At 36.0% G+C, this 72,089-nt stretch overlaps 1 protein-coding gene across 1 annotated transcript; it reads left to right on the top strand.

Moving 5' to 3' along the window:
* The first annotated feature begins 25,198 nt into the window (after window positions 1–25,198).
* LOC149576171 (proteasome subunit beta type-5-like) lies at window positions 25,199–64,852 on the top strand. The gene is made up of 8 exons (XM_089816513.1): window positions 25,199–25,278; window positions 27,049–27,170; window positions 27,578–27,707; window positions 29,251–29,357; window positions 63,883–64,017; window positions 64,112–64,215; window positions 64,309–64,409; window positions 64,507–64,852. The coding sequence occupies exons 2-8, from the start codon at window positions 27,057–27,059 to the stop codon at window positions 64,629–64,631; spliced, it is 816 nt and encodes a 271-aa protein (XP_089672639.1). The 5' UTR covers window positions 25,199–25,278; window positions 27,049–27,056; the 3' UTR covers window positions 64,632–64,852.
* Window positions 64,853–72,089: the final 7,237 nt, after the last annotated feature.

Raw genomic sequence — 72,089 nt, 5'->3', positions numbered from 1 at the left:
TAGTCATACTTATCTTCTCACCTACATGGAGGATAATCCACCTTTTGTGGATGTATGCTTAGTTGTCACACTTATCTCCTAGCACTTTCTAGCTTGTTCTACAAGCTTCCTAGAGGCCTTTATAAATAGGCTCTCCCATTGTATTTTTGTACAACAATTTCATTTTTCTTTGTTGCAATATACTTTCTCTCACTTTGTTGAGTTTCTCCAAGCCCTTCCTTTCCTTCTTCAGTTTCTCTTCAACGGGTTATTTGCATGTAGGTGATCTTAGTGAGCTATGAAGTTGGATTTCATCAACTTCTACAGATCTTACACATCCCATGGCTCTGGAGACGGCATACTCTTGGTCACACCTCAAGGAGATTACATTTCTAAATCTTTTAAACTATAGTTCCAGTGTACCAACAACATCTTCGAGTATGAGGCCCTTATTGCAAGGCTGAAAATAACAATTGAGTGGAACATCACAAAGCTATAGGTCTTCAAAGACTCACAACTTATTATCAAGTAGGTTCTAGATGAATATCAGACGAAAGATGACAAGTTGTAGCCTTACAAGGAGTTGGTAGACCAATTGAAGGAACATTTTACTCGGATTCAATTCATAAAGATACCTAGGTTGCAAAACAAGGCTGCAGATGCCATAGCCACTATTGGTTCACATTTGGAGATCCTGTTGGAGGCTACACAGTATGAATTCTTAATTGAGTAGCTACACGAGCCTGCATACAAGAATGATGAATAAACATGGGTATGCATCTTGGTTGGTCCCCAATCTCCATGGTACCATGAAATTCATGCTTACCTACTAAATGGTATCATATCTCCCCATCTCACATGAACCCAATGCCAAAACCTCATTTGCAGACCATCCTATTACATTATCATAGGTCAAACCCTATATCATCGTGGCTATCATGACTCTCTCTCTCTCTCTTGATGTTTAGACCAAAATGAGGCTACAATGGCTCTAAAAGAGGTACATGTAGAACTTTGTGGTGCTCACATGAGCAAAATATTTCTAGCCAAGAAAATCCTTCGGGCTGGATATTACTGGCCTACTCTAGAGCATGATGCATGTGACTATAAAAAGGTGTCTACCATGTCAACAACATGCTAATCTAATCCAAGCCCCAACTCAAGATCTGCAACCTATTGCACTACCATGGCCATTTGCATGTTGGGGGTTTAACCTTGTTGGTGTTATAACACCTCTCTCTTCAGAAGGACACAAGTGGATAATCATCGCCACTGATTATTTCACTAAATGGGTAGAAGCAATCCCTCTGGTCATTGCCACAAGAGTTCAAGTGTCCAAGTTTATCCCCTATCATATCATATGTCACTTTGGCATCCCAACTACCATTTTCACTGACCATGGAATTAATTTTGAAAATCTTAATATGGAAGAATTGTGCACTTCCCTTCATATCCACCACTATTTTTCTAGCCCATAATTGCCACAAGGTAATGGTCAGGCGGAGGCAACTAGTAAAACCCTACTCAAAATCCTAAAGAAAGTTGTCAATAATTTTGACTGTGATTGACATTTACAAATCAACCCCACCCTATGAACCTATCACACCTCATTTCATACATCCATAGGCACAAACCCATACTCCTTGGTTTATGGTGCTAAAGTAGTCTTAACTATTGAGGTCGAACTCCCATCCCTGTACATTTCTTTGTAGGGCTAGATATTCCATGAGGATTACAGAGTGGCTAGGCTTACCCAACTAGATTTACTTGATGAAAAAAGGCAACATGCCTATGATCACCTTATGGTCTACCAGAATTGCCTCAAGCGCAACTTCAACAAGAAGGTCCATATACATCAATTCCAAGAAGGAGATATGGTCCTCAAAGAAAACATGAAGGTCCAAGCTAACTGAGAAAAGAAATGAAAGTTTGAACCCACATGGCTTGGTCCTTACGTGATCACAACCTCTTTTCGTTTAGGGGCATATCAGTTATCTACATTTGAAGGTGAAGTCTTGAATGATCCCACCAACATCATTCACCTCAAAAAAATCTATGCCTAAAAATCCTTAGTGTATCCTGCTCCCTTAGAGGAAAAATGGAAGAGAAAAGAAAAGAAAAGTAAAGTAAAGAAAAATAAGTGTCCAATGGTGAAAACTTCGTAATTCAAGTGTCTTGGATAGGTACCCTAGTGAAAACCTAGCAAATAGGTGCCAACTGTACTTAGCATATTCATTATCTATCAATAACCTACATCTCCCCCTTCACACCTCATTGCCCATCTTCCCATTTTCCAATATGTTCCAAGAGTTTCATCCTCACACTCAAAGTTGTATTTTCAGCATCCCTTGGCTGAGGAAAAAAAAACCATCTGGATCGTATATTCTACCGCAATTAGCACATCCATCCCACTCATGTACCCTACCATATGTATCATATCAAGTGTATCTTATCCTTTTGTACCTTGTCCATGTATCATATCCTTGTAACAACAACAATATTCTATATATCATATCTTGTAACAACAATAGTATTCTATGTATCATATCCTTTTAACAATAACTATATTGCATCAATGCTATCTCCTTCTCCTGAACTTTTCCCCATCATATGCACACCCACCCTTGTATTCTATCATAAGTTCTTGGGTCATCCACTCATTGTATAGTCATGATTGTACATTTTCAAGTCCTATAGCAAAACCCTATGTCGAAGCCAGTTGTCTATAGGAAGTTATAGTAGCCAATTTTGTCATTATCCTAAACATACTATCACTAGGTTCCTTCAGGATGCATCTTTCCTTGTACCTAACATTAGCCTACCCATATCTAGTTATCCCTAATCTATTTGGAAAAAGGTTACCTTCTCATGGATTTATTCTTTCCTTCGATATTGGGATTTTGTGTATTTTTATTCAAGAGGGTCATTTTCAAGTGATTTAGTTGTTCCCTCCTCACAGTCACCATGAATCTTCTATATCATGGTGTGCTTTGACTGGAGCAACTCGAAAGCATGGTTTTGGCCAAGGTCTTTTTCTACTTGTGAGTCAGTCAGATATCACCCTTGCATATTCCAAACATGTTTTCATTCATGATCACATGATGCAGTTGGGAAATATCATTTACTTGTGGATCACCCAACATTGTTTCCATGTTGATTTCTTTGGGACTCATGTGTGATGCTGGGGCAATCCTTGTGTGCTTGTTCAAAGTCAATCCTATGTAATATTGGGGAAAAAGCCTTGTCATTCCTAGTAACCTTAGCATGTCCCTAATATTCATATATCAAATAAAGTGCTCACACTACATGGTGGTACTTCTTTACAAAGTACCCCACCCTCAAGCTTCCAGTGTATTCGCTCACTCTCACCATTTTGTCCCATACAAAATTTTCCTTGTTCATACCACCCTCACACACATCTGTACCAGCCCCCTCCTACACCTTCTCTTCCTACATCACACCTCTCCTCTCTACCCCTGCTCCATCAAAGCTCTTGTCTTCTATGTTCTCATCTATCATTATCATCGCAATCTCCTAAACAGTCCCATCCCCGTAAGTCTTCTACACACATTGTGTTTAAAGTTGTGCATATTGTTCCTCCCCATTGACCAAGGTCATGACCGATCAGTGATATGTTGCACCATCCTCCTACACCCCACATATGTTTTTCTATCACCCTACTTACCTTTTATACCATGACCACCCCTCTTCCCTACACCCCCTTAAATCCCTTCTCCTATTTTCCTACATCACTTGCCTCAGCTTAATTTCTTCTTTACATCACCCGTCTTTTTCACCCTTTGGATCCCTCCATCATCATAATCACTTGATTCAATTTCCTTATCTTCAAACCTTGAGTTCATCTTCATTATCATACTCTTACAAATTATAATCCATAGACTAAGATTTCACCATCATCAATTGTGTTCTTTATCATATTTCACCATCCTAGACTTAAGTTCATCTATCCTATATCTTATCATCATAGCTAAAGTTCTTTTCGAATCATCTCCCATCATCATACTCTTAAAATTCAGTTTCTCATATTTTTCAAGTTCATTCTTTATCATAGATTGGGTTTGTTTATCGTGTCCCAACATCATAGTTTTTTCTTTATCATATTTTACCATCGTAGATTATGTCTATTTGTCATATCCACGATCATAGTGTTAAATTTATTTACCATGTTGTCTCATTATAGATTGTGTTCATTTATCATATCCATTATCATAGTTTGGATTTATCTTATCATATTTCACCATCATAGATTAAATTCATTCATCGCACGTTAGGAGCATTTATCATGTTTCATCATCCTAATCTTTAGTTCATTTATCATATGTTATCGTCATAGCTTTGAGTTCATTTATCACATTTTATCATCGCAGTTAGTGTTAATTTTACCTATATTTCATCCTCATAAATCTCGCGTTCCCTTTATCATAGTTTGTGTGCATTTTAATAACTCATTATCATAGTTTAAAGTCTCTTTTTAGCTTATTCATCATCGTAAGTTTGAGTTTTCTTTCATCCTATTTCTCATCATGATTCACATTCATTTTGTGGGTTATGTTTTTATCATTTTATTTATTTAGTTGCCCCATTCATTTCCATTTATCTTTTTCAAACTAGAAGTCAAAACACATTACATCCATCACCATATCTTAGGTTTGTTTTTCAATTATTTTCTAAGTTATCATAAACACAGTTTTTCAAAATTTCATCATAAAACACATTATATCCTGCATCACAAACTGTTAGTAACATCATGTATCTCATAAACATCACATCCTGCATAACACCACATCAGTCTCTTCTACATATAATCATATATAAACATACATGTAGTAAACAAAATCATGACATCATAAGTCCATACATCCATATCCCACCCCAAAGAATATATATATCATCCACAAAGAATAAAGAAAAAATCACCCATCCCTACAAAAAAAAATACCACAGTCCATCATAGTCCAAATATCCAAGTATCCATATAGTGCAAAGGCCCATATCAATACATCAGGGCTGTGCCCATAAAAATACATCCAAAAATTTTATGTCAAAGGCAACATATCATTGATCCCCCTCATCCTTCACCTCCTCATCATGGGACTCATAAGTGGCTCTCTCTATATCTGGTGTTGCTACTAGTGGAGGTGGCGGCCTCCTCTGTCCTCTTTCAATGTTTAAGCCCTCTGCGTCATCCCTCCTCCAACTAATCGCCTCTGGCTTTGCCCTGTCCTGTGGCTCTACCCTATGCGCTGAGACCCACTCATCCTTTGAGAAACCCTAGTGCTCCATCCACTCTTTCCCCCACCTTGCATGCCTATACAGGTCTCAGTTATACCTGACTATGTCGGCCATCTGTAATGCTCTATCTGATCCGCTACTATCGTTGCATGATATCTCCCTCGATGGAATCCTACTCTCTCTCTCAACTCCTTCACCTCCCCCCACAATCTCCTCAACTCATCCAAACCTCCACCTATGCTCTCAGGGTCACCACCTCCACCACCAATCTATCCCACTCCTATTGGACAGTGTCCATCCTAGCCTATAACATCTACCTCTCTAGTGTCACCACCTCTAACCTCCCCTCCAACCACCCGCCCTCCACCCATAGTGTCCCCACCTCTATCCCTACCCTATCCACCTATCCCTGTACCACATTATGCTCATGTCATAGTTGATCTCACTCTATCCTGAGTTGATCCCTCTCTTGTTGAGTATCTCGAAACAACTAACTGGTTGCCTCATGTGTCTACTGCAGGGATGCGTATCAGCTTGCCAGTCCATCATCTTCTCCCCCTAATGATGAGCCACCTCCACCACCACCTCCGCCACCCCCTCCTCCTTTGCCTACTGGCCCCTGCTCACCCTCCACCTGCAGTCTCTTCTCCCCCGTTGGCCTCTCCTCTCCCCTCTCAGACTGTGCTCTCCTCTCCTCCCATCTCACCTCCCCCCCACCCCTCTACCTCTGCCTCTGCCTCATTGGCCCCTCATCCTGCACCATCGCCTCTGTCCATTATCATAGTCCCTTGGCTACATATCTGCCCTATCTTACTGCTTGGGCTATCTCTCCCGCCACCATTGCTGCTCTAGTCACCTGAGCTCGACCTACTACCCTCGACTGCTCAAACTAATCTCAATACTCTTGCGTCGAGCCAACATCTACCAATCCACCAAACCAATCCCACTCCTACAACGCTAAATCTCACTTGGCTAGTAGTAAACCATCTCTCTAGAGCATCGGCCCAAACATTGTCACTAGCTCGTGTGTCACTTGTTGATACCAGTTTGACTCCCCTGGAGCCACCTATGCCCATCCAAACTATCGCAAGGCCCTATCTGGCTAGTACTACTCTACAATGTACTCCCATCACCCAAAAATGAAGCATGGTGATATGGTGTATGGTAAGTGTTGTCTTTCCTCCGCCCATGGCCCAATACCCATGTATGGTCTCCATGTCACCACTTGAATCTCATCTATTTGGACTTGCCAATAGTCCACCTCCTCCATATAATGGTATGTCAATGGCTCCCCCCAGCTATACTCAACTGACTCCTCTGCCTGCCTCTCCCTCCACCTTATTGGCCTAAATGTCGCAATGTGCTCCCAAGCCCACACCTGTAACAATGTTGGGAACCCTACACTCCTCCCTTGCTATCCTGCCCCCTGATAAACTATCTAATGAAGATCTTAATATAGCTCTGACAACATCAATGACCCCCATGCTGTTGAGACTCTCGCATCCACAATCAGCATAATGGTCGGTATCAAAGCCAAAGTGACTCATGTCCCACCTATATCTAGGGCAATGTACCCTGATACTAGCCCACACACATAGAAGTAAATTTGCCTCTCTGTAGCTACTCGGTCCAAGTGCTCATCTAATGGGAACTGCCCACTACGGATCTAGTATGCTACTCCAGGCCCCACTAGCCATTATAATGTTGCCTCTCCTATCATCTCCCTCATCACCATCACTGGCATCCCTCACATAGGTAATTTGAAAATTGTGTACACATCCTCTAGTGTATCTGTCATCTCTCATGTCGACAGGTGAAATGTGCCTGCTCACTACGCCATCGCTTGCATAGGGTGGTCACCATCGCTATATATGTCTGTGAATGGGGCAATCTCACTAGGTACCCTAGGCTGATGCCATCAATCTTCACCTAGTCAGCCAACATGAGCGGCTCTTTGGCACGTAGTATGGTTGCTTGTCGCTCCCATGACACCAAGGCGTCTAGAGACCACTATAGACAAACCAACATGTCAGTTTTCCTTTTCATGTTTATGTCATATAACTTCTAAACTCCCACCCCCCATCCCTCTACTAAATCCCTATTTTCCTACACAACTTTCCCCTTTTCCACTTTTACTCGCATTCCCATCATTGCATTCCCACGACTGCTAGCCCCTCACAATCACACCAACATATCTTATCACGGGATCACTCTTTGACCTCTTGACCCCCAAAATGCTAGCCCATGTTCTTGAATGTGCATTCTTGCAATCACCATTTTCCCCTCTCAATCCTACAGATCTATCTTCTTGTGGGAACACACTCACCCCAATACCCTACTAGTCAAACCCTATCCTGTTTTCGTGTTGAGCCTACCTGTTTCAATAAACCCACTTTCCCACCACCTGGATCGCGTTTTCACTGGCGGGATTTCTTTCTCGCCATCAGTTTCATGATCTCGTAACATGTTACTAGCCAAATTCATGATTTTGTGCAAAGTGTTTTCGATTCCTATTTTACCCTTCCCCTCTAGTGATCCCGCCAAACCCAATCTGTGGGATCATGTTTCCTACATTGCAGGAACCCTAAAAAATGCCAAAATAAAAAATTAAAGATTGGTTTTTTGACCCTACCAATCGATCTGGAGTTTATCGCACTCGTACTCACCATACCACATCTGCCCGATGCTTTGGTTATCTAAGTGCAACCATCATCTTGTCCACATCAGAGCTCCAAGCAACAATATCTCACCATCAGTATGAGAGAAAATAACCCTTCCTAGCCCTCCTAGGCCCCCTGTGGTGCCCTATTTTTCTCTATGACTCCTCCAACAACCTTCTTTTCCTCCAACCTTATTTCTTTTTGCCATTTAATTCTAATTTCACCCTCTTTTAATCCTTTTATGTCCTCCTACTCCCCCTAGCTTACTGCAACTTTTCAAGAAGTCGTTGAGCCTCATTTTCTTTCTCCATCGCCTTCTTGAGGGGGCATCACACAATTCATTCTCTCCTCTTCTACTCAAAACTAGGGCAACCATGTTACTTTAAAAAGTCTTCTTCACGTCGTTTATATTCAAATTTCTTTGAAATAGTGTTGTTCCAACACTACGTCAAAGAGGGGCAAAATGTAGACACCTAAATCTGGTTACACCATTAGGTATTCATATTTAGTCATCTTCTAGGACATTATTGATTAAATATTAATTAATTAATTAACTAATCATCTTCCCCTAGTTTATTTATTTATTTAATTAACTATAGTCCAATTGATAAAATCAAATGATAACCCAAAATCAATCTATCAATTAAAACCCTATTCCTCTATTAAATTAAATAAATCCTCAAATCTATTTAATTTAATCCTACATCCCCCATTTGTTAAATAAATCATTTAATAAATCATCCTAAACCCTAAAAACATCCCTAAATGATATCTTTACCCCTAATCCAACCCATCCACCCATACTAACCTCACTTAGCCACCTACTAATCCAATCTCATCAAAGCTAAGCCACTTGTTCCCTAACCCCATTCCTAAGCTAAGTCTAGTCCCCCTCTTAAACATGTGCACAATTTAAGCAAGGGTTAAGACTTGCTAACCCAAACCCAAGTCAACGAGTCTCCCTTGTCCTCTTCCATCCCTATCCAAGAGCATTAATGACTCTTACATGCCATTAATGCATCTTACATCCCTCTTACACATTCATCCTCCCTCATTACTCCCTTTGACCCTCCCTTTTGACCACCCAATCCCCTTGTGACACTTGTCACAAGGCTAGAGCCTTGAACAAGCACAATCCATGTGCTCCCCTTTCAATGCATCCTAGCCCTCCCTCATCATTCTTCCATCAAGCGTCCTGACCATCCATCTCTTTATCCCTTGGCCTATAAATAAAGCCCTTCCCTCTCATACTCCATATCAACTTTTATGAAAACTTATAATGCCCCATTGACCACTACATCACAACCATTTTATACCATCATAATGCTAAAATCCATCCACACCTCAATTGTTGAAACCCTCATCCACCTACAACCCTAATAAAACACCTATCCATTGGAAGTTTAAGTACACTGTGGGCATACATCCCCTATCCATCAAGGATATATCTACGTCATTGTAGGTTACACCCAAGGAGCTTGTCATTCTTGATTTGTCTTCCTTTTAGTGATAACCTTGTTCTATCATAAGTGTTTGCTCTTTTTAGTACTGTGAATGCTTAGTTAATGTTAGTATTTAATTTGCACTACTAAATTAGGTGATACGCCTGACACTTCATGACCTAGGCCACCTCCTTGATAATCCCACTATTTTGGTAACACAACGATGTGACTGTGGATATTTCTTTTTGAAATAGTCAAGGAGTTCTTCACCTTTTGGAGGTGGATCTGTATACAACCATATACTAATATCAGGAGTTATTTCCTCTCTGTCAAGGATCCTATTAGCAAAAAATGTGGTAGTTCCAAGTTGTCTAAGCTGGGGAGTTGTGTCTGGCTTTGGCCCCAGATAGGTCGGGCACCCTCTAGTATGTGGGTCAAGAGGTAGAGCGCCAACATCAAAAGTATTTGAAAGATTGTATTCCCCACAACCTTGGTAGTTGATCTTAACCATGAAAAGAGTGGAGGCTAAAATGGTGTCTGGATCCTGGCAAGTGTCAAAGGAGCTAGCCACAGTGTTTCCAATCTCGATTCTAGGAAAATGGTTATCATATGAGGCTTCTATCGCATTATAATATGAAAAGGGTTCAAGATTAGCATATATGTTTATCTCAATGGAATGATGCAAAAATTTGACACACTGATGATAAGTGGATGGAACAACCTTCATAGCATGAATCCATAGTCGACCGAGGAGGATGTTGAAGGGTAGGTTAAAATCAACTACATGACAGATTATTTCTTTAATAGCAGGACCAACTCTAATAAGTAGCAAGATAGTTCCTTCGATGGTCCACTCCAAGTTGCCATAGGCTTTAATAGTGATGACCTCATTTAGGATATTTTCCTCATTGTATCCTACTTGTTTGATGAATTTCCAAGTACATAGATTTAAGGTTGATCCTTTATCTATCATGACCCTTTTGACAACAAAGTCAAAAACCATGATGACGATGCAGAGTGGGAGGATACGATTTGGCTCAATAGTTGGGATGTCAGAAGTTTTGAAGGACAATGTGCATGATGTAGAGAAATGGCCTACCAGATTATGAAATTCTGTGGCATTTATATCACTGGGGATGTGTCACTCATAGAAAGCATTGTGAAGAATTTCTTTGTAAAGTGCAGTAGTGCATAAGAGATCCAAAATGGAGATTTGAGCTGGCATATTCCCAAGGCGTTCCAAGATATTATATTGTGGTCCTGATGGGGGAGGTTCAGACGGGCCGACTATGTTGAGTTGAGTTCTTCTTGTGGTAAATGCACATTAGTTATCTAGGCCTTTGATATTTACCACATTTATAGAAGGCTCGATTTGAGATATGCATCCGATCAAATTTCCATAGTCTAAGTATGGCAATGTATAGTTCTATGACTTATCACAGTTATCACCCTGTTTGGTTTGAACATTGTTTGGTTTTTTGGTGGTAGGATTGTTTGCAGGGGCTTTGCCTATATTTTTGTTGTGTCGGGGAAATGTGTTTTGGTATATTAATAATCCTACATTCGGAGAGGCTTGTGCCCCCATTATGATTTCCTTTTGATCAATGAGATCTTGGATATAGTCTTTGACTAGCATACACTTGAGGGTTGGATGCCCCTTAACATGATGAAATTTACAAAACTCATTTTATTTATACTAAGATGCCCTTTACTGATTGTGTTCTAATTGTTATGTCTGCGCATGTCAGGTAAGATTGTCCTTGACCAATTTCTCAAAAATGACATCAAGGGGTTCACTTAAAGGGGTGTATACTTGAGATTGTCTTTTGATGCATGGTCTTGGTCTGGCTAAGAGGGTAATAACATTGGTTTGATTTTGAGGATTGGGCGTTTGGGTATTGTGTCAATTATTCTGTAATGGAGATTGTTGATAGGTCAGTTATTGTTGTTGATAGGATTGTTGATAAAGCATGTTTGGTGTTTCGATTGCTGCTCCAACTACATGAACGTGTCAAGTGTTTGTGGCTCCTATGGTAACTATATTTTTATTCTTGTTCCAATATCATGGTTTATCATTGTATTGTCCTTGTTCTTGGGTGTTTTCTTTGTAATTTTGAATGACACCATCTTTGATAAGTCCCTGTTCAAGGCCCATGCCTTTCTCTTTGATATCATTGTATGTTTGGAGGCAGTCCATAACCATGTGGTGTGTGAGACTAGGATGTGCATTATTGATGAACACCTTAACAAGGTGGAGCTTTAGGATAGTACAAGAGATCCATGTTGTGAGATTTTGCCTTCTTTGCAAGTAATCAACAAGGTTTTCTTCTCCCTTTTGTTTGGCATGAACTAAGTCAACTACGGATTATTCAATCTCAAGTAGGTGAGTGTATTGGGCTACAAAGGCTTTTGACAATTCAACAAAAGTTTTAATGGCGCCCTAGGGGATCTGATAGAACCATTCAACAACAGGCACCCCTAAGCTTTTAGGAAAGAGACGCACGAGGAACACATCATTGTAAGCCACTTCTTGGCAGTGCATGAAGAATTCCTTGATTTGTGTGACTGGATATCCTCCCCCCTTAAAGTTATAAAACTTAGGGACCTCAAAATGTTTAGGAAACGGTGTCATTGTTATTGCTCTATCAAATGGATATGGAAAAACAACTTCAAATTTAAATGTCTTGGATTTTGTCCCATCTTTAAGTGCTTTTAGAGCATTTTTCATCTCTTCCCACTCAAGGTTGACAGGTGTTGGTGTAGGGTATGTTTCTGATTGTGTAAGTGAATATGGATAGTTTTGATTGGGGTATTGTGGTGGGTGAAATGTAGATTGAATTGTGGTTTCGATGAGATTGATTGGTTGTTGGAGTGGTAGTTGAATATACTACTACATTTGTTGGGTAAGTTGTTGATATTATAGTTGTTGCTAGGGTGGATAGGTATGGGGTTGATGCCCAACCAGATAACATTGTATTGGTGCTTGGATATATTGTTGTCATGGTGTTTATTGTTGGAGAGCTGGTGGTGGAAATATTGGGACTATGTTTTGAGATTTTACATTCTGCCTGACATATGTTGGTTGTGCTCCTGCTTGAGAAGGCACTCAGTGTTGATGGTTGCCAAATAGTTGGTGGAGGGAATCATCCCTATTGTTGGTTGTTGTTGTTGTTGTGGGATTGTTTGCCTACTTCCTAAGGGTGACATAGAAAAGTAGTTGGTGATGGGTGGTAATGGATTGATTTCTGGTGGTAGGGGTTGATGCGCTTGGAAAGTTGGCACAAATGAAGTATTAAAAGGGAAGCTTGTGGCCAGCCCTTGTGTTTGTTCAAAATCCCAAGGACCTAGTGGGAATGGAGTGGTGGTGTTTGGCATAGATGTAAATGGGTTAGAAGTGATAGGCAGTGGATTGGTAGGTCCCACTAATGGTATTCCTATAGTGGATTGTGATGCTAATTGGGCACTGGGCTGAAATGTGCCAGATGCACTGCTAGTGGGTATGTATGAAATGGAAGAAACATCTTGGGAGATGGAAGGTCTTGTGATATTGAAGGGAATGGATGCAAACTGTGAAGTATTAGCAACAATGATGCTAGAAAGGGTGGGTTGCTGAGGTGTTGTGTGGACTGATGATTGTGTGATGGTGGGTTGATTGCTTTGCGGGATGGGAGCACCAAGCTGGGTTGATGGGATATTTCGATCCATGGGTTCTAGGTGCATTGGGTGATTTCTATTTTCTGGGATGAAAAATGGATCAGATGGATCAAATGGACCAATGGGGGGTGGTAGCCTACCAAATAAGGGATGAATAGGATCAAGTATATCTAAGGGTGGTGGTCTCCCAAAACCAAAGACACCAACGTTGTCTCTTAGGAAATTTGCCATAATGGTCTCCCTATTTTGATCTATGATGGTGTTAACAATAGTTGCATGTCCTGGTTGGTTCATGAAAGCATCTATGTCTAGTGAAGGACCTAACTTTTCTAGATTTTGTGGTGGTGGATCATGTGTGATTATAGGTAACATTGGGTATTGGCTATGCGCTAGCTGAACTACCGCTAAGACTAGGATTCATATCTCTCTTCTTCCATTTGTTCTTACTGAAACGTGTGGTAGGTGGCATGAAAAGATGATATTCCTAAGGATGAAATGCAAGATGTTTAGGACAAATGAGTGCAAGTAGATGTGGTTGGATGGTTTTGCTAGACGTTTCTCAAGGATACGACTATGATAGTGAGATTTACTAGGATGTACAAAGACATATGATAGATGCATGGGAAGGATGCTAACTCTAATAATATGATGCCTACAAATCCCAAGGATAAGTGATATGATGTCAAAGTAAAAGAGAGGATGTTTCCCCTATGTGTAAGCTCGAGATATGATAGTGTTTGTCAACTCTAAGGTAGCCTTGTGACCTTTGGGAAGATAAGAGATGATCAAGTATTCCAGCCCAACCTTTTGCTCACGGTGATGAGGGACACAAATGACAAAGATAGATTACCCTAAACAACTCTTAATTTAAGGGACAATCAAGATAGTGTGATGAATGTAGGATGTAGGGTAGACAATTCTCAATAAAGTGACACCAAATTCTTAAGTATGATAGAGATGATGGAGGATGTTGGATCTATGATTTTTGAGTTTGGATGGGGCTAGATTTTCGAAGGCATGTCGTAAGGATGAGAAACCTAAAAATGCCTAAATAAGATGAGCACCTATATGAAGACCTAAATCTATGATATGGTAAGTGCAAAGTGTGTTTGGAAGAAGATGAACATAATCAAAGTGGGTATAACTAGTATAGTCAATAAGGCTTCGATTGACTCCATGCCTTAGGGTTAAGTTCTGAACTTTGTGATCCCACTCAGTTTGTAGAGCAACTTTGACACCTTCTTTCTCAATTTGATCTAGTTTAGCAAGTCTTGGGTTAGGTGCATGTCTCTAGTGTTCTACCTCTATCTATCTATAAACATCTCTTTGCAAAAGCTTGACCTTTTTGACCTTGGGTTTTGGCTAGTCTGACATGAGGTATTCTTAGTAAGTTTTATCACAATTGTGGGTTAAGTTAGTGACTACGTTTAGTATACCTTTTACTTTAGCCTGGACAACATGGATCTTTTAGGTAGCAAATAGGTCCAAGAAATGGTGTTTATCAAAGGATAATAAAATGACTTTCATTTAAAAGAGGTGAAGTAAAACCAACTAGTCTTAAAGGTGGTTGTGAATAGACTTGCTAACAACCATTTTGAAATAACTAGACAAAGACTCTTTTGATAATAGATATGATGTATTGTGAGCAAACAATCTCTCAAAGGACAAAGCAACTCTGAGAGACAAACAAATGATCTCTTTAGCAAAAGGATTTGATAGTAACCACAATTGTGTGTGTTCTACAAATGTTATTCATGAGGTTGTTTGCACAAATAAGATAATTCGAACACACTTTTTATCCCTAAGGTCAATTTGGTTTCATTGTATTACTCATTAGGCCTGTTGGGAGGAGCCCATCTTGATGTTTTCTAGATCTACTGTGATATTTACCTCTAATCAAAGAGGCGAGTCGATACAAGAGTCGATTGACAAACTTACATGTGAATGATCCTTCACAGTATGAAAAATAGAATCCCCCCTTCTGTGAGGACAATGACTCTTGCAGATGAAACCCAAGTAGCCTTATACCTCTGCCAAGGAAAACACATATGTTAGGTAACTTTGGAGAAGCCTTGTATTCTCTTACACCATGAGTAACACACTAAGGATAAAATGATAGCTACTAATTTGGTTCATAATAAGATTTGTGGAGTCATCCACTCAATTGTTACGTATGTGATCCACTTAAGAATCTATTCTAGACATGTTGAAATTATGGGAAAGTTTTCCCACCTCAGGCTACCCCCATAAACACATCGCCTGAACTTTCCTGATGGAGCAAGAAGGTTTATCCTTCCTCTCATTTATATACTAGCCAAAGTATTTTACTGGTTTGAGCTTCTATCCATAGGGGATGCGCTTCCACAAGGATGATGAACTCGCTAAAAGCACTCCTAGGTTGTTGCAGATGATCTCGCTAAAAACTTTCAATGTATGTGTTATGTATTTAAATGGTCCTAGATTGCAAGAGAAAGAGAAGTCAGAGATGTGCCAAAAGGCACAATCTCAAGACACACAAGGCAAGTTTTGTTTTTTAAGATTTTAATGTGTCCATCCTATTGACTACTTTAAGACACTTGTGATTAACATAAAAAGTTCATTCCAACCTAACAACAATGGCCAACATAATAAATTGATTCAACATAAGAAAATTGTTCATGTGAAAGCTTTGAAAAAGATGAGAATGAGAGCAATTTACCTTAAGTCATTCAAGATTGTGTGAATTTGTTTTAAGCACTAAAGTTGATGTGTTTTATCCAAAATGTTCATTAACACCCAAACTAAAAGTTCATTACATTCATTCTTTTTAATACTTGACATTCATGTTTTTGTTTTTAACTACTTAATCATTCATTCCATTGAAAAATCATGTTAATTTGTCTTTAAGGCATTCAAGATTGGATTTTTGCAAAAAACTATTGTAAACCTACAAGTAGTAAGTTTAAGATTAAAATCTAAGAACATGCGTACAAACTATCCTTCCTGCAAGAATCCAATGTGAATAGGTTAATAAAAAAACTTGCGAAATCGTAGGAGTCAATTTGTGATCCTGCGGCGTGGGAATGCAATCAAACAAGGTGAGAACATGGTACAAAGACTAATAAAAATAGAGAAAATTATGGGCCACAAAAGAGACACTTACAAAGTGAACCCACAATATCGTGATCTCGCTGATATAGTAGGCATTGTTGCTGATAGTTTTAACTATGGGTTTGAGGGCGAAAGTTTAAATAGGATTCCTGGGAATGAATGGTTTGACAGAGCAATCCCGCAGGTATTGCAAGTGAACCCACTAGTAGTAACAAGTGTTTCCGTAGATATATAGGAGGGTATAAATGGAGAAAGATAATTTAATGGCCATGTGATAGGTCAATTTTGTGGTTAGCTCGATCTGGCATTCGCAGGTTCACAATTCTGTGAAGTTCTTTTTTGTGGACTTGCAGTCATGGGTTCGTTAAATTTATGTGTTTTTGGGTTTTTTTGTTGGAAAATGGGTAATACGACCAGAAGTGCATCACTTGGATTGAGATTAATACACTTGTGAACAACATTAAAAACCTAACACGCAAAACAAAAGGCATAACGCATTAGTTTGGTTAATTAATAGACGTAAGTGCAAAATATGATCAAAAGTGACCCGAATGCAGGTTCCCATTGGGCATGCCTGATCTGAAGAACGGATCTAGACTATTTGCAGTAATGAATGCTTAATAAAATCAAATTAAATAAATCACAACTTAGCGGAAGTCTTAATTCATTTACTATCAATGAAATCAAAACTTAAGATGAGAAACAGAATTGAGAGAGAAGATAAGAAGATGCAAACAGAGTTTGATTTTGGAGTTCGCCACAAACGTGACTATGTCTCCAGGTCAGCTCCAATAGAGTACGACCGATCCGATTAATCTCCAAAATAAATTACAAATGCACCAAGATTATTCCCTTAAATACATCAGCAAGTTCCCAAGTTCCTTACAACACTTTCGGAAATCAAGTTCACTTGAGAACCACTATCTATGAGTGCATCAATTTTAGCGTTCTTAGAAACAACCCTTAAATGAAACAACTCATTCCTTTTTTTATCTTTAGGGAAATCATTAACTTCAGATGAAGAAGCGCAACTATGAACAGAAACACCAGAGATAGGAGCTTTACCTTTTACACCCATAGTTGTTATCTTAGTCTCATCATCTGAATCTGAACCAAGATCCATAACAAAATTTGTGGCTTTCTCCTTACCTTTTTGTTTCTGATTCTGTCTTTGAGCCCACTTAGGCTTCAATTCGGGATGCAACTTCCAACAATGTTCTTCATCATGACCCTTCCTGTCACAATGAGTGCAAGAAAGCTTCTCATCATTCTTAACTGTAGCTGCCTTCTTTCCTTTCTCTTTCTCAGCATTCTTAGAAGATTTCTTTACATCATTATCAAACTTATCAGTAAAAGATCCTTTACCCCTTGACTCTAAGTGCGTAGCTTGAACTGACACTTCATCCAAATTACAAGGGTTTAATACCAAAATAGAATGTCTAAGGTAGGAATGTAGACCTCCTATGTACTTCAACAAAGTATCCTGGGTGTACAAAGGAACATTCAAAGCAATAGCCCTTTTTCTAAATTCATGGCTGTACTCTTGGACAGTTTGACCTTTCCCTTGCCTAAACATTTGCCAGTCCATCATTAACTGTTGCATATGTCCTAGGGGATAAAATTGCTTCTTAAGAGCATTAACAAACTCTGCCCAAGTTAAACTAACTCTACCATGCCGTGAAACTTCTGCCTTAGTCTTACTCTCCCACCAGGTTAAAGCTATACCCCCTAACCTAAGAGTAGCTAATTGAATCCTATCAACATCATCTAATAGGTTCTGGACTCTATAGTAGACTTCTACTTGCTGAATCCAATCATCCAATTTTTCAGCATTAAGTTCACCACAATACTTAGGCAAGTCAAATTTTACATCCAGTTTGATCTTAGGCTTATACCCACTCTTGAAAGGATTAGAAGAAGTAGAATGAGGAGAAGATGGAGAAGAAGGAGAAGAGGGAGGAGAAGAAGAGGAGGGTGGATCTGGTTTCTTATCACCATCTCCATGATGTTTCCCTTTCTTGTCTTCACGTTCTTTCCGCTCTTGCCTCTCCTGAAAAAGAATGTCCACCTTAGCCTTCATCTCGAGGAATGCTCTTCGAAATTCCTGCTCACTGATCTCATCAGGAACCTCCATTCTAGAAATAGACATCCTCGAAAATGTTTTTCGCTTCTCGATCTCAGGATTAAATTCTTCAAGCTTGCCTTCGCCCTTCTGAATCCTGGATCTTGTTAGCATTCAAGAAAATAACTGCAATAATAGTCAACTGGGCTCTGATACCACTTGATCTGAAGAACGGATCTAGACTATTTGCAATAATGAATGCTTAATAAAATCAAATTAAATAAATCACAACTTAGCGGAAGTCTTAATTCATTTACTATCAATGAAATCAAAACTTAAGATGAGAAACAGAATTGAGAGAGAAGATAAGAAGATGCAAACATAGTTTGATTTCGGAGTTCGCCACAAACGTGACTACGTCTCCGGGTCGGCTCCAATAGAGTACGACCAATCCGATTAATCTCCAAAATAAATTACAAATGCACCAAGATTATTCCCTTAAACACATCAGTATAGCATGCCCTCGACGTGCAGAATAGTCTTCAAAAATCTCTTAAACATTCTCTTGTTCTCACCACCTGAATGCCCTTTTCAAAAGGCCTAATACCCCCTTTTTATACATAAAAATTAGCCTAAAATAGGCCTAAACTATAAAATATAAAAATAGGGTCTTTTAACAATCACCCCTCGAAAATACCCTTTAGCCATTTTTGAAGATTTGGCTTCATGTTAATTTTAGGATAACAAATTAACAAATTAACCTTATTTAGATATAAGGTTGGCGACAGTTTAAAAGATAAATACATATAGGTGGAAAACAATTTTCAAGCGCTAAAATAGCGCAACGGCCCAACATTTTTTTATGGTAGCCGCCGGTCGGGGGTTCCAACCCCGCCGGTGGCGTCCTTTGTTTAAAATTGGCCGCTAGCCAATGTTTAAATAAAAGTTGCCGCCCATCTATCTTAAAATACATGCTTGGTCGAGTGGTTAAGTAATTAGTTTTGGAGGCAATGGGTCAAGAGTTCAAATCTCATTAGAACCTTTTTAATATTTTTATTTTTTGGTCTTTAAACTGCCCCATGACATCATGATGATGTCATCAAGATTCAAATGACACTTTTACCTCCAAAATTCAAACTGCCATAACTTTCACATATGAAGTCCGTTTTCGATGAAACCAACGCCGTTGGGAAGCTCTCGACAGGATCTTTGATTTGAAACCCATTGTTGACCACTTTCAAGATGGTCCAATTTTGCCCCTTATCTAGCCCTCTGGTCTACCTATTGACTAGAACTTTGACTGAGCGTAACTTCTTCATCCGAACTCCGTTTTTGTCCATTCAAGTTGCATTGGAATCAGGACACCGAGATCTTTCTGATGGTGCAAATTCTAGAGAGAAATAAAACACTTCAATTTTCACTAAAAATATCCACCGGATCAATGCCAAAATGTATGCTATGAAATCTAGTGTGCTAAGAATATCAAAACTAATATAACATTCAAAAACTAAACAAACTAGCAATACTTATGATAAGACAAAGGGAACATTGTAGAGGAAGGCAAACCAAGAATGGTAAGCTCCCTGAGTGCAACCTTGATGTTTCGATTTGTCCAATAATGATGGATGTATGCTCAGGCGTGCTTTAGTCCTTCAATGGGTAGGAGCCTTCAAAGGGCTAAAACATGGTGTATGGGGCGAGTATGGATTTTTGCATGGTAAGGGTGAGCTTTGAGAATACTCAAAATATGCTTACAAAGCATATTGAGAATCAGGTACTGAATCAGTTATAATCAACTTGAATCAGGATAAATCTCTTAACAGAGTGGTCTTAACATATCTTTGTAAATCTCTTGATAAAGTCCTTACTTTATTGTAAGTGTTAAATCCTCTAACAAGGTGAGACCTAACAGTCTCTTAAGCTTTTAACAAGGTAAACCCCTTGCGAGGTAGATCATATATTATGATCAAACATTGTAACCCTAACAGGTGAACTTTATTATTGCAGTAGTGAAGATTTGTGGGTTTCATCCCCACCGCAGTTTTACCTTCACCTTGGAGGGTTTTTGGGTAACAAATATTGTGTTATGTGTTTATTTTCATGCATGTGATAGATAAGATTTACATATTTTAGTATGTTTATCATTACAAGTTTTACATGCAGAAGTTTATTGGTGAATGTGTGAATGAATTGTTGAAAAGTAAAAGTGCTCAAAGATTCTGATTCACTGCTCCCCTCTCAATAACTTGTTATCCTATTTATAACTCCATCAATCAACAAATATTTAGGTGTAGATGAATTGGAGTACCATGGTCTTTTGATTCTTGTCTCTCTTGAACTAGCTTTGTTCAACTTCTGGTACTTATCAATTAAATTGAATTGGTATTAATATGTAAGTTGCTTTTTGAATGAAGAAAGTGCCTTCAATAAGTAGAAAAATTGTATTGACTTTGTAGAGAGAGGACAAGCCATCTCTATGAAGCTCTTTGGGTTTTTGCCCCACTAAAGATATATTTAATATCAATGTATATTAACTTAAAGCTCTTTATATGTTATTATTTCATGATTGAAAAAATATGATGATAAATGTACATCTGGGTTGTTTTTATACAAGCAAGTAAATTATAGCTATTTGAATGGAATGCATTCTTTACGGTGCATGATATATTTCTTCATTCATTTTCTTTTCAAGCTCAGTACTAGTAAGACTCATGCATGCAAATCTATATTGGAAAACTCTGTCACAATGACCGTTCATGTTTTGTAGATTCATTCTTTGATGTATCTATTGACGTGCAAACTTATTTTCTTGTCTAAAATAATGTCTTCTACACACAAATCGAGTTGTACTTTCTACCATATTAACTTAAAAATAGAAATGGCTAGATGACTTTCAAATGCTTAGAAGCTTTTTATGAGGATTAGGTTGGTGGTGTGTGGTACTTTTTTTTGAAGATATCAAATATGTGAATTTGCTCATTTGTAGCATCTTCATTTATTGTACAACTTTCAATGGTGCTACAATGGTGTGACAATGCTTTTAAATGTAGCTTGATCAGTTCTCCTTTTTGGTCTTAGTTTCTGTGTAAATGGTTTCAACTCATTGGGTGATATTTGAGATTTAATTTTGGTTGGCTCATTGTAGGAGCTTTTAAAACATGGGCTAAATTAGTTTGGTGGATCTTTGTTGATAAAAATTAGTATGTTGTCCTAGACTCTATATTTGGAGCAACAATGATAATTTGTTGACCCATATAAAAAATATATTGTAATATTGTATTATTATCGACATAATCTTAGAACCTTGGAATCCATTAAAAAATATAAATATCTTTCTATCGATGTGATTCTTGCACCTCGTGCAATTGCTATGTGAAGTGTATAGTAACCATTATTACTAACTTTGGACGTCGACATATCCTAAATGATACATTGAATATTGGTAAATTTTGTTTGGCTATCTTTGTATGCAACTTAATTGCTTATAGCCATTGATCTAGTTTATTGATAGTAAAGACAAACACTGTGAGATCTGTAATGCATCCTAGAAAAAAATGGTGATTTCAAAGTTTTGTTTGAAACATACTTCCTATTGTTCCATTATCTATTTTCTTTTAACCAATTTTTTATACAATTGATCAAATACCCGTGCATAAATAACTCACTAATTAGATACTCTCAACACCAAAATAAACTTACACAATTGATCCCAATAAACTTGTAGGATTGATTTAATTACTAACTTTTCTCCTAAAGATGTACCACTATTATTAATTCATTCATAGATGATTGTTTTGAAAATATATTTTTTGATATTGAAACATGTTTTCCCCTACTATGAATTATTATAATAAAAGTAATTTTAAATTTTGATCAATTTTAAATTTCTTTTTATTTTTACTTTTTACTTTTGTTTCTAATAGGCACTAAATAATTCTAATCGTGTTGTAGGCGTTCCCCATATGAAGTGAAGGACATGTTTTAAATTAATGATAAAAAATACAGGGTAAGGCTTGATGACCATCGAATACAGCTCAACCATTAAACCAGGAGTTGCATCATAGGAAATTGGGTGCACAAGAATTTGCTCCACATGTTGGGTCCACCTGAGAATTGGACCCAACACACCCACCTCAATTTTATTGCCACAAAAATTGGGATCCGGATTGCTCCCATCTTGGGACGAATTTGCAGTGGGATTCTCGTTTATGAGAACATTGTTCTAAGCACCCCTCAAAAGTTTAACTATTAACCTTAGTAGTTAAACAGACCCCAATGATCCCTCTATCCCTTCGATGTCCGCATCGACCTAAAATATAATGCTAGTGGTCTAAAATGCGGAGGAGGATGCATGTGTCAGCCTAGAATATAGGTGTTAAGCACAAATTTGATTCGTCCACATGTGGGATAAATGTGAAAAGTCTGCATAGGAGGATGTCTAAATATATGCACTCAGAGACTTGACATGCATGACAATAACATAATAAATGTTCTAACATTTTGTAGGGTCCCACCGATTGACTCCATGAGGAGAGGATTTTCTCTACATGTTTCAATGAATCACAGGGAGATTTGTAGAGAGATGATGATAGAATGTCTATAATTTTTTTGGAATCAATTAAGAAGATAAAGGGTTGCATTTTAAACGATCTAGTATAATTATTGAGGAGAAAGTTAAGCTATTTATTTAAAAGTTTTCCAAATCTTTTAATGGAAAAAAAAACAAAACAAAAAAACTAGATAACTTTAGATTTGTTGCATCTGTTCAAAAGGAATTGCTAATCCTTAAATAAATGGAGAGAAAATATTAGTATTCAATAAAAAATGGAGGAATGGAGTAAAAATTAGGAGATATATAGTTTAAATTTCTATTGAAGAGTTTCTGAAACATTGAAAAAATAGTGTTTTTTATTTCAGAAATATATTTAAAGATCACTAATGTAAATAATTGTGTACTTTTTAAAAATTTAATATATTAAAAGCAATGATATTGCTAAACATTTTTTAGAATAGAAGTTATGTTTGATGGTTTAGTGATAAATAAATTAGATTATAATAGCAAGTAGTACTAATGTAAAATGGCCTATAATTAGTATAAAACTTTTTTTAAAATTTTAATTGCACCATGTCATAAGTGAGAATATAAGATACATAAATTTTATCTTCACAACAACTAAAATTCTTTTTAGTACTGGATATTCTTTGTCTAGGAGATACCAAAAATATTTTAAAAGTGATCTTCAACAATGAAGAATAGTCCCATAACATCCATTAATTGTGGTGCTCTTAGAAGTAAATAGACTACTAAAATGTGATTCTATTAGGTTGCCTTTTAAATTTGTAAGAAATATTTTTACGATTGAATTCACTAAAATCATCAACTACTTATTTGACTAATAGCTTGTAAAAAATAATTTGAACTCCAAGGAAAGAATCACAATTACAACATGATAGCTTGGTCTATTCTTATATAAATATTGCATTTTACAAAGAAGATTTTTTTAATGGTATTTATCTTCTTTTTTAATAGTAATATGCAGTCCATTTACAACATTTTAAAACTTTAGTCAACATTGTTACAAATTAATTGGATTAATACTCAACTAAATAAAAATAACCTATTATTCGTGCAAGATCAATCAAACAAGTTTATATGTTATTTTATAGCTAAAGGAAAAGGATATTATAAGTTATTAGTCTATATTTATGATTAAACTTGTATAGTTAGCCCCTTTTTAGGGATAGCTTTAATGTTGTATTGACAAGTCAATGTTTTGTTAGCTTCATTTTCATTCATGGATTTGACTATTTATTTTACAACAAAACTTGGGTGGTATATCTTAAGGTCTTTCACACTTAGACCTCCACCATTTGCACTTAATAGAATAATACTTTTATTTTCTTGTACCATTTGACCACACATAAATTATAATTAGTTTCTAATTCAAAGTGTAACTATTTTAAAGCTAAATAAATCCATTGTCTATTTATTGACCAAGAGGTCATGCTTTGTGCAAATTTGTGGGTAGAAACTAGAATTGTCAATGGTGCGCTTGGACAAGTAAAATAAAAATGTATGCAACGACAGTGAAAAACCACCTCAACTCTCTCTGTTTGTAGTTGTGGAATTTAAAAACTACATTGGGCCAACATGGGACCTAAAGAGCCCGAAATATATTCTGGTGCTACCAATAAGTTGTGGCATCTACCATCAAATACCATTAAAAATGGCACAAGCCCTAACAATACGCAAATCACAAGGACTTACACTTCAAAGAGCAACAATCAACATTGGGAACATTGACTGATAGGGGTTAACATTCAGGACAATATCAAGAGTTAGTGAACTTGCATACCTCCAAATTCAACAACCATTCACATTTGAAAGCTATGCACGTATGCAACATAACCCATTTGTTACACAACAAAATTTAAGATAGTTTTTTTTTCTATTAATTAGAATACAAATTCAAAGTTAGCAATTCAATGTTGATGAAAAGAAGAGATGCACTAATTGAAAAACTATTTTCTACACAAGCCTTCATTGATGACATAATTGTGCATATCGAAATATGATTAATACAAAAGATGTATCACTTTATAAACTCCATCTTAAACAATTATTATGAAAGGTGATAAAAACAATACATGTAACACTTCTACACTTCCATTTCTATACAAGGATTATGAATTCAAATTTTCTTATCTAAATTAATATTAAATAACCTAAAATGTCAAACATTTACAATAAAGTATGAGAACAATAAAATAAATAATAATGTTTCTAATTTTTTTTTGGCAAACAATTAGACGTACCTATTACACACTTAATCAATGTACCTATTACGCACTTAATCAAGTGAGATTGGTAGTCATTAAAGCGAAAAGAACAAATTTGGAAAAAAAAAAAACTCAAAAGCGCAGGCTTTTCTTCCTTTCCACGTTTTCCGGTTGGAACCCTACCAGTTAAATATTAACCTCACAATTCAATGCATTTCTTAACTACAGCTACCTGTATCTTCTTGATTTATAACTAACGCTAGGGCTACCGGGTTTTTACTTTATCAGGTTCCATTTTTGCTGAATATTCAACCGGCTGGCAGTTTCATCGGATCAACATTCGCAGGGAGAAAATTAGGTCTGTGAGTTTCAAATATTTATACTTCCATGCTACACGCTTCGATTGGTGATATCTATGCGCGTTTATATTTTTTATTTGGTCTTCCATGAATGCTTGTTCTTAAAAATGTTCTGAAGCGAATTTTATGGTAATGTTGATTGTACGTTTCAAATGAAAATTTACAGCACAAAGAGGTCCCAAGTACAAATTAAACGCTGTCATTCGTTTGTCGATAAATATGATACTCATTACTGAAAAAATTCCAATCTGATAATCACAGAATGAAAATGCAAAATGGAAGATCCGAGCTCAAATGAATGACTGGTGTAAAAGTTTATGCTTCTAAGTCTCCCAGTTACCAATTCATTTTATTGACTGGGTTGGGGAAAAATTACTGCGACCATAACTTTCTCATTATCTCGGGAATATGTTCATATTGCATCTTTCTTTGTAACCCTAGCATGTAAATGCAATTTGTGACTTCTTATATTCTTCCGACACTCGACGTGTTCTTTTGAAATACGTAGTTGGGTTTTATCTGTAGAATCGGCTTTGCTCGGCTTGCTATTTCCTTGTTAATGGGCTGCACTACAAAAATGCTACAAAACAGAATTTTATTTTGAGAGTAGCAGTATGGTTCAGGTCGCTTAGTCAAATTCATGGCATAGTATGCCTACTAAGATTTTGATTTCCACCTGGGCAGTATTTAAAATTTTGTGTTTGCCATTGATAGGATAATAGTATACATCCCAAAATCATCCTTACTTTAATTTTGAGCGAGATTTTATATTTTTGATAAAATCCTCTCCTTAAATCTGAGATGCAAGTTGTAACAAATAAAGTTGTTGGGGCAGTGAATTATGATTAGAGAGTTATATTATTTAGTAACAAAGTTCCACAGGTTATTAATTTTTTTGTTTATAGAAAATTTAACCAGAATTTGACTAAATTATACTAGGAGTTTGTTAAATAAATATTTAAAATTGAAAAATTCTTTTGAGGGAATAAGATGGAGATTGTAGTTTAACTTCAAACAAAGTGAATGCCCAAGTCATAAATAGAAAACTCACCGAAACTCAAATCTATGGTAGAATATTGCTCATATGTTAATTTTTAAAATTCATATGCATCTCAATATTGTTGTTTGAGCTATAATTTCCATAACTTTGAGTTGTTTATAGAGATCCAAGAAATACACATTTTCCTTTTGCTAAACATGACTGGAGGGAGGTAAACTTATATTTTTTTAGGATTACCTGATGCCTTCTAAGAGTCAAGAATACTTAGTTTGCATTCAATAGGGAAAATTTCTGCACTTAAGACTAATTTTTTCTGTTTCCATTTACAAGCACTCGGGTTCATAGTTGTCTTCTGTATGTTCAAACCAATACACAAATTAGTAAATATTGAGGTTTATAATTTGTAAACATTGATGGGCAGGGATTTTGAGTTCAAGTTGTGCCTTTTACTTGCACAAAATGTCTCGATATGTTGATATTCTCATTTTTATAGATAGAGAGAAATGTTGCGCAGCTAAAGAATTTTCTTAGCTGAGAGTTTACTTCTGCTGTAGAAACAAAGTTAATGTATCATTTTTTATTTTTCTAATGAGTGGTCATGACATAGTCGTGATACTGATAAATTATTTCTCTTTTTTTGGTGGAGGCAATACAAATGTTTAAAGAATAGTTTTGTACTGAATTGCAATAAGATTTATTGTTGTGGCTATAACAATTTATTTATTTCTTTTTGACTAAATTATCTTGTATATGCTTCTTTGTTGTATAGGTTACAAGATGAAGCTCGACTTTAGTGGCCTTGAACCCGCAACGCTACATCAGCTCCCAAATGATAACATTTCTGACATTTTGTCCCAAACACCATCATTCAAGTTGCCAAATGACACTGATGTATGGTACCTATCTCTATAAAAAACATACAATAAATATTAAACTCATGGAGTGAAGCACATTTATGTTGTTTTCTAGGATTCCAAATGATAATTGTAAGCACTGGAAAGCAGTTGAAGAGTTTAACTTAATCATCCTATGCTCTCTGTTAACTTGTGTTTGTGAGTTTTTTTTGCTATAAAATGAATTTGTAATACATACTTATTGCTTTGGATGTTGAAGTGTACATTATAGAGGCAATGCTTTACAGGGTGGTACCATATGCTTGGGATTCTAAATTGGAACTCTTGGTTTAAACACAAAATGATTCTATTAGTGCACTGCCTTGTCTGCCAGCTAGTGCAAAGGAACTTTCACAATCATCTATGCTAGATTGTTTGCAGACTGAAGTTTTTCTGTATCTGCAGTTTGATGGTTTCCAAAAAGCAGCAGTACAAATGGTGAAACCAGCGAAAGGGACAACAACTCTGGCTTTTATATTCAAGGAGGGTATTATTGTTGCTGCTGATTCTCGTGCCAGCATGGGAGGATATATTTGTATGAATTCTAACTGGCCTCTTTTAATTTTTATATCTAGTCTTACGAGTCTTCTCTTGTGCATAATTCTTTAGAACAGTGAAATAATAAAGGAGTAAGATCATACTGTAGTGTAGACTTGCAATATATGCCAATTTTGCTTTGACCTCTGATCTCTTTGTTCAGTATAATCATAGTTGGAAAACTCGCCAAAGCCAAAAACGTGCCAAGGCTGGAGAATTTTTTTCAGGGAACAAGTAAAAACTTGGCAAAAAAATTGGAACATAAAATTGCTTAATAGAAATGCATTCTTTTTGCAAAATTCAGTGAGAAGATGCATCCAATGAGTCAATAAATGAGAACACAAATGAAACAAGCTTAGTTTAGAGATATTTAAACACAAAGTTGGTACAAAATTGTATTCTCATGAGAATAGCTGATGGCTGGAAGCAAAATAGTAAATAATTTATGTGTAAGTAAAAGTAAATACATCATTACAATCACATCTTCCTCTTCCCAGCTCTATAAAAAACTAAGGGAGAGGTATAACTAAAGGGTCTAGTTTTAGAAGTCTGCATTGTGCATGACTGTGCCTCCTCACTCGGTATGTCTGACTCAGCCTGTGGGTCGTCCTCCATATTGGATGTAGCTCTGCCTCTAACTTCTTCTGACACTAGCAATGGCTAATCATTCAATTCAGTGTCATCCAATGTGAAACCAAATCCACCCCCATCCTCCATAGCTTTCTCTTGCAATCATTGATGTCATCCTCTTTAAAAACCACCTCAAATCTGCTTCAAATTGATAGAAATCAATTTTCAAGTGTTTGGAAAACTATTCTCCCCCTCTCAGCAATATACAAATGACATTAATTTGGGCCCTTTTTTTCCTTCAAGTGCTGCTATAAAACTACGACCGCATTTTTGTCAAAAAAAATAGGCAAGTACTCGAGTTTTTGGTGCCAGTAGAAGTCTTAGAAACTCACCAGGCCAGAAAACTCGGCCAGTTTTGCAATTTGGTGAGCCCTCTGTCAGCACTACATCAATCAGTATAATTATACAGTTGAAGTAAGTTTTATAAGTTATCGTAGTACATCAATGAGTATAATTATACAGTTGAAGTAAGTTTTATAAGTTGTCTAATTCAAACATCATATGTCCGAGCTAGGATAAGATACTAGTGGCTTGGGAATTAATTTGTTTAAGCAATTCAGTCATAGACCTTGATGAGGAGAATAATGACAAATTTAAGATGCTGGTATCACACTTCAGTGAAACTTGACATGAATTCATAGTTAGAACTCAGTCGTTATATGTTAGTGGAGGTAGATCCTCATTATTGAAAACTTCTGATTTATTGTTTGTTGTATTGTTGAACCAAGAAGTTTTTTCACTCAGGCCGTTTTCACAATTTTTTTTTCATGTAAAATTTTTCATTGAAAATTTGGTGAGATTGTTATACTTACGAAAGTGGGGGTATTTTGATGGTCTAGAAGTGCATGCAATGTTGACTTTCTTGACCAACATTTTATCAGATTCTTAGCACATATTTGGTTTTGTAACAGCATCACAGTCTGTGAAGAAAATTATTGAAATCAACCCACATTTACTTGGTACCATGGCTGGGGGTGCTGCTGATTGCCAGTTTTGGCACAGAAATCTGGGTATTAAGGTATGATTTTATGCTACCGAACTTTTTTCAATTGATGTTTATTTATTTAAGTTACAGAATGAGGTATTACATTCTTTGCTTATTGGAGTTACATTATTGTTTGACTATTCAAGTTTTAAGTAACATCTAATTTTGCATGTAGTTTTACAGCAAGCATGTCTGTAATGTCCCCAGTTTTTCAGGCGACAGTTAATTAAATTTGCTTTTATATGTTGTCAAAAATAAATGAAATATTCAAATGATGACATAATATCTTAGTTACTGGTTTGGATGCGGGTATGTGGATGCGTGAGATTTTTTTGGCATTTGGATGCATTTGGGCACACACACACACACACAATTCTTTTAAAAGAATTATACAGATTTGTAAAACTTAATTATTTGATAGTATGACTACGATACTTCATCATTGATCAATGCCAAATGCCAAATATACAAAAAAAAAAAAAGAAATTTACTGTATAGAAATATTTGGATATATTTATGTATATACAAAAAATTAAAGAAATATACATTCTGGGATGTGCATCCTGGACTTTTTAACAGTGTATGTAGATGACGCATCCGAACAGTACGCATCCACTGGATGTGCATGGATAGGGTATGCATCCTACTTAATTAATTTAGTTAAATGATAATATTCTAGATGCTTCTTGGAGTTCTTTACAAGGGGGCTGGATAGAGAAAGTGAGATCCTTTCCTTGGATTTAACGAATTTTATCATAATATGTATTACTTGCCTAGATAACTTGTTACCAATATCACAGCAATAAGTTTTCAATTTATTACATCAAAAAAGCTCAAGAAATATGGATGGAAAATAGATGCATTGACAATCAATAATAAAAGATCTACTATTGAAATTGGGAAATCAATTTACACATTCAAGCTTGCAAATGATTACTCAAAGTTTGAAACTGTCATTCACTGGCCTGCCTGCTTGATAAGGAAGATTATTTCAATTAGTTGCAGTCCTGTGATTTGATTATTTGTGGTGCCTTCATGTGCTGCATCTCTGTTGTTGCAAAAAGCTCCAAAATCTTCATACTGATTACTGCTAAACGATACCTTGAATTTCTGAAGCCGCTCAAACTTACTTCTTACCCAGATAAGACTGAAACCTGATCCCAATACTTTCTGCAGCTGCTTCTATAGTGCATGGCTGAATGAAAAAGCATAAAATATGCCTGGGTTTGCTTCAAGCATGCACCTTTCAAGGGTTTTGTTCCGAAAAGAAGGATTCAGGTCTAGCAAAGAAAATTCATTGCAAAAATTTATAGATAGAATGAATACCCTATCTCAATTTGACCCCTTTGTATAAGAAAAAGCATTCAATCACCTCTCCTATTCTACTTGGGCAATAAATAATATGGGCCTAACTTTATTTAATATCCCACTAGGAATTATTGCCTAGGAATGGTATGTCATGATTTAAGTGGCCCCCTTTAATGATTGCCAATGAATAATTAAATTCATATTAGCATTAATTACAGCTTTTTCCTCTTTTGATTTTGAAAGATGCCAACTCCCAATGATAGGCTGAACAATACATAATTCTGTTGCAGACAGCAACTTTCATACTATTTCATTTCATAAATCAAAATAGAATCATTCACAAGACTTAAATGTGCAGAATGATATACACAGATTTCCAATATCAGATGTAAGAGAATATCGAATTTCCAGTGTTGGGTACTTATGAAATATATCAGAAAATTGATATATAATTATTAATACTTGAGGACATGAATTTCGCATTATAAAAGTATCCTCCAATGAAAACATGTTTACAAAACAGTCTGATATATTGAGCAGCAAGGAAGGCATATGAGACCCACTCAGTCGATCTATGCAGATGCAAGCCTTAATTTACTACTTGTGTACCTGCTGCTTTAGCTGTCATTTAGAGCACTTCAATAGCAGATCTATTAGGGTCAAGCAACACTCGGGGGGGGAGGGGGGGGACGAGGGGGGTGAAACAGTGTTGCAGCATTTTCAAACCACTTTATTACTTCGCATATTAACCATAAACATCCACAAATCACAATACATGAAAGTAAAGTATACAATAAGAACGAACTCATAACAGCATAATTATGTGCTCGAGGAAACCCTGGTCAAGGGAAAACCCTGGTGGGGATGGTAAGCACAAGATGATGCACTAATTGGAAAGTCTCTGTTAAGAAATTTAACCCTGTTAGGAGTTGTTACACAGCATTTAGTACATATGTCCCTATTAAAGGACTAGACCTAGTTAGAGGCCTTCAACCCTGTTAGAAGTTGAGAACAAAAAGGGAGCACACTTGCTCGAGAATGAAGGTTAAATCCACCTTCTGGACTCACTGTCCAAATACAATGAAAGTATTACAAATTACAGAACCTATATATGACATCACAGTGTCTGATTAGTCCCTAATGAAGCTCGCATCTGATCTGATCCAACATCAAGGCTTGCACATATTGTACTGCTGTCATAATACCATCATCATATCATCACTATCCCATACTTGCATACAAAACTTTTCTTTATAGCCTTCAATATAATTTATCCAGTCAGCCTGCAAAAACTCTTCACAAAATGTGTAGCACAAACTCCAATAATCAAAATAGAACCGTGCTATCCAAGGGTTAATAATAAATATCTTGGATGTTGTCCCTGAATTGCCATACAATAGAATTTTCCAAACAATTCAATTTGCTAGGCCAAATTGCCCGATCATACCAACTGTCATGTACCACTGTTATGCTATGTCAGTTATACTTCACTCTACCAAAACATATGCCAATCATCACATAAACATAGGCGACCATACCAGAAACATATATACATTGTATATGCCATAATCCCAAACTTATAGCGAGTTCTGATTGCTCTGCTATCATCGCTGATCAAAACTGTCTGACTGTATCCTGAATCCCTGCTCTAGACTTGGGCATTTTTTGTGTTCTATCCTTCGCAAAACTGATTGTCAGTCCAAGCGATCACGCCAATGACATATGTTGCCATCAATGACAACACCTGAACTCTCATCCAACACTCACGTACCAACAAGATCTTCAGATCCTTCACCCCAACTCTGTTCACCTTATTACTGTTGTGACTAGGTAGACATAAACCAAAATAGAATCATTTCACAAGACTTAAATCTCCAGAATGATACACACAGATTTCCAATATCAGATGTAAGAGATTATCAAGTTCCTTACATATCAAATGTCCAATGTTGGGTACTTAAGAAATATATCAGAACATTGATAGATATCAACTTCCTTTCATATAAACATTCTGAATAATGCTTGAGGATATGGATTTCTCATTATAAAAGTGTCCTCCAGTGAAAACATGAATACATAACAGTCTGATATACTGAGCATCGAGGAAGATACGTGAGATCCACTCTGTCAATCTATGCACACTCAAGCTTTAATTTCTTACTTCTGTAGCTGCTGCTCGAGCTGTCATTTAGAGCGCTCCAAACCACAGATCTTCAGACCCTTCACCCCAACTCTCATCAACTTATTACTGTTACGACAAGGCAGACATCAAATTGTTGCCTGTGTAGCTCTGCCTAGTTTGATGCAATTTTAATGATGATATTGGCATCGTCTCAAATCATGCCCTTGCAACTGCGGCTACTGAATCACACTCTACCCTGATATTGTAATCTAAACTCCTTTTTGAGTCTGCATCCTTTGTTGTCTGGCATCTTGCTCCATGCTGGATCCCTGAGGGTGACGTCTCAGAAGATCTCCATAAGCCATTCACAACCGATCAGAAAACGGGATCCTACCACTTTAGGGTGCATAGAAGAAATTCAAATTTGACATGCACCACAAATCCACTAAAGAAGAGTGCTAAAAATAACATGCAACAGTAACCCTCTTCACAAATTGCTTCTAAACTGAAATGCAATGGAAGAATCTGACATGCAACCTCACAGGCTAGCAGGTTTTGTGAGTCTGATACCACTGAAATATCATAGACTCATAGCAATAAGGGTTCGATTTATTGCATTATAAAGCTCAAGAAATACAGATGGAAAATAAATGCGTTGATAATCAATAATAATATGCCCTTAATTGAAATTGGTAAGTCAATTTACGCATTGAAGCTTGAAAATGATTACTTTGAGATTGAAACTATCATTCACTGACCTGACTGCCTGATAAGGAAGATTATATCAATTAGTTGCAGACCTGCAATTTAATTATTTATGGCACCTTTTGTTAATGGATGCCTTGAAATTCTGAAGCCGCTCAAACTTACTTCAACCAAATAAGACTGAAATATGATCCCAATACTTGCTGCAGCTGCTTCGTTCCTGTACCCCAAACGAAGAAGGACACAATATGTTTGGGGTTGTGTCCAAATACACCTTTCAAGGGTTTCATCCTGAAAAGCAGAATTCAGATCTTGCAGAGAAAATTCACTGCAAACATCGACAGATAGAAATGAATACCCTATCTCAATTCAATCCCTTCGTTGTAGAAAATTCTTTTTCTGAAAAATCCTAGTTGCCAGATTTGCACACGCGGACCATGAACTGGATCATATTTTCTATTCTTTGGTTTTGACTTAGGCCATAAATAATATGGGTCTGGCTATAACTTGTGTCTCACCAGGAATTATAGCCTAGAAATATTAAGTCATGATTTAAGTGGTACCCTTTAATGATTACCAATGAATAATTAAATTGATATTAGCAATAACTATAGCTGTTTCCTCCTTATATTTAATTAAACACTTAATTCCCTTTACTAAATACTTTAGCCTATGTGGAGAATAGATAATTGGCTTACTATATTAAGTACCTAGCTTTATTTCTCTTATTGCTTACTAACTTACGATACTATTATAATAAAGTTAAGTACTTGGTTTACTATGCTATTGTAATAAAGTTAAGTACTTAATTTTACTTTAAAATCAATAATTTATTGTTATTTAATAACTCTGGACCATCAAATCTCATGAGAATCATTGAAATCCAACTCCACCGACATTACTAAAAATAGAAACTGTCTCTGTTGTGCTCATCAGTGATTTACTAAAAATCTCATCAGTGATTTACTAGAAATAACAAATATTGGAGAAAGTGTCCAAAAAGGTTCCAGAAAAGGGTTCCACATACCAGTTGGAACATGACATTATTTCTGTCAACACCCCCAGGATTCCCAAAGCTCACTCATTAGCCTATGGGAATTTCTCGAACAGGCTAATGGTCTCTCCATGCCAAATTAACTTAGGAAGGGGATATTACAGAGTCATCATTGCTGAAGCTTGTGAAGGTGCTTTCACATCATTCGGAAGACATTGTTGCTTAGCGGTAATGATGCTCAAGGAACATGTGGGTACGAGTTCTCTTTGAGAAAATGCAATCACCTAATTCTAATCATTTGCTTCCTTTACCTATGTTGATGAATCTGAGTCATCGTTAATAAAATTGTTGTTGAGACAAACACATATTGTCTTGGTTGCTGGATTTGTACCTTGGAGGCTGGATCCAGATTCGTTCCAGGATTCGTCCCGATTCGTCCATGGGCCAAAGGGTGTTTTAGTGTGTTGATTTTCTTTATAATTGTCAAAATAGATCAATGATCAAGTTTACTAGATTCATAGATTCATACTATGAAATGATTTAGTTTTAGAATTATGTATATTTCTCTTATCTATTTGTATATATAGTGCATGTACATCTACATCTACATCTACATATGCATATACATATACATATACATATACATATCCTTATGAATCATAATGGGAATTTATTTTTCACGTATCCACTGAACCGAGTTACATGCCCGAATCCGAATCGGAAACTTAGCATATTGTTCTTGAAGTGTTTAATTTCCAATGCGTGTTTCTCTGATCACATTTTTATACCAAATCTGTGCTCTGATATGCACAGCAGTAAAGTCAAGTCTGGAATTGAACAAAGTATTACCAAATTAGAGAAGATTTTTCCAGGACATTTCAATGTTGTCTTTATAGTCTTTCATTGCTTGCACAATTTATGAGTTGTTAATATACATGACCGATATATTTCCTAGGAACTAGAGTCAATTTGATTGGGATTTGAGGATCTAAGTTGGTTTGATTCACACATATCTAAATTCTTAGTTAATAGCGTAGAACTAAAAAGCCATTTTTTAAGAGAACATTTTTATATACAGAGTGGAGTGGTAAGCCTCAATTGAAGTCTTGATTCATACAATGCTGATTGTCAAATAATAAATCATATTACCTGAAAATCAGAATCCAGGCAAATGAGGAGAAAGTTTTAAAGTACCATCAAATATTTGTAGTTGGAAAACTCCTCTTTTGCAATGTGGTTGGCACTAATGAGCTGTTGATGATAAATCCTTACCGAACTCTTTAAAAATTTGTATTATACTTTATAGTATGTTTACAGGGAAAAATTGAAACTATTTAAAAATTGAATCTGAATCATCATGACATTGCAATACTGATATGATGGAATAATTATGAACATCATAGCACATAACAATACTCTAATGCTTCTGCCCAGTGTATGTGCACAGAAAGGAAGTATCATAGTAGACTGTTGTTGTCACAGAAATTTCCCTGGGGAATTAGAATGGTAATTTCTATTGTATTTTGTCAAATCACAAGGTCCAACAATAGCAGTAACAGACTATAATGGTAGTCATTGTGTGAAAGCATGATATCATAATGCCGATGTTGGTGTGGTATAGCCACTGCCTGAAAAAGAAAAGGTATTATTGCTTCTGTAGCGAGCATATCAAGGACCAGTAACATTAAGAAAAGCTCTACACTTATTGTATGAACTCAAATTGCTGCACAAGGCTGTAATGATGGTGGATTTCTCCAGCTGTCACACAAAAGTGTTTAGGATTTTAAAGCTTTTTTTAAAAAGCTTTTTTATCCTTTTCTTTTCAATTGCTTTTAAACTTGTTTTTATTATCTTTAAAAAGTGCTGTCTGTGGGGGACATCAGGATACCCTAGGAACTTCCAAACGTGTCTGGGGTGCTCTGGTGCACCATTTAAGGAGATCTTGCCATGGGATGCCCTCTATGCTTGTGGGGATGGCCCCAAAGTTGAGGAATACAGGAAATGGGTAGGAATATTATGTCCCTGGTGCCCTATCCCACATCCCTGTGTTCTAAACTGAAAATGAGGAAAACAAGTGATTCAATAATAAAGTTTGGAGAAAATAATGATGGTAGGTAAGATGAGACTTGCTACAAAGATGTATGGAACTTGAGCTATGAGCTTTTTTAACAACTGAGCATTGCAGATATGGTAATAGATGTTTCATTCACATGTATTGTCAATAGCTGAGTGTATTGCAATTGCACATTTGACATTAACTTTATGGATAGTACTTGTGCACACATAGAGATAGAGCTCTGAGTTGTCTCTCTTGTCACTCCAGGGTTATTGATTATGTGGTATATCCATTGCCAATCTACTTTATCTTTACTTTTGTCACCTTGTATTTGTTTTTACTGTCAAATGGTTGGTCGGTGTTAGTTTGTCAATATAATTTTGGGCACAATAACCTTGCGAATATTATGCAGGTTGGGAATAGTAGTGTTATATCAGATTTAGGTAGAAGGGATTAGGACATGGTGGACACATTGCTGCTAGTCGTAGAAAGGCATAGGAATTCAAGCCTTGATCCAAAGTTTGTTTAGGATTTTCCTTTTACTAATTTATATTTGTTTATTCAAGTTACATTGGGAGGCCTTTGTATATTCTTTGCTTATCAGTCATAAAGTTTGTCTGTAGTTATCATTTGATTGTTCACTTTAGAAAACTGGAACCTGGGTTGTCTGAGAAATAAAAGAAAAGAGATTTAATAATCAGGTTGGTGAAGATAATGAAGCTAACTTAGACGAGGTTTGTGTTGCTAGAGAGTACAGAAATATGATCTTTTAAGTGATCAAATGACTTTCTAGCTTTTGATCATGGGAAATTCTCTTAGTTGCCGGATTTGTAGTCCCTGGAGGCCGGATCTGGATTCAGATTTGTGCCCAGATTTGTCCCGATTTGTCCATAGGCCAGAGGGTGTTTTATGTTTTTATGTGTGTTGATTTTCTTTATAATCATGAAAATAGATCAATGATCAAGTATACTAGATTCATACATTCATACTAGAATCATAGATTCATACTATGAAACGATTTAGTTTTAGAATTATGCACATCTCTTATTTTTTGTATATATAATTCACACACACACACATGAATCCTTACAAATCATAATGGGAGTTTTTTTTCACGAATCCATGGATCCAATTCACGTCCCTGAATCCGAATTGGCAACTTAGGAATTTCTTAATGTATTGAGGTTTGGGGTATTGATAGGTTTAGGATATTACACTTCGAATTTGAAAATATTGAGTGACAGTTGCAAACTTTGTGGGGACTCTCAAATGCTTGTGAACTAAAAGTGCCTTGAAATAAATTAGCAAAACTTGGAAGGTGAGTCTCATTGATTATTTGGTGACTACAAGTACAATATCAAGCTTTCATGCATATTTCCCTTTTTTTCCCATATTTTTCCTTATTTGAACAGTGTTTCAATGGGTTTATTCCTTAAAGGTTCATGAATTGAAGGGTTTAAAAGGAAATTTGAGTATATTTTGTTTTTGTTTGTTTTTGCATTTTTCTGAATTTTTGTGTGTTTTTGATGGTTTGCTTGAGATTTTTCAAGAATCTGATGAATTCTGGAATTTGGAAATTGCTGATAGTAAAATAAATGAACATATCAACAAATAGAAGGCAATTTAGATGCTTTTAAATATTTTATTCAATAATCTGGCTGAAGTACATTCCCCAAACTGTATACATGAATCTGATACAAGCCCACACAACAGTTTTAACCTTTTCCAGTCCACGACTCCACAACTCTACTCCAGGCTTGATATGAACAGTTTTTCAACAGGTTTATTCCTTAAAGGTTCGTGAACCCACCATGCCACATCAACAAAATAGACCATTTGACTGCAACTTGTTGAGTACACACTGCGCCTTCATCTAATGTGTACTACCACAGTGTGTCAGTACCATCATTGTTAACGAGCTTGATAATGTATTAGAGTTGAAGGAAAACTTCAATGAGCACTTGAGCTGCTTTGTCTTATTGTGTGCTCTCAAATTGCCACAAATAATTTGATCACGCATTGAAGCGCTGGAAAGAGCTCCAACGAGACAATGAGTTGTAAAAAGACACCTTCATTCCATACATGCCACATTATCGTATTGTTCACAACATTGTTTAACTCGACAATGCATTAGAGTTCAAGGAAGAGCTCAATGAGGGACTTACCAATTCATTCTTCACCCCATGTGACTTAATTTTGCATCAGAACAATTGGAGAGTTCCAACGAGTCAACAAATTGATTATCTTTTCGTGCCCACCAGCTAAACAACACTCTCTAACTTGTGAACTCCACAAAGCGCTTTGAAGATCTTGATGAGACAGTGTGCACATATTTTGAATCAAACCCTTGCTCACGTGGATTGACACTTACGTGGACCAACACCTGTGCGTTACTTTCTGTACTCAAGAGCTCGATGTAGTATGAAACATCTTGACATGCCAAGGAGCGGTTCCACTTCATACCTTTGTTGTGTTCACTTGTCAATTTGCTAGAACTTTGGGATGCATGTCAATAGGATTACGAGTAACCATCGTCTCTTGGTTCCGCGTTCAACGTCGACATATGCATACACTCGTCGATTTGTGAAGGTATTTGGAAACCTTTAACAGGCCAATGTGTAAACCCTTCGTTCAAAAGCTCCATCCACATGAACTTGCATTTTGTTGAAAACCCAACTCTCTATTTGGTTGTCAATGTGGTAGGACACAAAAAATCTCAACGAGTCACTGATCGATATCATTCATTAGCTTCAATGTCATACTTAGTAATGTGCTAAGGGAACTTAAAGGCTTCACATAAAAGCAACTCGGTGACTTGTTGAAACAAGCTAAAGGCTTCAACGAGTCAACGAGGTAACATTAGAAACTGAGACAAGCAACAACTAGGCTCAAACACAACAATCTTGTGAGCTAAGGGAGACATAAGTGAGGACCAAAGTAGCATAACTTAAAACCAAGTAATGCACATGCGCACAAGCCAAGGGTTAAGTTGTCGTGTGGTGGGAACAATGAGGTCATAATATATGAAAAAATCCATAGGATAAAGGCGATTGACTTATGGTAACAAACCAAGGGGAAGGGGGTTGGTTATCCTATGAGACAATTTTTTTTGTGAATGACATAAAAGGCTTAATTGAGACATGTCAACAATTGATAAGAAAATGTTGCCTAGAGATTTAAAATTACAACCAAGGGAATACAAATATAAAAACTCTAACCCTAATATAGTTGCATAAAACAACTCCAACAACCCACATGCATTATCTTTGGTTCTACAATGTACATATATGTAAGCTTTTTCGACAAATCCATCTTTTGACAATGTTGTAATTCACACATTCCAAAAGATGAAATGTCTTTGAAGACATTTTATCAATTATATTGTTTTGCTAAAGTTTTCGTGGATTTATGGTTTGCATTTACTTTCTTCTGGGTAGTCATGGGGTTGGAGTATGAAATTATAGGTTATGTGAGCAATGTGGTACTTTCAAGTTCTTTGGAGTATGGGAACACACAATGGGTGAACAATAGAGTATTTGATTCCCCTTTAAAGTATAAAAGTACATGATGGGCAATTAAGGTAGCACTTTATACTTCTTTAATATACGAAAGTATGCAACAAGGGAGCAATAAAGCACTTTAGTTTAGAAGCTAGAAAATTTGGTCAATTTAGCATAGTAATAGATGGAAAGAGTAAAATTGAACATTTTAAAATAATTTCCTCCCAAATTACTAAAACAAAGATTAAGTGGAAAATAATTATTACTATTTAAAAATATAAAAATAATTTAAAAATTACTTTAATATTTCTCATTATAAAATAATCACCTGATTTACAAAAATATAACTATTGACTGGCACTGTATTTTAATGGAGTATTAAGGAGAATGAGGTGACCACAACCTGTAATTTTTTTTTCATGACGGCGCTTTTAGAATGAAATTTTAATGTTTTTTGAATATAGATCACAAGAAAGTAAGCATAAAAATCTTGCATATGGTGAAGTAAGTTATTTTTTGTGAAAATTGACCTCATTGCTTGGAATGGTATTACAAGCATGTTTGCGAAACGATATCCCTTAGAACTTTATAATTTTCAAAATTGAATCATTTTCACATTTTCACCAATAGGGAGGATCAATATGGAGTGCACACACACATAAGACATTTCACGACATATCCCTTAGAGTTGAACTTGATATTGTGAATGTGGCATGACCATGTAGACTTAGATGTTCACAACCTAAGTTACTGTATTCGTTTAGGGAACATGAAATTCGGTATTCGATTCGATGCAAAGTTGAAGTTGGTTCAAATTCGAAACCAAATCGCATTTTCTCTGACATATTCGGTGGAATTTCGTCCAACAGGACCCTAGACGATTTTGCCACGCATTTGAGCGAAATTTGCATTCTAATATCGAACCCAAAACGAGTTTGACTGCCATTGGGAGAATTCTTGGACTTTAGTGGAATGTTTTTACAATATTTTTATTATTTATATTTGTCGTGTCAACCCTAAAGTTACGACTGACAAGCCACAACAAATAAGTTAAAAACTTAAAAATGTTAAAAGATAGATCGTAAAAACATAGACGACTGAGACTTATATATGGTTTGCAGATCTTGAACAAAAGCTCCAAAATACACTGTGCGAGTATAGTAGACAGACGACCGTTCAGAAAAAGCCATGGCTATTCATTGTGGCCCGTGGGATATGTGGACGATACTAAGTGTTATAGTATAATTTATATATAACATGTCCATGTTTAATATATCTTTAGATTTATAATTTTATATTTATATAATAATATTTGATTAATATAAAAAGGTTTGTACATTATGTGTATATCTTCAGATTTATAATTTTATATTATATAATAATATTTGTTAAACGTATATGTAGTAGGAATGCACATGATCGTATCACCCTCATTCACACACTCGAGTTGGTAGAGATGTAATGGTGTATGAACTTTTATTTGCTGCTATATATATATATATTCTCGAACGAACTTGAACCCAGCCCAATTTTTTTTTGAGCGAATGTCGAACTCGCATACGAACCCACATACGAACCGAGAACTTAGTTCACAACTAATTTGATGGTAGTGAAGATGGGGCCCACACTTAACAACTTGCAATGAAGTTGAGAAATGAAGGCTTCATACAGTAATCACATAAACGCTCATCGTGAGGACTCTTGGAAAGCTCGATATTGGATTTAACACAAAGTTTAAAATTTGAGTGTTTGAAAATCGAGGTTACAAGTAGTAAATAGTAATGCCTCATTTTAATATCCATTATCCTTCTTAGATATGGAGTTTTTTATTCTTGATTTACCACTTAGATTGGATTTCGAGTCGGTATATGTTGAACACACCTAGAGAATCAGTCTTCAAACATTTTTATTTTCAATGAAAGCATTAAATCATATTTATCCAATTGAAGAATTGAATTGAAAGCCATCATCAAAACATTTCACACACAAATAGGCCAAGTTTTTTACGTGGAAAACTCAACGAGGGGAAAAACCCATGGTGAGAATATATATATATAGGAAGATATCTACTCACTAATGGATTTATTGAGCAAGATACAAAGATATATGGAGTTTAGTTATAATATTGACATTTTAATATGCTATGTCATTTTTAGGTTGAAATTTGGAGCCTTTGGGCATTTTTTCTGTGTATGCCATACATTGATAATGAAAGCATTTGATTTATTTTAATTTTCTTATCAATTTAAGCTTCTAAAATGTTTATGATGATTGTTTTATCGATGTTAATGATATGCATATTTGAAAAGCATCAGATGTTTCTCTCAAAAACATCACTGTCATTATTCTAGAATAATCATTAACAAAGAGAATGAAGTATTTGTCACCTTTGTAACTTTACACATCAATTGGTCCACATAAATTAGTATGAACTAATTCCAAGATTTCTTTTGAAGTATGAGTCTTATTCCTAAAACTAAACTTTGTCATCTTGCCTAATTGACATTGTTTGCAAATCACATTATCAGGTTCTTCATTTTTGGCAAACCTTTGACTCTTTTCATCTTATTCATACTAGCTAAGTTATCAAGGTTTACATGGCATAACCTTTTGTGCCATAACCACATATCATCAATTTGTACAACAAGACAAGTTGCTTCACTAATGTCAAGATAAAATAGATTACCTCTTGTTTGATCACCACTTCGAATGAGTTCACCATCAACATCATAGATCTTAGCTTTCTTATGTTCAAATTCAAATCTGCAGCCTGAACTATCCAATTGTGACACACTCAACAGATTATAGTTAAGTCCTTCCACATAGTAAGCATTGTCACATATGATCTTGTCTGTCAATTTTATTGATCCTTTACCTTTTATCAAACAGGTGCATCATTACCAAATCTAACACTATTTCCATTATAATGCACAAGGGTTTTGAACGAACTTTTGTCTCTAGTCATGTGATGGGAACATCAATTGTCAATGATCCATCTATCACTCTTGTTCACATAAGATACTAATGTAGTTGCCTCATCTTCATCAAAATCATCTTTCATAGCAACATAGACAACTCCATCATGATCATCTGATTCATCATTAGATTCTTCTTCAGCAATGTAGCAAGCCTTCTTTCCTTTGTCTTTGTATTCTTTGCTACTCTCATCTCTTTTACCTGTATTTGTCTCCATTTTTGTTTTTCTTCTTCTCAAGACATCTTGCTGCAATATGGCCAACCTCATTACAATTAAAATATATGATAGGTAACTTACCTTTGTATCTTTTTTTTGTCTCTTTGAAATCTCCTAGCGAACAATGCTTCAAGTTCATCTACATCTTCTTCATTTGTATCACTATCACTAGAAACATGTCTGACTTTTGTCTTACTCTTATCTTTAGGCTCTTTGAGTGTCAGTTTAGCAGGAGTACATCTCGATTCTTGTATAGCAAAGACTCAAATAACATAGATAGGCAGCAAGGTTCTTAACACTTTGCTGATCATAGTCTCATCTTCAATCTTTCCATTTGATCCTCTGATGGCATTAGCAACATCTTTGACTCTTGCACAATACTGGTCTTTAGTCTCACCTTCTTGCATTCTCATATCATCAAATTTTCCTCTTAGACTTTCTACCTTGTCTCTCAACGCATTCTTATCTCCTCCATAGATCTTCTTTAGGGCATTCCACATTTATTTAGCAGAAGTACTCCTTGATGTCATCAACCTTTGAATAGCTTAGGGCAGAAGAAATCTCCAACATTGCCTGATTGTGTTCTTTCTTCTCGTTTAGTTGCTATGTAGTAAGGGCTCTAGTCACTTCTACATATTCAGTGGTCACAGTTGACATTGCAAAATCTCCAAGTCCTCCTAGATGCAGCTTCATCAAACTTTGCCATGCAGGAAAGTTATCCTTGTTGAGCTTAGGTATCTCCTTTCTGTACATCTTGAGCTTTAGCTTCAAAAACCTTCAAATTGTTTCCTCACAAGCACCAATAGCTCTGATACCAATTGTTGCAATATTTAGAATAATTGAGAAGGGGGGTGAATCTGTTATCCGAGGTCCAAATGTACAAATAAAACTTTTCAGTACTCACCAAACATATATGTGCATGCATTGATTAGATCATCCAATAGCTCCATAACTTTGTAGGTTACTGTCCTAGGTCAAAACAACTTTGCAAAAATGCAAACATTAAACATCACAAACTCATTCACACAATTTGACACAAAGATTTAACGTGGAAACCCAATTTGGGAAAAACCACCAATAACATGCTACCAATTTTCACTCTTCCGAAGTGAGCTTTATGGGGAGCCAACCTTGTTAAAGGTTACAATGCACACTGTGAAATGTGACCTTTATTAAATGATTTCAATCACCCTGTTAGGAGTGAGCCTTGTTAGAGGACTTTAAAACATCCCATTAGAATGTCACTTAGTTAAAGGATTTACTCATGACTGTTAGGTCAACCTTAATCCAAAGGATTTATCCAGATTGATACAATTGTTAGAAAGTAGCAACAGGACTTGATTTGATAATAAAACAACTCACTTGCAGAACTCAGATCTTTGACTCAGCTGTCCAGTTTGCTTGGCATTCATTCCTTTCATCTCTGATTGCTTGTTTACCCTTCAAGCTGCCACCTCCTTAAGCCTATGCTCAGTATGCCAACAACAAATTCTTTCCTTTGGCCACCATATGAAGCAAGCCTTTAGACTTCTTGTCTTTCTTTGGCTCGCACTCTTACCTTTTGCTTTTGGCCTTGTATCCCCTTATATAGAGAATTTTGATCTTTTTCTGCTTAATCACAATCGTCCATCTTAGGGCTAGGTTAGATTCATCGAATCCTCCCTTCTTTCCATTAGGTCCCCTCTAGAAACTTCTCTTACAATCCTCGTTAGATTCACCTTAAAAACGGTTTATCTTGATTCTGTGACACCAACTCATCATACTTATCTTCAACATGCTTCACACAATTCAAGAAATCAACTTTGTCGGCTCAGATTCATCAAAACTTTGATCAAACTCTTTTTACTGTCACTTGGTAATAACAGGCTGTTTCTCGGCAATAAAAGTCTTCTGATGCTCGGCCAACACTAGGTTGCTCAGCATGAACTAAGTCTTCACTCGGTCATTACTACCATTCTTTGACACTCGACACTTACTGTATTTTTACTAGTGCTCGGCACTTACTAAACTTCCTTTGCTTGGCACATACTAAGATTTGCTTTGCTCGGCTCATACCAAATTTGCTTGGTCATAGCTAACTTTCTGCTCGGCCTAAGCTAAGTTGCTCGACTTCCAATGTTTGCTCGGTCAGGCTTGGTAGACACATTTTAATTCAGTCTCCTTGTCTTTGCTTAAGTAACCTTTCGCTGTAGCCTTAGGTAGATAAACAATACATCATATCATCAAAGTCTTGTTTGGTCTTAGTGCTCCTTTTATACACCATATAACTCAACCTTTCTCTTGGTACACTTGTTATCCTCTTTTTTCAAATCCTCTTCATCAATCAATCAAATTATAGCATTCAGACTAAAAAACAATTGTCTTACCAGCAAGTAGCAGGTTTGACATCAGTGATAAAATGATGATGATTGTTCCATGATAGGTTCCAACACTTCAACAATCTCCTTTCTCTACAAAAACTCCCCTATTTTTTTATAGCCGTTCCCTATAGTCTCCTAAAAATTGGCCCTAAATTGTATTTGTACAGGAAACACATCCCTATCCCTGAAACTCAGTGAAACAGAGCATCTAGCTCTTGTTGTAGAAATGCCTCCTTGGTGACTGACAAACTAATCTTTAGAACCGCAAGGCGAAGCAATGCAAGGTAGAGAAATGTGGACGAGAATACAAAGTGGCAAATATAAAATAATACACTGTTCGATCCCAATGAAAATTTTCCCTACAAAACAAGTATGGAGTGAGACTCAACTGTCAATTAACTAATTCCTTGATCAGATATCAATCAATGTAATGATATCTCACAATCAAAGCAAAAAGCATGTGTCACAAACTTAACAAAGTGTGTACCGCACATCCAAACTGTCATACTACCATGGATACATCTATTGGTCTTTTGGGAAGCAGATGTTTTGCCAATTTTGGGATGGCAAAGGGGATGACTCTATAAATTTATGGAAAATTAATATATATAGGGAGGTTTGAAGCTCATATGAAAACATGGTGAAAGTGTGCATATATACATTATAGAACCTTTATAATATGTTTGTTTAGGATTCAAAATTCATGCTCAATACTCAACAAGCATTCATAATTCAGAATTCATTGTCAAAACATTATCAATAAATAATGATCAGTAAGTGACCCCATTAGATTATTTGCATGTCATCATTCAATAATCGTGTGCAGTCACATGCCTTTCCTTTGACAAAAATGGTTATAGCATTATGCTTCCATTCCACAGCTTTTAGCTTCATCTTCCAACTGTATGCAATCATACCTTTCTTCATTTTTTATAGCTGTATGCAGTTGCATGTTTGCCGACTGTTAGATGATAATCCTATTTTTATACTCTAATTCTACAACTGTGTGCTTCTTTTCTATGGATAGTAGTCACACTTCGGTTCATTTTACAATTGACCTGCTCATTCTACTGTTATAGTATTCATTGTCAATATTCATGAAGAATTTTTTTCTTAAGATAATTTTTCTTTTTAAAATGATTGCTTGGTCAGAGATGTCTGGCCATGCTAGGGATGGTGGGAATGTCCTAGATTTCCCTCAACTGTCCTGGGAACAGTCAAATGTCCCTGGCACCTAGCAGCGCGGTCCTCAAGTTTTGAGGACATTTCTGTAAAAAATATGCAGATCGGGGACACCTAGGGGGGATGTCCCTCAACCATCCTTGCATTCCCAGGACATCCGGGTACTCAGATAGGAAATAAATTTCTTTAGGCCCCATTTGGTTGTTGGAATATGAGTGGAATAGGAAAACGAAATGAGAATATGTTTTATATTCGCTGTTTGGTAAGCTCTATCGGAATTGGGAATAGGAAGACATATTCCAATTTTGCCCCTAAAATGAGCATATGTCTATGCCAAAAAATATCTGTTATTGGAATAGGCCATTTCCATTCCCATTCCGATTTTCCATTAAAAAATATTTTTTATTTTTTTTAAAAAATTATTATTATTTTTTTTTATAATTTTTTTTTTTTGAATTTTTTTTTTTTACTTTTACTTTTTGAATTTTTTTTGTTAAATTTTTCTTTTTAAAGTTTTTTTAATAACGTTTTTAAAAATTATATCTATTTGTTTAAAAAAATGAAAATGAAAATGAATTAACTAAAAAAATAATAAATTAAAATTTTTTTTAGGAAAAATGTTTAAAAAAATACAAAACTTAACCTTATTCTTATTCTATTTTTGTACAACCAAACAATAGATTAACATATTCCCAGTCGAATTCCAAGTGCACCAAACATGATTGGAATTGCCTATTTTTATTCCCATTCCTCATTTCCATTCCCATTCCATTTTTCTATTCTAATTTTCTATTCCTATGCCAGCAACCAAACGGGGCCTTAGGATTGTTTCCCACTTTATTCCCACTAAATTCCTTTAGGATGTCTGGCCATGCTAGGGATGGTGGGAATGTCCTAGATTTCCCTCAACTGTCCTGGGAACAGTCAAATGTCCCTGGGACCTAGCAGTGTGGTCCTCGAGTTTTGAGGACATTTCTGTAAAAAAAATGCAGATCGGGGACGCCTAGGAGGGATGTCCCTCGACCATCCTTGCATTCCCAGGACATCCGGGGACTCGGATAGGAAATAAATTCCTTTAGGATTGTTTCCCACTTATTCTTTCTTTGTCACCCTTATATTCCACACCTTTTTGCATCTGTTATTGGAATTCTTTTGTCTTTCTTCATTTGTTTCATTCTCTCATTGTTTGTACTCTATTTGAAAAATTATTATTAGTTTCTGTTTCTGTTTGTGTATCCTCTTTTCTTCCTTGATTCTTTCTAGCTTTATTACATTATATTATCCTTTAATTATTAATATTTTAATTACTTGTGTTATCCTATAGATGAAAATAATCCTTTCTATACAATCACTTAAAACATTACCTTGACCCTTCATTCATTGTCTTGCCATTACAATTTGAAGACCCTTTGTTGTCTTGACCTTTCATTGTCTTGACGCTTGACTATTTGATGTCTTGTCCCTTCAAATTGAGGAGCCTTCATGTCTTTAGTAAATAGATTATTTATATATTTCAAATTGGGAGGAAGATATCTTCTGAAGCTATATCTCCAACACTCCTTAGCTAGGGAGGTATCTTCCTAGATATCTCTCAACATGACACCCACAATGGCATAATCCATTTGTGGAAAAGTTTTTTTATCAAGGAATGTCTCAGTGTGATAATGTCATGGAACCGCTCAACATGATGTCCGCCATGGCTACTCCCATGCGTGGAAAAAAAACATGTACACAAGTGCCAATCATGGAATCACTCAATGTAATGCCGTCATGGAATCTCTCAACATGACGTTCACCCTGGCTACTCCCATCTGTGGAATGAGCCACATCTCTTGAGTGCTTTCACCTCATACTCTTTCATCTCAGAGAAACATGCATTAAAGAGCAACATCTCTCAAGGGCTTTCACCTCGTATTTTTTCATCTCAGAGAAATATGCATTAAAGAGCAACTGCTGCTGTGACTCCCTCTCAGCAAGGGCAGCATTCTCGCACAACACCTCACAGCAGCTGATTCTATTCAGACAGCTCATTGAAAATTTCTTTAAACTGGAATATCTTCTTCACATTTAAAATGGGCATTGCTGCAGTTAAAGATTCTGTTTTAGCTTTCCAGAAATATTGTGTTGGAATCACAGACTTGCAAAGATATTTTCTGTATATTTCCAGCAACTCAAGGAGGATTTTGATATGATGTTCAACGTCCCTTGACTCAGACCACCACTCCATGGCATCATAAGCAACCCCAGCAGATTCTCAATCTGCTGCCTCCCCTGCGCCTCTCCCTGTAAGAGAGTTGTGTACTTGTGTTTTTCTTCTCTCTGTATTAGCCTTTCTCTCTTTCCCATCAATTAGAAGAGGTGGAGGGGGAAAGCAGACTGTTAAATGGCTAACTAGCAGGGTTTGCAGAAGCAGATAGTTTTGCACATGTTTCTTTAAAGCAAAAGATCCATCTAGCAGGCTTACAACCTCCAACAAAGTTCAATCCAGCAAACTAATTGCACAACGTCTGATATATCCATTATATCCCAGATTCGCTTATCTTCACATCTAACAGCTGCAAAAACAGAAAAAATGTCAACGACAAGCTCACGTCTCCACAAGAACAAGCAGAGAAAAAGGAGACTGCTTTCATTAGAAAAAATAACCCCACTGTATTCTTGCTTGCAAAAACTAATAAAAAAGAGAAAATCATCATTCCAAACCTATTCAAATCTATGAAATGGATCATTTAGCAGAAAAACAAATGATGCTCATATGAGAACTCCAAGGATAATGTCCATAATGATGAGAAGGGAAAAATGTTCTTGAGGTTTTCTTTTTCAAAAAAATGATTTCATGGTTGCAAGAAGTGACGCATACCACTATCAGCATCTTTGAGAGGCACATGAAAAGGAAATGATGATGAATGAAGCAGCAGCAACAATACCAAGATGCAAATTAAAATAAAATGAACGATAACACTGTAAGGGAGTTAAGATAACAATTAATATGATTAATGTCTCCATGAGACTAAACCTATAAGCAGGACCTATAAAACATAATGAAAGAAGCGTGAACACAGTTGGCAAGGATCAGATTCAACATCGCTTATTAAGGAAATGAAACCAACATCAAAAGCATATCATATAGCTGAACTGAAAAAATGAAGGCAGTTTAAAATGTTTGTAATCAAATCGACAAAAGGAATAGCATAATGATTTGTCCAAGAGCGATAAATTGAGAATGGGGAATGAAAGATATAAAACAGAATCTAAGACCGTGCTATTCTTGAATAGAGCAAAGATCTCACACCATTACCCAAATCAAAGAAACTAAAGCAAGCACCGTATAGAGCAAAACCCAAATCATACCTTAAGAACTGAGATGCAAAAGTTTTGAGAAGAGAATCAATGATTACCACCATTTTGAGCTCGAAGGAGATCTCACACCATTACCTAAATCAAAGAAACTGAAGCAAGCACTGTATAGAAAACCTGAATCATACCTTAAGAATTGAGATGCAAACTTTTTGAGAAGTAAATGAATGATTGCCACCATTCTGATGAGCACTCTGAAACCAGTTTCAGTTCCAGCATAAGCGACCTAGAGACACAAAAATAACACACTTGCAAACTGCAAGCTCCATTTTTTCGCTAGCTGCTTCAAAGTTGTCTAATTAGATACCAACAATCATGCCCTCTCAAGATCTTGCACCAAAAATTACATCTTAGATACCAACAACCATGAAAAGGATGCTCTCGAGCAATCCCCTTGAACAACAACAGCCCTCAACAACCAGAAGCTTTCTTCTAGAAAAGATCAAGACACCCAATGCCAAAAGAAGGAAGAAAACTCTAAGTTGAGCTACAGCCTCTCCCTACAACACTACCAGTCCTCTTTTGGAGCTAACCTTACTTTCATACCATGTTGAAGTTTGTTAGTAGAATTGAAGATAAACAGAAAACAAAATAAATGAACAAATGATACAGTAAATTACCCTAGAAAAACCCTCCAACTTGAGGGTAAAAAACCCAGGCACACAAGAGTCATTTTATTAATGAAAGAGCAGTAGATAGATTTACAATATGCACAAAACTAGGCTAAAACTGAAGCAATGATTGTCCTCCCTGAGATCTGCAGACAATAGATGAAAATATGGTATGCGGACATAATAACCCAGCCAAAATAACCTTGGACACAATAACCCCGCCATAGTATCCCAAGGACAAAATAACACCGCCATAATATCCCAAGGACAAAATAACCCTGCCATAATACCAAAGACAAAATAACCTAGGGTCGTAAAACCCATGGACAAAATAACCAATGGTAATTTTAGATCAAGTTAGTGAATTAGAAATGTCATAAAATAAAGAGGATAGTAAAAAAGAAGGGATTGTGAGGCTGTAATGCCCCACTAGGGAACCCAAAAGAAATTAACCTAAAGTTTCACTAAGTTTGCCCAACATTCTCATATACATACAAACAATCCATAAACAAATTACATCTCTTAAGGTTTCCATGATGTTGAATCACATACATAAGTTTTATTAATACTAAATCCAATACACAACAAATCCACATCATATAATAACCACAAGTACGAATCCAATTAAATAATATACAATTACATAAGATGCCACTTGGTATACTCATAATAAGATGCCACCATAATGCATAATCATCCGCTGTACAAGTCACAGGGTATGAAAAGCTCAAAGAATATACATCATGAATAAATACATCATCTCATAAGATCTCTGATAATCAAGTACAATACAACATAATATAACCATCCAACAGAAACACAAGATTTGGATGAAAGAAATAACTACACAAGTACATCCAGCAACGACATCGAGCTGTCAGATTTCAATGGTATAAGAAACATTACCACTCGACCTCATGGAACCTAAATGGTCCACTCCTATCGTGTTGTGGAGATAATCTCAAGTCCCATACGGATAACAAATCCAACAATCATAACCAACATCTAGATCAAAGAAAACTTGATAGCAATCTATCTCAAAGGTACCAAGACACAAATAACATCTAATCCCAGAGGCAACAAAGACACATAGGAAATCTACTATGTAAGTGGGGAAGTGTCATCGCATGAGCCAACTCTAAGGCTACCCTGGCAGTGTCTCTGGACTTCGGCCCCCTAGTGTCTCTATGTAGGATCAATATCCCTTCATACAGACAAGGCATACTAACGAAGCAAAAGGTCACAACCAAGCATCCTCTCTTACTCCCATCCTAGCTTGTATTAGCACTTGAGGGATGGACAAGGTAAAACTCCGACTCTTGATAGTTCATTTTAACCCATTTAATGAAATAGCTTGAGTATCAAATAGCTCATCAAATATATAAACTGAGTATGAAATAACATCCAATCAAATCAGGTGACCAAGTAATACTATATCATAAAACATAACCATAAAGTTGACCTAAAAGAATTCGGCAATAAAACATGAAAAGTAAACTAGGGGTAGGCATTACAGAGGCACCAAAGAGGCTATTGAGGTTATTTTTAGACTATATATCCATTATATGTCCCTAAAATAACCCTAAAACACCTTTAATATGCTTAAATTACCTATAAAATGGTAAATGACTAAAAATAAAGGCAATTTTGGGGGAGTAAGCTAATTGAGAGTTATTCACAAGATATAAGGGTCCGTTTGGTTCGTGGAATTTAAAAAATCGGGATTTTTACAAACCTTGGTTTAGCCAAATCAAGGTTTTGCAAATCTTCATTCCGATTTTTGGGATTTTACTTGAACTGTTTGTTTCACTCCGAAGATGCGTGCGAAGACACATTTTTATGTGTAATCTTGGAGTTGAAGGCAAATTTCAAAAAGTAGTCCAATCTATTGTTTTTACAATCCTTAAAAAACATAACCAGGATTTGATTTTCAATTCCTACTTGCTAGTAGGAAGTTGGAAAACCTGGTTTTGAGGCAAAATTGGAAGTCCAGTATGCTAATTCCATTTTGCGAATTTTGAAACAAATGCAAAAAATTCCAAATCTAGATTTTGAAAAAGCCAATTCCTGTCATCTTCCAGGAACCAAACAGACCCTAAGTGAAGAGGCATTATGGAGAGACATTAAGAAGATAAATGTAGTGGTAGAATTTAGAAAAGTGAAGAAAGTAGGAGGGGAGAAGTAAGACTCTGTAGAGTGATATGAAATGGAGAAATCTAATTTCATAAAAGAAGATATTTTGTACAATGCCTCTTCAATTTTTAGCTAGTCAAACAAACAAAAAAAAAACTTATTTTAAATAGTTGCACATATTTGTTTTATTGACAAATCATTAATAAAATAATTTGGTGTTGCGTATAATATTTTAAAAAATAAAACAAATGTTCAAGTCAGTGTTATACTACAACACAAACAAAATTTGGTGATGTGATTAGTAGTACAGAACATGATCATGTTCTAAAACCTGAGATGATCACTGTCAAACACAAATTGAACGAAATAGAAGACATGGCTTGTTTGACTTTAGATTCTACAAGAAATATCATTATTGCTCCATGTTATAATATTTCATTACCCGTAGTAGGAGCAATACCATCAACTAATGCATTATCGAAAATGATTTGAAGAAGAAGATTAAGAATTGAAGCACCACCACCAAATCCTTTTAACATCAATAGATCTTATCTTGCCAATTGAATATATTTCTAATAAAGGGGAAAAGTTTCTTTTTCATGATATAAATGATGTGGATACATTTATAACAGTGCCAAGTATTTTTCAATAGTTGTGCACGATTCATGAGTTATTACAATGATGCAATATTTCCACTCATTTATATTGTTTTTATTACGATAATAGATAAGCTTAATTACTAGTAATTGTTATCTATTTGTAGTCTATTGTAAATATTAGAATGTTTCTAATATTAGTTAGTCTGTAGTTATCTATTAGTTTTCTTTAGCTTTCTTTTAGCTAGAATAGAATATTTCTATTCTTTACAATGTTGCCTAAGGAAACATCATTTTATTCTTTTGTATATATTGACCTCTCGGTCTTTGTCGATATCAAGCAAGTATTTTACCAAATGCTTTGTAATATGGTATTAGGGCCACTTTAATTTTTTTTGAAAATCATAATTTCTTTTATGAAATTATTAGACCCTATTTTCAATTTTTTTTTCTGATATATTTGTTTCGAACCAGGGTTTGTTTGAGAATATTGACAATCAATATTCATGTTTTTTTTTCTTGTTGTTTCTAAAAAAATTTGATTGTTTTTTGGGCATTTTCAACCATTTTTAGTGCGCATCTAGTGCTGGGAGCGACACCAAGGGTTTCTTAAAATCCTTTGTAACAAATTTGTGCCAAGAAATTGTGTTTTTGCTGTAGATTCGCCATTGAGTTCAAGCTTTTTTCAGCCCAGGATGTTTCTATTCGAAACCCTAATCTAAAATTCTTGTTGGGTTTTTCGAGAGCTTGATTGGGTTGTCAAATTTTTTTGGGTGCTTAGATTTTTGTGCCTCGATTTTCGAGCCAGCAATCATGAAATCGACATGATGTTCTTTTTGGGTTTTTCGAGCTCTCTTCTGGGCACCCCTTTAAATTTTTCGATTCTTCCGTCTTTTTGTCTCAAAGAACATGCCTTCACTAATGTTCAAACTTTTTCATAGAAAAACATGTTATGGCATCTCTACTAAAAGTTTGCTCAAGAGCAATTCAAAATTTAGTGGTTAGAATTATGGCACTTGGAAGTAGCGGATAATAACAATTTTTGAATATTGGAATACTGATCTGATTGTTTTGGGTGTTACACAACATCCGACTGCCCTTGGTACTGATTAGGATATATGGGATCTGAATAATCAGGAGGCAGTGATGCTTTTGCTGATGATCAACTCTCTTAGATTCCATTTGACAAGACAACTGTCGAGATATGGGCACATCTCAAGAATCTTCATGAGACTTCTAACAAAACAGAGCTTGTTTTTGAAGAACACTCTGTTTTCTATTGTCATGGAGGAGTGAACATCGCTCCAGGCTCACTTGAATACGATTTAGGAAGTCTATGATCAGTTGCTTGCCATTGGTTGCAAGATGGAGGAAGAGGACATTGTGGTTATCATTCTTCAGAGTTTACCCAAGTCGTACGAGTATTTTATCGAGACTCAACATCACGTCTTCTAATGTTGATATGAAATTCACAGATCTGTGCACACTCCTGCTTAAACAAGATCGATGGAAATAACAGTTTGGTAGTAGTTCTAGCTCCACCTCCTTAGAGCAAGCCTTTGGTGCTAAATCCTTTCAGAAGGACAAAGGCAAGTCTCAATAGTCTTCTTAGCAAAAATCCTCTAATTTAGATTCAGAAGGCTCCCAAAAGAACATTTAATGCAACTATTGCCACAAGGAAATGCTTAGCTGCCCAATCTATAAGCAATTAGGTTTGCAGCCCAAAGCGAACAATGCAGAGCACATTAAGAAGATGGATTCTGCCTTTTACGCCTTCATGGCATGGCTATAAGACCAACAGATCATGTAAAGTCGTCTGCCTAGTACATTGATTAGGTGCCTCTCGTCATTTCATCCATCGCAGGGACTGGTTCACTGACTACCAACCTTATTTAGATTCTGTTATTTTTGGTGGCGGAGAAGAGTACATCGTTGTCAGCGAAGGCAACATTCAGATTCAATTTGCTGGGAGGAATCCCATTTTCCTCGATGTTTACTACGTTCCAGGGATGGAACTAAATCTACTCTCAGTCAGTCAGTTGTTGTGACATTCTCCACTGTTGGATGTCACCTTCAGTTTACATCCAGTGTACCATCATTGATAGGGAGACTCAGTCTATTGTTGTAGTGGGTCTTGAGGATCATGGTATTTTCCGACTCACTAATTTTGGTGATTCTTGGGACTTAGCTATGCCTGCTCGATAGTCTTTTGTTAGCACACTTTGGCATCAGCTATATGGGCACTTAAATTTGCATTATCTCTCGATTTGCTCGGTAAGAGCTTGTCCTCGGTTTGCTAGAGATTCAAACTCAACATCTTGGAGTTTGTGATGCATGTTAAGCTGGGGGCTCGAGTAGCTCATGCGGCTCTAGTTATACCAGTGATCCCTGTATAGACACCTCCAACTTCTTCTGTAGGATCACCCAGATTTGTAGATGCTTCACCTGAGTTTGATCTAGATTCTTTAGATGAGGAACCTAATCATAGAGCATCTCTTGATACTAATGTTGGTCATTCTCCTCTTTGGCCTAAGTGGTGGGCTAAGACACTTGTTGGTCTTCGTGATTCGGAAAAAGAGAAATCCTACAGAGCCTATTAACTTTGCTCTCATGGCCAACATTCACAGTGTATTTGAACCTCAAACATATTTCGAGGCTAAAGGAATTCCAGAGTGGGAACAGACCATGACATCTGAACACTAGAGCCTGCTGAAGAATAGCACTTGGTCCTTTCTGATCTTCCACCAGGGAAGAAACCCATTGGTTGCAAATGGGTTTACAAGATCAAATACAAATCTGATGGTACTTTGGATAAGTACAAAGCTTGTTTAGTTGCAAAGGGCTTTTCTCAGTGTCAGAGCATTGATTATGAGGAGACCTTTGCCCCTACTACAAAGATGAGCACAATCATATTAGTCCTAGCCATGGTAGTACAGTTTGGTTGGAAGGTCCATCAGATGGATGTCAAGAGTGCTTTCTTGAATGGTGATCTCCACGAAGAGGTTTACATGATGCAACCTCCTAGTTTCAAGGTTGCCGGTAAAGAACATCAGGTTCTCAAATTAGTGAAAGCTCTCTATGGCTTGAAGCAAGCCCCTAGGGCATGGTACATCAAAATTGATAAGTACCTCAGTGATTAAGGCTTCCAAAGGAGTTCTTCAAACTCAAATTTGTACATCAAGACTACTAATAGTGACATCCTCCTTTTGGTTATTTACGTGGATGATTTGATCATCATTGGCAGTTCGACATCTTTGATTTAGGGAATCAAACAAAGTTTATGCTAGTCTTTTGATATGACTGACCTTGGGCTCATGCACTATTGCCTAGGTGTTGAGGTTTAGCAATTGTCTTCTAGTATATTTATCTCTTAGTCCAAATATGCCAAGGCTCTATTACACAAACCTGCATCTACACCCATGGAGAAGGGTCTCAAGTTATCAGCCAAGTTTGATTCTCCTCTTGTTGATGATGCTACATACAGGCAATTAGTAGGCAGCCTCATCTACCTCTCTGCTAGTAGGCGTGATATCGGCTTCGCAATCAGCTACATCTCACGTTTTATGACAGCTCCTAAGGCTGATCATTGGATGGCAGCAAAGTGTGGGCTTCGTTATGTGAAGGGCACTGCAGATTTTGGACTTACTTTCTCTTGAAGTTCTAATCCTAGACTCATTGGGTTCACACATAGTTGGAAAATTTGGACTCGACAACAACTTGCCAAGCCCCCTAAAAGTTTATTTAGGAAAAAATCGGCCATCTAAAAAAAAAAACTCGAGAAAACTTCGGAACCTAAAAAACTGCTAAAATTTAATTCAGAATACATTTTTTTGCAAATTTCAATGAGAAGATGCATCTAATGAGTTAATTAAAGAGAACACAAAAGAAACAAGCAAAGAGTTATATATAAATGCATGGTGGGTACAAAATCGTATTCTCATGCGGAATGTTTATGGCGGGAAACATAATAGTAAATAGTTTGTGTCAAAGTAGAAGTAAATACATCATTACAATCACATCTTCCTCTTCCCAGCTGTACTAGCATACTGTATTTCTCTATTTTACATAATATATATAGGCTTTTTGCCTTTTGTTTAAAAAAAATAAAAAATAAAAATAAAATTTTAAAAAAAAGTTTCTCTAAAAAACCTTATTTTTGCAAAACCTCTGCAATTTTTTCTCTAGACAAGGTGATTAAATCTGGAAAAAACTTGCTGATCCGAAAAACAATGCGATTAGTAGAAACTTGCCGATTTTTCGGCAATTATGCCAACTATGGGTTCACAAATTCAGATTGGGCACTCTGTTGACAATAAAAAGTCAACTTCTAGATAGGTGTTCAATTTGGGATTTGGTGACATCACATGGACCAATAAGAAGCAACATGCAATTTCTGTCTCCTCTACAGAGACCGAATACAGAGGGACATTCAAGGCAAGTTGTGAAGTTGTTTGGCCTCTACGGATGTCTGGGGATATGCAAATGTCACCAGCATGACCAACCTAGGCATTATCAAATTAGCACGGAGTGTAGTCTTCCATGAACAAACCAAGCATGTGAATGTTCATTGTCACTACATATGACAACTGGTCAAAGACGAGACAATATACTACAAACATTCTTACCAAGCCTCTTGGTCCTAATAAGTTTGTTAAATTCAGAGGACAACTTGGTGTTGTGAATAAATTAACCATTAAGGGAGGGTATTACGATAATAGATAAGCTTCTATTGTTAGTTAATGGTTATCTATTTGTAATCTATTGTAAATATTAGAATGTTTCTAGTATTAGTTAGTTTGTAGTTATCTATTAACGTTCTTTTAGCTAGAATATAATGTTTCTATTCTTTACGACCGTTTCCTAAGGAAACATCGTTTTATTCTTTTGTATATATTGACCTCTCGATCTTTGTTAATATCAAGCAAGTATTTTATCAAATACTTCGTAATAGTTTTGACCAACAAAACAAGAACTACTTATACACAAGTACTTGCAAAATTAAAACAACATCAACCTAATCTAAACCCATAAAGTTTACTTATTGATTTTGAATCAAGTTTCATGAGAGCTATTTCTGAAAATTATTCAATGCCACTATTCAAGTATATTTTTCCATTTTTCTCAATGCTTGTGGAAGAGAATTCAAGGAGGTCTACAAAACACGTTACAATGTTGATGAAGTATTTGCATTTGAGATCAAGAAACTTGGTGCGTTAGCTTTTGTGGCTCATATAGACACAATTATGCATTTGAAACACTTCTTCAATCTCATTGTTATATAGAACATGAGGAGATTCTGTTGGTTCCTAAAACCGCAGATTGGAAATCCAAGAGCTTGCCACTTCTCCGATAGGACTTCTCAATTAGTTCTGGCCAACGAACGGGAATACTTCTCAATTCCCCTGCACTTGAGGCTCTGCTACGCCCAGGCGGGTAAACCTTCACCTTCAACATTGACTGTCTGGTTCAAGGCTTTTCTATAGCGAATTTAAACTTTTGGAGTTCTTCGACTGGCAAAGTCCTCGAACTCAATTAAAATGAAAATTGGACGTTGGATAATGGTTGAATGTTTTGTATAATTGAATAATAATTAATTTGATGCTTGTAGGAAGGAAGTTATAGATTTTTTGACTTTAATAAAAAGACCAGTGCCTCTGCTCATTCGGGCAATAGAGTCAACTTCAATGAATTTTCACGTACAACTTTATAATGTTTTATGCACTTTATAATCAAGATGCGACAGATCAAATATTTACGCAATCTTGAATTAGTCCAGATTGAACTTTAACTCCTCTGGCAGGGAGACAAACTGGACACAAATATGGAAACAATTATTTATTTCACAATATTTGTGATGATCCTATTCTGTGATGTCCCCTTCTAGCTAGAGACATCACTTTAGCTGGTGATTAGCCTATCAGAGACCCTCGTAGGCTAATAAGATTGGATAGAGGGTCACCTTGGTGTGGAGATCCTCCAAGGACCAGAGCAGAGTACTCTTTTGGGTTGCCAGAGTTTGTTTATGATGAGTTTTTGCTTTGAGTTTGGCTTGGTCAGGCTATTTTTAGCAGTTTTGGAGTTATAAAGATAGACCCCTGCTATTTTTAGAAAAGGGGTATGGTCATATGCAGTTCTATCATGTTAGCTCCCAGTCCAAACGACATTCAAAAATGTTGAGTAATAATGGAGATATTAATGTTTATTTAGTTAAAATAAACATTATTGGTTTTGAGCCTATATTGTTAAGTTATAATATATAACTTAAGTGAGGGTCATGATATTATAAAAGGGGCCATTGTTTCAATTAATTGTGGGTCCAAGCTTATGGAAAAATTAAAAGGGATTTTCTAAGTTTTAATGTAATAACATTTTTTATGTTATTATTATATCTTTTATCCCACATTGAGCGTGGAGACTCATTCTGGAGTTGAGGAGTCCTTATAAACAAACCTTGTCTTCCCTTCAAGAGCAGGTTATGAGAATTGCTTAAAAACTTTGCCTTGTGAAATTTCTTGAAGTTGTGGCAACAAGGGTTTCTACAAGTTTGAGAAGAATTCAGACTGTGGAGAACGTAGTATCTTCAGAGTTGATGCAATTTGAGGGTGTGAAATATCACTTGAATTTTGTCATTCTGGAGTCAATATTGTGTTTTAGTAGGAAAGAATTGGATGAATCTGTTTACAGGTTGGAAGGGGTTATAACAGCAGCTACAGTACTATGAACAGTACAGCGCTACAGTGAATTAAAAATCAGAAATTTAATATTGCGGTTTTTGATAGGCGCTGCCCAAGGAGGAAGCAACCAGCAGCGTGGTTGCGTATTGGAGACAAAAATCAAGTTTTCAACTATTAATGGTGATGTTTTTAATGTATTCTTCCAGCAATAAGTATTGTACATACATTAGGAGCCATCTGAATAAATGAATTTGATTAGCATTATAATCAGATTTGAGTTATAATTTTAGGTAAGATTAGTTTTCAATATTTGTATTTTCTTTTCATCAACTCAAAAAACCCAAAAACAGCTTAAAACGTTCAAAAACAAACCAAAAACAATCATTACACCTAGGGAAACAAACAGTGATCAGCGTAGAGCCTATTTGGGGTTCTTACATATTCAAGATGCTAAATGACCATGTCCACTTATTTGACATTAAAATTGTATATAGAATTCCAAAAATAATTACAAAGGACGATTCATCTGCAGTTTAAATCTCCACGCCTTTAATAATAAACAAAGAACATTTTATTTTATTATTAAAATAAAATAATGGAATTTATATTACAAAATCATATTAAACTCCTTATCCCTCCGTACAAGTATATAAAATAATTTCTCCTGAATATGAATGTTTTTTTTCAAATATTACTTCTTGTCTCTCCTTGGTTTGGTTTCTAACCTTATTTATATTGTTGTTCATTTGGGGTATGACTTTTCAAAGTGAAGAGTCATATCTAAATAACACCCCTTTCAAATATAATTACATTAATTATTTCCTTTTAATATAATCAACAATCACACCATAATAATTTTTCTAGTTAAATGGCATCTCTTCAGTTTAAATAATTTCTTTTTGTCACCCGTGCTTGGACATACTCTTAATCGCATCCTTGATAAAAAAAATGACTTGTGGAAATTTTATTATCAACATTTGATTGCTCTAAACATTATTAACATTCTGTTTTTATTAGAAATCACTCCATTGATGCTCTTCATCTACAGTAGCCTGCAGTCCTGCGATGAAGAAATTTTTGAGTTTTTCCGCACACAATTTCTGACTGGGATCGCAGTTAGTTTAATTGTTCATTCCTTCATTTCATTTATCGGGTATGAATTTTTTGGAAGTGCTTCATCTGCTCAACGGCCAAACTAACTTGCGAGTGTTCTGACACTTTGATGCCCCAAGTGCCATTTCTTATAAAAGCTTGAACTTACCGGAACTGCTATGCAATCCACCAGTATAAAGATTTTGTCACTTGATAACTTTGTGGCTTCTTCTCAACAATATCTGCTACGGAAGACCATTGTCCACAGGCCCCTAAGCACTTTTTTCATCGGAATTTTCATCTGCTATTCGCTGGGTATCTAATATTAGATATTCAACTCTGTTCCTGTGATTGCTCTCTACATTTTGACGGCTCCTTTCATATGCTGACTTGTCTCTTAACACCTACGGAAGACATATATGTTTCTGATATGCCTGAATGCTGCTTTATTTGTTAATACTCCAAGCGCATGCCAATGCTCCCGTTCTTCATTATATACGTCGTGTGTCACTGGACTCTTCTACAGGCCGGCTTTCTTTCCATTGCACATAGACCTCCAAGAAGGGTATATTACAATTCGTTCCAGTGTTTTAGACATTCAACTTGCAGATCACTCTATATCAGAAGAAACAGTTTTGTTTAGAAAAAGCATTAATTAAGTCAGACACATCTCCATCTGCTGTAGGCATACAAGCATACACCAAAGATTGGATACATGATTTGCAAATTCACATTGTTCATCTTTCAGACTTCGTATTTTCTAATGTAAGCAAGTTATTGCACAATTCAGTCTAGCTGGCATTTTACACTTCTGATGCAATTAAAATTATTTATTCATCAAGGTCTTTGTTATAGGGCTACAAGCATGAGATTTGTTTCTTTACAAAATCCAATTAATCATCTCAGTATTGAGTATAGATGAAACTTTATTATAGAATGAGGAATTTTATCGATGGTCTGGAAGTAATTTCACAGATAGAATCTTTGCAACAATTCATGTGGATTGTGTTGGTTAGAATAATATTTTGTAGGCATATGGTGGAGGCTAATGTGGATATCACTAGAGTATGGGAAATAGAACAACAATAGTAATTATAGGGAAAAAAGATGAGGGCAGTAAGGACAATGCATAAATGGAGACCATAAAAATGAGGGCTCCATCAAACTCTACAACCCATTATTGATTATTTTGAAGACACATGGATTGGAAGACTTACTAGAAGGGGCAATAGACGATTGCCACAGTTTGCAATCACAATGTGTAATTTCTATTCAGCTATTCAAGATGATCTTCCAAAAACCAATAATACTATTGAGGAATGGCATCGAAGGATTCAGGGAATTGGTTCGATCATCACATGGCTCAGTCTGGAGATTCATCAAAGCATTAAAAAAGGGAAAAAGGTTACGGAAAGAACTCGGATATCGATTCGTGTCCTGTAGCCCCGGATGCGGACAGAGGTGGGATGTGTTTGGAAGTGCGTTGGATGCTGGCTGGGTGCGTTTATTGAGTGCTAACTTCTGTTTACTGACCAAATCACTACCCAGAACTCTGTCACAGTCTCAGTCACTGCCCAGAACTCAGCTACAGGCGTGGTATATAGAACCTTTGAATGTGTAAAGTCCTACTCCAACCTTGATGGTTCTCACAAAACTCCCAACATTGCCTAGATTGGTATGGCCAGCTGATAGACAATTTGTAACAGCAGATAGCACTCAATGAACTCCCAGCAGATAGACATTTATAGATTACCCTATGTGAGCAATGCTGGGTGTTTTGTGAGGGACAGCAAATAGACAATTATATATATATGTCTAGCAATACTATATATATATATATATACACAGAGGCATCCATACGCATCCGCATCCCTCAAAAAATAAAAATCATGCTTCCTGCATCCATTTCCGAGTCTGCATCCGAATCAGTAACTTAGGGAAAGAATAAGATAGAGAAATATATCGTGAACTCAAGAAGAAAATATTGTGAACTAGAAAGGCTAATTGATGATTATGACAACCATAACAGTTTCAATTATATAAGGGGCATTGTTCATAATTTGATATTGTGATTGAAAATTTGAATAATATTGTTTTTAGCAACAAATATATAATTTATAAATTTTATTTCCTCTCTATATTCTTATGGATTTATTATGTCAATTGGTTATTCTTACCTTAAGTTATTTTGGCTTGGGTTAATGTGACCCTGGGTTATTTTGTTGAGGGTGATTTTGACCAGGTTATAATGTCTTTGGATTATTATGACCCTGGGTTATTTTCTCCTTGGGTTATTATGGTTGGGTTATTTTGTCTAGGGTTGTTTTGGCTAGGTTATTATGTCCTGTAACCCTTTTCTATTCTATCACTCAGAAAAGAATATCAATATATATCAGCGATTTCCTTCTTGAAGAATATAAAAAATGGCCTCAACTCTTCATTGTCTCGCTGTTTGTTACTTTTTGCTTGGATGTGCACACATGTTATTTGAAGACGGGCACTGCTAGAATCTAGTCTGCCTGAGTTCTGCTATTGAATTATTTTTACTAGCACTGTCTTTTATGTTCATGTGTTCTAACTTTTGATCATACATGCTTACCTTTCATGCTTAAGGATATTTATACAGCCTTGGGCATCAGCTTAAGTTGATATCTGATGTCTTATTAATGTAACAGTGTCGATTGCACGAGCTGGCAAACAAACGGAGGATATCAGTGACCGGTGCTTCAAAATTGTTGGCCAATATTCTGTATTCATACCGAGGAATGGGTCTATCAATAGGCACAATGATTGCTGGTTGGGATGAAACGGTAATAGAATATTTGGTCATGTTATTAAAGGAAATTTTATCTAATGTGAATGATTATAGGGAATCATAATGCCACTTTGTATTTACATTTACAGGGCCCTGGTCTATATTATGTTGACAGTGAAGGAGGAAGACTTAAGGGAACTCTCTTCTCTGTTGGATCTGGGTCAACATATGCCTATGGTATTCTAGATAGTGGGTATGTATGGTGAACCGTTTATTCAGCTGTTTTCTATCCATCATTGTTGTTTTCTATGCACTAATGGCCACTTTCTCATTTATACTGCTGTAGCTACCGTTGGGATATGCCTGTGGAAGAAGCTGGTGAACTTGGTCGTCGAGCTATATATCATGCAACATTTCGTGATGGGGCCAGTGGGGGTGTAGCAAGTGGTATGAGCATATCTTTCTTTGAAGCAATTGATTCTAGTTAATTGATAAAACCTATGTTTCATTTGTGATCTTATTGAAATCACTATTTTGCTACCAGTTTACTATGTGGGCCCTCAAGGTTGGAAGAAGTTGTCTGGAGATGATGTGGGTGAACTTCATTACAACTACTATCCAGTCACAGAAAATGTTGTTGAGCAAGAGATGGCTGAAGGCAGTGCTTGAAAGTTCTAATATCATTCCATTTAAGGTTATCGGATCAAACTACGGATTATGATTTACGTTATGCACGATGACATTCTCCAGTTCTTTTACACACCCACATAGCTTGTGTTTGCAATGATTAATTTGGGTTTGTTGTCATGGGGTTTATGTGCCAGAAATGATTAACAAAATTTGAAATTGTAAATTATATATATATATATTAAGACTACATGATTTTCAAATGGGATCAGTTTTTTTTGGCAATAATTTAGATGGATTTATGTTTTTGATTGATAAACTTGGGACATTTCACCTAATAATGACCATCTTAATATTTGCGATGCCCATTTCTATCCATTTCGCTGGTGATAATGATCGTTTAATATTCTTGGTAGAGTGGATTGAACATGGTGGTATCTGGATATATGCTTTGAAAATGAATGCCTGTGAAAATCTCAATTCTTTTTTATTCATGTTTCTTCTATTTAAAGTGCATTAATCTGAGCTTTAATTAATACGTTGTCTTCTGCTTATTGGCTGTATAGAATGTGCAAGTTATCAGAAACACTGCAAGTTGTGATGAATGCTTACGCACCCACATAGCTTGCGGTTGCAATGATTAATTTAGGTTGGTTGTCGTGAGGATTCTGTGCGAGAAATGATTAACAGAATTTGAAATTGTAAATTTTTAATATATATTTAAGACTTAATGATTTTCAAATGGGGATCAGATCCAATAATTTAGATGGATTTATGTTTCTGATTGATAAACTTGGGACATTTCACCTAATAATGGCCATCTTAATATTCACGATGCCCATTTCTATCCATTTCTTTGTTGATAATGATCCTTAATATTCTTGGTAGAGTGGACTGATCATGGTGGTATCTGGATATATGCTTTGAAAATGAATGCCTGTGAGAATCTCAATTTTTTTTATTCATGTTTCTTCTGTGTAAACTGCATTATTCTGAGTTCTAATTAATACATTTTCTTCTGCTTATGGTTGCATACGTTATGTGCAAGCTATCGGAACCACTGCAAGTTGTGATGAATGGCTACATTGCAAGTTGTGATGAATGGCTACATTATTATTAGTCCCTGGAACTAATGTTCCCACTTGCCACTTGCATTTAATTTTTATAGTCAAAACTACTCAATTTCTAAGGTTCTCAAATTATTATTTTTAGTCCCTGCCTTATCCATAAGGCAGGCAACTAATGTTTTTGGCTGTGGTCCAGTGATTAATTTTTATAAGCAAGTTCATCCTATTATTCTAAAGTTTGAAAAATGGTTTATTTTTAAAATAATTTTAAAACTTCAATTCTTTAGTTGTGATTGGCTGACCCCATTTTTCCCAGGGGTAAATTTGATTTATTGATTCAGAAATTTCTAAAAATAAAATGCTAGAAACTTCTCGAAAATCTCTAGAATGTTTTTCATATTGTTCAAAGATAATGGTAAGAATATCATGAGCAGTATAATCAAAACTCATGGGAGCAGCAACTGGGCAGTCTGTTGTGGAGACGCCATTAATGCCGAAATAGTAAGCTTTAATGATTGAAACAGATCTGGGAAAAATGAATGATATGTTGTTCGTGCTTGAAGTGATTCTTTGCCCATTGGGGCCTTGGCGTCTTTGCCCTAATACACAAGGGTTCAACCGTAATCCTACCGTTGACATCACATCCTCATTGATTATCAAAGGACCGTCTGCTGGGTGGTCTTAATTTCTAAGACTTGTTCTATATGATTTTGTTCTGAATGATTTTGTTGAAAAATAGTTTTATATTGAGGGTGGCATTGATTGGAGAATTTTCCCAATTCAGATAATGAAAATTCAGACCCTGTGGTTGGAATTTCTGGATCTGCAAGCCTCACCCTCTTAATAACATCCAATAACTGAAAGGAAAAATAATAATTTGCCCTGCTAATCTCCAGTACCCTGCTTACAAACCCCCAGAAGCAGTTGCAATAAAATAAAATGATATCCGTGCTAAAAAATATTACTTCCTCTCACAGAAACACCTCATGCTTATCCAGGCTTGTAAGAAAAATTGTGCGTCTAGCTGGTGTAGAATGGGAAGATCCCTGTCAAAAATACGGATGCAATAGATATTGACTTGATAGACTTCCATCTTTGAAAAGAGCTTTTAAAAATTAATTTGTTTGAGACAGACAACGCGATTACAGGCAATATCCTCGGTCAATTTTTTTTTTTTGAAAAGAGCTTCAAAATTTATTTTTTGTAGCAGAGAATCGTTTATTTTCAATAATTGTTCATGTTTGAAAGGAGCTTTCGAATTTGTATGTTTGCTTTAGCAGAGAACCGCTTCTTTCCGATAACTGTTCATCTTTGTGTTGGACTGACTTGACTGAGATTTGTGTTGGATTGACCTGACTGAGATCCATCCCCGAAATAAGCTTTAAAATTAATTTTTAAATTTTCCTCCATCGTTGCATAGTGCAATATGAAACTAGTATAGCACTACGGATAATGCCATTGCCTGCACAGACCATATTTTCGGTCAAAATACAGATGAAAAAATAATAATACAAAGGCCAAAATAGCTCCAAGACATATCGATCCATCGGACGGGCATGGTGGCATATTAATTTGGCAGAAGACCCCTCCGTTCTCATAGACATCTATCTCATCCAGCTAGAAGACCCTGCAAACAAGAGGAAAGTTGCAGCCTTATTACATATCAAGTGTGCGGTGCATACGAGGGCAGCATGTCAAGTTCAGAACATGAATATTTGGCGGTGACTGAGACGGACTTTACTTGGGCCACGATTAATTCGCCTCAGAGTGAGGAATGAATATATGGCGATGATTAAGGTGCTCATGTTGCATGCGACTGTTATAATATGTTTTAAAGGGAGCCTAAATTAAGGTATTGTATATATTTATTGATTGGAGCTAATGCAAAAAAGGTTTCGTGGCTTCACTGACAATTGAAATAGACTACATTAAATACATTAATTAGATTCCGTAATATGTCCCATCAGATCTCTACAAACATGTAGCATTATTATGTATTATTATCTCTATACCTAGGCATGATATCTCCTTATCGAATTATATACTATTTCTAATCTATATGTTTTACTTTGTTTGAAGATAATTAATCTTGTTTGTTTTATATTGTCAATAGACATAAAATAATTATGTTATAGATTGCATTGCTTCAACATTTTTAATTTGAATTCTGTTCATTTTGTAAATACTTTTAATGTTTCTTATAGGCTAGGTTCTAGTGGATAGACTCTTACGTTCTGTGAATTGCCTTAGTAGACATATGGTAGAGATCTTTTTTCTCTGGGGAAGCTAGAAGTTTCTAGAATCCAGATAGAAGTTGCAAGTTCAAAAATCAACTGTCCGTAGCACCGGTCGTGGTTCAGATTCTTCTAGCTTTGAATCACTGTGCTATAACTAAAAATATAAAAATCAATCTTCTCTTTCGTGCATAAGGCAAGGACTCTAGCTCTTCTGGAGCTCTTGTTTAAATTAATTTTCAACTAGGGGAGAGGCACCAGTAGTGGAGCGGGCTAATTTTGTCAATACATAGCTCTCACATGGAATGTCGTGAGACTTCCATTTTTTTTTACAAATATAAAATACACTTAACTAATTATAACTAAGGTTTGAAGCTGCCACTCATCACACAAGTTGTCAAAATAATCTATTTAGTTTGAAGTGTCCAAATATTAACTTTTTAGACATTTGACCAAAGCTTAATAATAAAATTGTTAATAAATGATTGTTTAGACATGATTTCTTATGAAAATATATACAAATACATGTTATGAAAGCAACATATTAAATACTTAAAGGTCCTAATATTTTTAAATAACATTTATTTTAGTTATATTTTATTCTTATATGAAACAAAAATAGACCAATTGTTGATCACATTGAACACAATTATGTTCAAATAATAATACATTATAATGTTAAAAATCAATTAAAATATACAATAATATATATAAACCTATTTAAAATCTAATCTATTTAGTTCATTTCTATTTTCAATTTATTATCACAATGTCTAGTTTACTACATGCTACAACCTAAATTTTATATAACCTACTTTAAATTTGGGCACCATTAACCCAAAAGAATTATCGATGCCCTTATAATTGAACACTGTTATACCTATACTGCTAATTCTAACACCTATTCTTTAAAAAATCTCACTCAAAAATAAACACTATAATACTGATTACGATATTTTCTATGTCCTAACATGTCCACACGTTGATCAAATGTGGGCGTAGCTTACACGTATTGATCCTGAAGTTTCTGACCTAGCGTTTGCGATTGTGCCCTAAAATTGTTGTGACATCTATTACGTTGGATGCATGGGGTTTATTTCGTGTCTGAAGCGGCTTTATGCCAAGCTGCTTTGAGCTATGCTAGTCTGCTGTATGGCGAACTACTTTATTCCAAATGCACACAGACATTTCAGCCCACGGTTAGCGCAGTATGAGGGCGGATGGCCTATTCGCCTACTCAAATAATGGGATGGGCGGTTACCATCTCTGTGGTTGGAACCCACATTCTAGCAGTATCGCCCCGACCGAGCTATCCTCTGTCCAGGTCCCCTTTACAATAGTAGGGGCAGCGCCTTCCAGGTTGTGGTGGGCGTTCAGAGGTGGGTGTTCAGGAGGCATTGCTGCTGTTGTTAATGCAGGGTAGGGCTTTTCCTTGTAAAAATTGTGGGGGGTACCCTGTAACCTTTCAAAATTGTGGGGAGGCCCTGGCGCCCCTTTTTCAATATAGGGCATGAATAGTAGGGCCTGCGGGTCAGCCGAATATGGCTCCACTTTCGTAGCTCTACTTTTCTAGCAGATGCATCGTGTACTGAGTTTTTCAATACAAGCTTTTGGTGAAAAATAGTTTAGATCTTTGTGTATTTTCAACGGTGTGTGTTCACACCATATTTGGAAAGGAAATAAAATTTCTTGAGCAAAATAGTTACGTAATTTCATTTTCCTCTAATGACTTTACCTTCTACTTTTCTATGATTAGGGTTTTGATCTTTGATACCATACCTTCTTTTTGGAGTATTTGTGCTCAGAAATACCTTGCACTTGTGTTTGTTACATTTGTGTTGGCGGAAAATTATCTTCCATCCTGTCTTTTTGTGCGTATTTGGTTTTAGCATAACATTCTTTCTAACTTTCAAAGATTGTATTTGTCGTTCTCCGTTGGGGAGTGATGTATTTGCAAGATTCTGGTTTAATTTTGTGAGATTCCTATACTGAGTTGGCTGTTTGCAAAATTTTAATTCTTACAAGACGCCAAAGGTTTAGGAAGGTTTGGCTGGTCCTTTCCAGATGCTGATGGCACTGTAGCTTCACTAATAATGTTGCCAACTTATCCATTAATTCTACTGGCTGGAAATCATATGATTCGAGCACTGATGAGATGACATCTCATTGATTTCATCCAGCCTTCTATGCTAATCAGGAGGAGAGGTATTTCATTTTTGTATATTCTTGAAATTACCTTACTAGTGAATTTATTAGTTTGAATAGAAATTTATGAATCATGCTATAAGTACCATGATATCAATTTTAACATCCAAGAATGTTCTAAACTTTGCTGTAAGTACTATTAGATCCATTTTAATATAATGTGTAGATCCAAATCCTTTACAGGGTATTTGTGTAGCTAATATGGCCACAAGGTTGTTTAAAACTGTTGACTTTTGTTTAAAATCGATTGATTCTTCATGGTAGAACAACCACAAAATCTTGTTCATGTGTTTATTTGCCTTTGGATTCAGCAAAAATAAGTGAAACATCTTGCACAATAGATCAATAAAAGGTTTGTAGGATGTGATTTATTTGTAGACATTTCAGGCTTTTATGATTTCGCCAATTATTAATCCACACCAATATGGAATATTTCTTCTTCACTCGCAAACGTGCCCATCTAAATTACTCACAATGTTTAACAGAACCCATTGGAATTCATAAGTCTCTCTAGCATCGATCGGCCATGGGCATCTTTTCTAGGTACTCCATGCTTGCAATTAAGCGCTTTTGCAGCTGACCTTATTAGTTCCAAGTGCCTCCTTCGTTACTTTCAGGTGTCTCCATTTTTTGCGGGTAATGTACCAGTTTTTCTTTCCTCTTTGTTAAAGTTCTAATGAATATTTGTGATAGAATAGTTTTTTAGTTTAAAAAAGATGTGTAAATCTTAACCGGATTTAATTACGATCACTAATTCTTTAGTGTTGCAGCGATTCTTGTCTTTATAATTTCTCTAGTTGCTATAGTATTTTCTTGGATCGCAATTTAGTTCATTGGAAGTGTTTCATATGTGTTCCTTAAAATACTAAATGGTTGGTTCACGGTATATAATCCCATTTGGCTGAATTACCATTTGCCTTTTTGAACCTATGAAGATGTGATCTTGGAGTTTATTCTCAGTTTATGTTGTTGATTCGTCTTCTATGGAGGAGGGATTGTGTGAATAATCAAAATGCTTAACTGAAAACTAGATGCGTAACTGGATTCTTTACTAATAGGTGTTTGCGACTTTTGAAGTGATATGGAATGGTAGTATTCCTTGCTGGGTGTAACATTTAAATGCTGGTATACAATTTGCATAGATTTGAGCACTCGAAGTGTTTTTCGGAGAGTGCATTTGGAGAAGCTATCAAACTTATGCCAGACTTCAAGAGTGAGCTATTTACGTATCTTCAGGAAAATGAAGTCTGTTGGGAAGGAAATATTTACCAAATTACTTAAGGGTTGAGTTGGCTTTAAAGGTAAGGTGGGGTGGGAGGAAATTTATGGCTACGAATTGAGTGCATATATTGGTAGATAATATTGTTTAAGTTGAAATTTGTACAGTAGATTAATTATAAAAGCTTGGCAGTTTTGAGCTTTTGAAGTGGTATCTGCAATTAGTAGTAAGGGTTAAACATAAGGCATTTTAACTGGTTTTTGGTTTATGATCATGTACATTTCTATCTTAAGTACGAGATTGCAAGGAGTTTGCAAGAAATACAAAATATGCTAAGATATTTTAGATTTTATTTTTCCCGAGGACAAGAAATAGTTTGTACTGCTCACCAACAACCTGGCATGTATTGCAACCCTGGTTCTCCTTTGATTTTGAATCCTTATCACTTTAATCTTTTTATATTTGACACCTTTAGCATGTTGCACTGTATTGCTTTTCAGAAATTCAATGAAGTGTTCTTAATCTTTCTTGATTTTATTATCAAAGTTACATAGAGGCACATTTAATTTATTAGGAATCTTTCCATGGTTAGGCTCCACTAATATTATTGCAATATATACATCTAAGAAAATAGCAAAGTGGTATCCACACTTTGGTGTAAATGTCTGATAAAAGACTGATACAAAAATATGACAGTACATCCAAAAAGGGTATTTCTAGTCGCTGCAATAGAGAAGAACCAAAACATTTTATACAAAAGAGATATGATTGAAAA

This window comes from Cupressus sempervirens, chromosome 1 (genome assembly GCF_028749045.1).
Source record: "Cupressus sempervirens isolate cs-2001-9-10 chromosome 1, ASM2874904v1, whole genome shotgun sequence".
NCBI lineage: Eukaryota > Viridiplantae > Streptophyta > Pinopsida > Cupressales > Cupressaceae > Cupressus > Cupressus sempervirens.
Note: the sequence above shows the minus strand (reverse complement) of the source record. Positions and strands in the feature narration are given on the sequence as shown.

Bases quoted from the DNA above. Each gene is read 5' to 3' on its own strand.
- LOC149576171 (XM_089816513.1), top strand. From the start codon at position 27,057: ATGAAGCTCGACTTTAGTGGCCTTGAACCCGCAACGCTACATCAGCTC. The intron at 27,171-27,577 runs GTATGGTACCTA...CTGTATCTGCAG, and splicing joins AGTTGCCAAATGACACTGAT to TTTGATGGTTTCCAAAAAGC. The intron at 64,216-64,308 runs GTATGTATGGTG...ATACTGCTGTAG, and splicing joins TATGGTATTCTAGATAGTGG to CTACCGTTGGGATATGCCTG.